The 72,089-nt window shown below is 35.0% G+C and overlaps 2 protein-coding genes across 2 annotated transcripts; one reads left to right on the top strand and one right to left on the bottom strand.

Moving 5' to 3' along the window:
• The first annotated feature begins 28,601 nt into the window (after positions 1 to 28,601).
• LOC131143482 (uncharacterized protein At5g01610-like) lies at positions 28,602 to 43,977 on the top strand. The gene is made up of 4 exons (XM_058091813.1): positions 28,602 to 28,710; positions 28,912 to 29,300; positions 39,244 to 39,298; positions 43,443 to 43,977. Exons 2-4 carry the CDS (start codon positions 29,214 to 29,216, stop codon positions 43,811 to 43,813), a joined length of 513 nt encoding a protein of 170 aa, XP_057947796.1. The 5' UTR covers positions 28,602 to 28,710; positions 28,912 to 29,213; the 3' UTR covers positions 43,814 to 43,977.
• Positions 43,978 to 44,688: 711 nt separating this feature from the next.
• LOC131168536 (uncharacterized) lies at positions 44,689 to 49,510 on the bottom strand. Its single transcript, XM_058128037.1, has 2 exons — positions 48,387 to 49,510; positions 44,689 to 45,192 (listed from the first exon to the last, which is right to left on the bottom strand). Exons 1-2 carry the CDS (start codon positions 49,176 to 49,178, stop codon positions 44,980 to 44,982), a joined length of 1,005 nt encoding a protein of 334 aa, XP_057984020.1. The 5' UTR covers positions 49,179 to 49,510; the 3' UTR covers positions 44,689 to 44,979.
• Positions 49,511 to 72,089: the final 22,579 nt, after the last annotated feature.

Raw genomic sequence — 72,089 nt, 5'->3', positions numbered from 1 at the left:
TTACTCATGCTCTTCTCATTATGTCAATATTTCTCCCCCTTTTGACATCAACAAAAATGGTAACCATAAAAGAATGAACATGCATTGTAATATAGGACCTAAAATTAGAGTTCAATTTACAATCATAGTCCATAATGCTATATATATATATATATATATATATATATATATCAGTCATCATGCAAAAGACATAAAATATAAATCAAATTCAGCATGAAACATATCATATCCAAAATAAGCAACGAGAAGATAAGAAAACAGTGGTAAGAGCTATAAAAATCTCAAATATTACAACTCAAATTTTTTTAAAAGATCAGTAATAAAACAAAGCTAATCTTCATTTTCCACCTTCAGTTTCAGTGCCTTCCCCATTATCATCATCATCATTTCCAAAGCTTGTTTCCATTGGAGCTTTCTCATGTGATGAAGATGATCCTGGGATATAGTTCTTAATGCATCCAAGTTGCTGGTCAATGGAAGTGTAACTTGACTAAAATGGCTAAAACCAGTACGCACTTCACCAAGGAAATCATTTAGCTACTGCTGATAAGATACAGACTAGGATGGAGCATCATCGGCAGGTTGTTGGGGTTCTTTGTGTATGTCCCCTTTTGCCCTTTGGTAACCAACCATGTCCTTCATATTTAATGTAACCCATTTGCTTAACCGTAGTAGATAAGAAAACATCATAGTGGGTTCGTTTGATGAAGAGGGAAGATGGTGTGGTCATGCCAAGATGGTCAAAGATTTGGTTTATAATTCCTCCATATGGCAGAATAACTCGTCTAGCCTCTTCTCTAGTAAACATACATTTTAATATTAGACTAGATAAATCAAGCTTCTTCCCCTTTAACAGGCACCACATCACAAAATAGTCAAGGTAGGAGATATGGTCATATGACCCTAGCCTAGGCAAAATATTATATATGATAAGTTCCTGTAAAATCTGAGCTTCGAGATTAAGCTAACGATACAGTGGAGGATTACCAAAATATATGAGAGCTTCTGTCATAATTAATGGTAAAAACTCCTCAGGGGTAAAGCCTTCAACCATTATCCAAGATGACCTTATCTATGGACATTCAAACTCCCTGTGTTGGATTCTAAGTCTTATGACTAAAGTTTGAGGGGTTACTACAAAATATTTTTCCATAACTTGGGTGGAAGACACAGTTTCGCCCTTCACCATATTCACATAAAAAAAATACAATCATAACATTTAAGCACATGCCACATTTAATTTAAAACATAGACCTAAGCCAGAGATGTTGGAGAGCCTGACAAGTTGAAAATCTAATTTCAATGACTCCCCCTACAAATTTGAGTATGAGCTTAGATGTTAGGGATTTAAGATTCACAGTGGGTAAAAAAAGATTCATTTATATTAATCATGCATGCCACAGTAAGGTATGAATCTAAGCTGAAGGTAGGGTGAGCATAAGGAATGAAAATTTAATTTTGGATGCTCCCCCTTACAATTTGAATCCAGGCTTCGATGAACTAAGCTGCTTATATTAGTTAAAAATTAATTTCAATATGCGTAGTAGTATAAGTCATCATTTTAAATCTCTTAAAATAAATATACAAGTAAAGATTAATATACTCTTTTATGCAACCAGTATAGTATGGATTACACATGCATCAGAAAAGATATATTAAGGCATGATTTTTTGTTCACAACCAAGAACAATCAATATCTAATTATATAGCTTTAAGAGCTGAATATGATGTTCGGGTTTTCTGAAGAACCTCAATATTCGAAAAGCGAATTGATGCATATGAGTTCTTTAAGCATTTTCTATAGGGATGGAGTTGAGCTCCTCTAACTAGTTTGATGATTATGTGAGGATGAAATTTAATTATTCAGTTGATTTTCACTCATCCTTTCAAAAATATTTTAACTTTCATTTTATCATAATCATCTTTGTACATAGTTTTACTTGGAGAAATTTTAATAAAATTTTGGCAGCATGCCGTCTATAAATCGAACATTTTCCCATAAAACTTGTACCTGATAAGTGGTTGTTTTCAACAAAATATACATATGAATCATGCAACAACCTGAAATCAACTACCAACATGCAATTCACATTCACTACATCCGCCATGCAGAAGGCATTTAATTACAAGCATGCAAACCTGTAGTAATCAATAATTTTAAAAAAATAATAATAAGCTATCCATCAAATATATTTAACTAATCGGTATATTATGGATAGTAATTTTCAATGCATTTATCATAAGGGCATATGGATATAAATATCATGAGAGCATTCAAAGAATATAGCCATGAAATGGAAATGGTCCCCCTGAGTTCTGCACTTATTGATTTTATGCCTTATTTTTCAAGTTCTTTAGTCAAGCCTTCTAAGATTTTCAATGGTTTAGACTTGACTTTTAATGCATAGGATTTTTAGACCAAAAAGTCACGATGAAGATTCTTTTAAGTGTAATAAGTCTACTTCAGCCTCTTTTCTTATAAGTCTCAATTCGTAAGAGACTCAAGTTCGAATGGCTTTCAATTGGTTGTGCATAGATTTCTTTTGAAATTTGAACCTTTAAATGAATTGAAACCTACAGTAATCTACTTAGCCATTCAAAAAGCTCTAACTAATTCGAAGTTTATTTGAGAGCTTGTGAAGGAGCATGCATAAATACTCTTGAAAAAATGATTCAGAAAAGCATTTTGGATTAATTTCGAGAGGATAGCAAAAATTTGCATGCTAGCGAAAATGTCCAAACCTTTAAGACAAAGATCATAGAGGAGTATATGAATTTTGATTGTAACTCTTTGGTGATTGGAAAGTATCCTTAAAGTATGATCACTATTTTGAGAAAGGACACAGACCAAGGGAAAAATGGATCTTTACCTGATATGATCATGGTTTGGTAAAGATTTCTTGTGGATGGGATAAATTAAAACTAAAGGATTTATGATTTAAACTCAAACGGAACAATTCCCTAGTGGATTCCTCTAATTTTGATTACAAGAAGGATGACCTTTTTTCAGCACTAGATAGATATGGAATTTATTATCATTAGTGTTTATACCTAGAGTGATGACCAGATTTTGATTAATAAGTTTAGGGGGAAAAAAGTGTATGAATGGATTCCCTAAAGCTCAAGCTTGTTCAAAGGACAAAAAAATATGCTTAACTTTAGATTTTCATTTTTAAGCATTGATTAAGCATCAAGAATAATACTAGGTAAAATTATCTTTGTCCGTTTGGAAGTGGATTTTATTCAACTTAAGCAAGCAACATCCAATATTTTCATATTATGATCAATTTAAATTTTCAAATTGGCTTGATTCTTTAAGTATCATAGTATAAAATTTAACATTTTAAGCACACACCACTTCCCGAGCCTTTAGTCATCACAACCCTTAAATCTAGGAACTAAAGAATGATTATGTGACAACTTGATTAATTACCACATTTTTCTTTTCTTCTTTTTTTTATATTAGTAAAAATTGATATATTAAACCCGAAGGATTATAATTAACCTGAACCCGTGGGTACCAGGGATACATCATAATACAATACGGAAACCTAAGCAACAGGAAACATAAATCATAAACACCCTATAATACCATATACACAACACCATACATCACAATACCAGAGTTACTACATCCATTGTAATTATATTTACAATCCAAAAGGAGTCCTAGGGTCATTTCCCACAAAATACATCCGACCCTACCATAACACTTACCCTTCAAAAAGGGCAGACCAACTGTAACTACCTCAGCGGAGCTTTATCCGCTCTCCTATCAAGGGCTCCTGAAAAGTTCATGTAATTCGGGGTGAGACACCTCTCAGTAAAAGAAATAAACTAATACTAGTGTGTGGCAACATGCGTATTTCCATGTTATACGTAAGACCATACATAAACATATTAGTGTAACTGTTTGTACCATATATGTGAAAACATATGTACTCATAACATGGCAGAACATACTAGATTTTCATAAGCATAATTCATCTCATATTATAAAAATAATAAAAACAACCCTGGTAGATTAGCTGGTTGTTGTCATGTATTACCCCCACATGATTGGGTTGTATGGCCTGAAGGCGGGACCTGACAATGGTTGGCCGACCATTGCCAAGTCAAAAATATAGTCTGTAAGTACAATGGGTCTGCCAGACCTGGTCCATACACCAGGGGTGCTCATACTTCTTAAAATCACATCGACTATCCGTCCTCACGCCGCTCCGTACAAAAGCATTAACATAATATCATGATGATCATGAACATATAGCAGCAGTACTGTGCAAGTGCTAGCCTAAACCAAGCCAACCAAGTTCTGATAATATATAGCATATAATGAAATTGTGATACATGGATATTTCATACTATTAATTGCCAAATCAAAAACATCACATCATTTTGCATATATATATATATATATATATATATATATATATATATACATCATGAAAATCATCGGCCCGTACGCCGGCATTTCATATTTTATCAATCACAGTCTGTGCGCCGTATCACATATCAATAGCTAGGCTCATACGCCAACATGACATATCCATAGCTCGGCTCATACGCCAGCATGACATATCCATAGCTTGGCTCGTACGCCAGCAAATCATATCCATAGCTCGGCCCATACACCAGCATAATATATATACAAAAACATCCACAGCCCATATGCCGATTTTTCCATAGTAAAATTCTATATCATTTAACATTTCCCAGAAAACAGTATTTCATCATAAACTCTACTCATGCCACATATAATGGGTTTCACGTATATTCAGAACGTATAGTCATTTACAGCAGTATTTTCCAACATAGTGTATATATATATATATATATATATATATATATATATATATATATTTATTTATTTATTTTCTGAAATCAAATGCTATAATATTATACATATATTTTCATAAAATAACTAGCTTAGTTTATTCTCTTACCTGACTCTTGGAAAAATCCCCTAAAACAGTCAACCCAACACCTGCTGGGCTCCCCATTCAACACCCTGGAAACAACATTTCCCAAAACAAAATTTTGGTATTTCTACTCGTACTACGTTTTCTACAACTGTAGGGAAGGCCAAATACTGAATAAGAGTCTTACCTTGAATTTGGGATGAATTTCAAGCTCGTCCCACCAACAATCCACTCTAGCATATATGTAGAGAACTTTCCTAGGAGTGTCGTGGAGGCTTCGTATCATCGATCTAGCGGCAAACGGACCCAAAAATTAAGAGAGAAGGGTGGAGGGATGAAGAGAAGTGAGAGAGAGGGTTTGGGCATCGGGTTTCAACCTTAAAAATGAAGTTTGGCCTATTTATACTCTGGCCTTCGTCGATGAGCCATGTCACCTCGTCAACAAGGTCATGAAGATAATTCATCGACAAACTCTCCCCTCATTGATGAAATTCAGAATTTGCCAAAACATCCTCTCAGTACTTTCTCGTCGATGAAACGCTCCCTCGTCGATGAGACCCTCTTGTTCTCTCATCGATGAATTCCCTGTGCTGATCAACGAGGACCTGGTTAATTATTTTTTTTAATTCCCTTTTTCCCTCCTTCTTCCATTATTTAATTATTTAAATATTTGGGTCACTATAGATTAATCATTTTATTTGATTCCAATTGGAATTAGTTCTTCCTTAGGTCCTACAGGGTTTGCTTTCTTGACAACCCATACCATTTTAATTCTTGATGGGTTAGGAACAGGTGGTACTTTGACTCTCCATACCCATTTGGGTTTCACACCTTTCCTTTTAAATGGGCAATCAACTTTTGTGTTCCCATTCTTTTTACAAAGACACGAGTGGTGTGAGTATATGGACTAGAGGAGGTACTAGCATAATGTTTAGATTCTCTTACAAAGTACCCCATGTATAGGTTCTTCCTTTTCCTATTTTCAATCCCATTAAAACCTATACCTTCTTTTTCTAAGGTCATCTTTTGTGAGCCTGGAAGCTTGTCTAAGTTTTCTTTGCCCCTGGTAAATGTATGAATGATTTTGGCTGGTCCTCAATTAGGCATTGAGTTTTTGAATCTTTTAAGCCTTTGCAAGTAACTTGTTTTTTTTATGAATTCATTGGTCATTGTGTTTGCTTTACACTTAAGTTTTGAAATGAGAAGATACTTTTTATTATCACTTGAAATTTGAGATTTTAAGACATTCAGCTCTTTTTCCAATTTTTCATTCTTGTTTACTAAATTTTTTATTTTGAAATTAGTTTCCCTTTCAACAAGAATTTTTTATTCAAGTTCTTTCAACGATGCCTCATTCTTGTTTTTCAAAACAATATAGCGTTTAGGTGGTTTAACAAGAGACTTATAAGTTCTAACATATTCAAGTTGCAATTCCTCATAAGTAGGCATGCTTTCACTATCAAAACTATCACATGATTTAGTATCAGATGCATCGCAAGAATTATTGAGTAAATCATTGCATGAATTATTCAATGAAGTAGAAGGAGACGAATTTACATCTTCGTCAGTTAAAGCTATAAAGCATAGATTTTCTTCTTCATGATCTTTTGAGCTTGAGTCACACGAAGTGATAGTCTTTTCTTGCTCAGTTACTCCATATCTCTTTAACACTATGACATGCCATAACTTGATGAAGAATGTTAGAATCTAAAGCATGTAGTAAAGTGTTCATGGCATCAAAATTTATTTGCATTAAATACATGTCACTATCATTCAACTCATTTTCTAATTTGGGAACTTCAACAGAATCAATGTTTTTCATTGGCACAACATTTCCCTAGGCAACAAAACCTTCGATTTAAAGCTTTAACAAATATAGTCATTCTAAATTTCCATTCATCAAAATTTTCACCTTAAAAAACTGGAGGGTTCGTAGATAACCTTCCCTCACAAGATGGGGATGCACCAACATGAGCCATCATGATCTTTTACAAAATAACATTTAAGTCTAAGTGATGAGACTCTGATACCAATTGTTGAGACTCTAATACCAATTGTTGACTTTGGTGCAATCCCAAGAGGGGGGTGAATTGGAGATTTAAAAATTCTTCCTAGGTTCAACTAATCCAGCAACAGTATTACACAACCTAAGGGCAATCTAGATACGTATAAAGTTGCAGAGATGATATATTAATCATTTTTCAGTACATGCAACACACTTCTAGTATCTCTTAACCAAATACAATAACGTGTCAACCATATATGTAGTATATTCAGTAAGGAAATTAAATCAAGCACAAAGCATAATATAATGCAGGAAAAGTAAAAGTGACACTGAATATGTTATCGGGGTTTAGCAAACGTGCCTATGTCCCCACCTTGGCTCACAAGCCCAAGGATTCCACTACGACTCACTTAACGGGTGGAGCAGCACCGTTTATAACCAGGTCAAATTCACTGGGCTAACCTCAACCTTTACAAATTCTCCTTACAGAGCAAAGAAGACCCTAACAACCAATCCTTACGGGCTAGATCAGCACCCCTTCAGGCCATGCCTAGAATATAGCAAGTAATCAATACAAATTTTGTGCACAAAAATATGTGCTTCTCCAATAAGCATATTTGTACCAGTATAATCAATACACTACAAGATGATAAGATATGATAAGCTCAATGTAGATTAAATAACTACCCTCAACGAAATGCAAGTATAGCGATTAATGTGAGAGTGTATGTGTTAGGATCTTTGAATCAAGATAACAATATCAATCACAAGGTGCAGTATCAAAGATCTTAAGCACACAAGCAAATATCTTAAAAATGTTTTTCTCAAAAATCAAGCACAAGAGATATTTGAAATTAGTTTGTAAAAATATTTCACAAACAAACACAATATGAGCTCTTGAGTTTTGCAATAATAATGCAAGACTCGCAAGCTTTAAAGAGTTTTCCCAAAGATGACTTATGAACAAAATCACAAGGAAAAACTCAAAGCTTATTCTCAATAAAATCAATCTCAATCAAATACAACCAATGAGAGTGTAAGCTTATAGTATGATCTCTAAAACACTCTTACAAAATGATTTCAACAAGAAGGATGAGGAAGAATGGAAGTAGTGAGCTTGTATGTGAAAAATGGGTATTTGAAAATTCAAAGAATATATTGCTAATGATGTTTGCTAATGAATGCTAATTAAACCAAATGAGGAAGTATATATACACACTCCAAAAAATATAACCGTTCAAGACTCATTCGGTATTTTTGAAAAATTTTAAGTAAGGTTAATAAAAAATAACCCCTGTTTAATCTCAGTAAAAATGGAGCAACCCAAGAGTTTTGGTCGATCGTACTAAGGGTTCGGTTGACCACTTTAGGAGCTTCAGTCAACCGTGGAGTTTTTCAACAGAGAATATGGTCGACTGTATTCAGGAAATTTTGAATCATTCGAGGTTCGATCGACCAAGGCAAGTTCGGTTTACCATTTTCTAAGGTTCGATTGACCAAGTCAGTTTTGAACTAAGAGTTCAATCGACCAAGTTGTTGGGAGTCAGCCACGTGTCAGTTTGGTCGACCGTGTGAAGGCATGCTCATTTAAGAACGGTTGATGAGTAGTCAACATGTTAACTCTGGTAAGTTCAGTTGAACAAAGCTTCTATATAGCTTCAGGTTCGATCGACCAAAACCACTTACAATGTGCATTTAAGTCATGATTTTCATTTGAAGTCACCCCTGTTCACATAAGTATAACTTTTGAGTTATAATGGACTTTTCATGTGATGTTTAGGGACCTAAAATCAATCTATGGTCATTGATCTTATCTGTCCTATCATGCGTGCAATGCATTAATTATTACAGATCCTGATTAATATTATAGACCCAAGAATAATAAATGCATTCACAACTAAAGATGAACACGTCTTCTTCTTTGCTCTTCATATTTTCATGGAATATGTCAAGAGTATGTGCTCGTTTAAGGTCTTTCTGGCTTCCACTTTACTTTCATGTATGTGTTCTGAATGATTAACCTGTTCATGTACTTAAGCACACACATTAATAACTTGCAGTTTGTCATTATCAAAACTAGGGATCAGACTCAAAAAGTAAACATTCATGTACTGGAAAAGGCTACCTACTATCTAGGTCTTAACTAAACAAGAAAGTGGGTGCCTTTTAAAGAATAATAGTGTGAAAGCCGCCACTACAATGGTTTTGAGTTCGAGTAAGACCGTGTGGTTGTCTCAGATTAACTGTCGTAAATAAAACTGTTATTGTCTATTGGTAGTCAATCTTGGAATTCTAGCCTTATTTCCATTCATGCGAGCTTTGTTACATTTCATTACCTTAGTTGATTTACTAAATGGTGCATAAATATTTCAGTTGATACTTAACTTGAAGTAATCTGTTTCTTGTATTCCTAAATTCATTAAGCATATTTCATGGCATGTGATTTTCAAAAGTATTGAAATTATGATTGTTACTCCCCTAGTATGAATGCATTCACATTATTCGCTAGAAACTAGTAAAACGTTACTTGAGGGGTGTGATTACGCATCAAAGTTGCGTAATTAGGTGTTTAAAAGCATTAATTAAGGATTAAAATTTTACTTTAATGTCTAACTACATCCAATATTTCAATATTGAACTCAATTTATAATATTTGAATTCTTATTATATTTTTATTCATAAATTTACAAGTAACTGTGTTTAATTTTTACAAGGTATTTTTGAGAATTAAAGAATAAATAAAGATGCACATGCAAAAAGTGGAGTGGGCCATGCAAAATGATGCAAATGGAGGTGTTAAGTGCAAAACGAAGCTAATTGGGCAATTGTGCATAATTTCAACATCACTTCGTAATTTGGACATAACTCTCTTATCTGAGCTCCAATTGAGATGATGTAAGATGTTATGGAATGCCAAGAAAAAACTCTACAACTTTCATGTTTTGAATTATGAGAGATACTAGCTGCATTAAGGTCAAAATCGGATTTGAAATTGTTGTACCTACTACATCAATCGTGCATATGGAAAAGCATTTGCATGGGCCATGCATATGTGGGCCATGCACACAAAAGGGTTTTGGAATTGGAGGCTAGGGTAGCACGTGAAGCACATGCATTTGCATGGGCCAGGCAAGCGCAGTCAAGTGTTGAGCTGGTAGTTCTTAAGAAAGAAAAAAAGAGTAAAGTGCTTTAATATATTAAAGAAGTCCATGCACTGAATTTAAGAGAGAGGCCCATGTAAATGCATGGACCATGCATTTTGTGGAAAGTCATGTGTCGAAGGGTCTATGGAGAGAAGGGTCACAGGGTTTTATAGGGGGATGAGGCAGCAACTTTAGAGAGAGGAGGGAGTAGCCATAGCAAAAGTGGAGCTGGATAGCAAGAAGAAAGAAGGGTTTTCTTTTGGGGAACCGTGCGGCTGGAAAAGGAAAAGAGTGTTGTGTGTGCTGTGTGAGTAGGCCTCCTCACATTTGGCCATCTCCATCTCTCTCTCTCTCTCTCTCTCTCTCCCTTTTCCTTTGTTTATTTATTTTTTGTTCTTTACTTTATTGTTACTTTAATATTTTGTTTGAATTTATTTTTATTTAAGCTTTTGTTTGAGTTTAGTTTATTTTTTTTAAGCTATTATTGGATTTTTTTTTTATTTAAGTTAACGGTTGGATTGGAAATTCCATGGTTGAATGTTTATTAAATGAATGTTTCTTTTATGATTTACTTTATTGTTATTTGAATATCTTGTTAGATTAATGAAATTGGATTAAGTTATTTTTTTATTTAAGATATTGTTAGACTTATTTTTGTGTTTAAGTTATTTTTATTGTCATGGCTTCATTTTAGTATTGAATGGTTTTTGTTAGATTAACGAAATTCTTATCGTTGGTTCATTGTTTGAATATTTAATGCTTTGGTTATTTTTATTGTTTACTTGCCCTCGTTTATTTACCGTTTTCCCTTTCTTATCATTTACTTTATGCGTGTTATGTTTGTAGTTTATATTTTGCATTGTTTTTATTTAATTACATACTCTCAAAAATCTAAGAATATGAATTTGAACTATGTAGTGAATGTTTTTCTTTTTTGTTTTCTCCTTGTTGTTTTAACGCGAGTTTGAAATTAATCTACATTCCTTGAGGAGACGATCTAACCTTTTGGGGCTAATTATTACGTGACAGAACTCCTATACTTAGGATAGTGAGTCACTCCCTCACTGACCTCCATCTCTGTTGCATTGGCCTAGGTTGCTTGGTTGGCCTTCATTGGATTTAGTCTCGTGGTGCAATAAGTTCCTTTGGGTCTCCAAAGCTTTATCTTTTTGTTGAGTTGGTGACTGTAAGTTTTGTGGGCTTCTTCTCCCTTGGTTTGAGGGGTTGCGCTCCAATGCCTTAGCATTTTTTGCTAATACCTTCATATACTCTTACATGTCTTGGAATGTTTGTGAAAAGCGATTGTGTCCTATGGGGTTCAATTTCCTTTGCTAGGAAGGCTACTAACGTGGTAAAACATGGAGATGTGTTCTCAACCATCCTCTAGGTTGATTTTCCCCATCTTACCCTTGAGGATCGCAATTAAGCGATGCCTTTATTGTTTCAGTCACACATAAAATGGCACCAAATTTCTAAAGCAAAAATTGGCCTAAGGAAGATTAGCAATTCTTGCACTAGCAATCTAATATTAGGGCTCTAACCTCTTAAGTATGGATGCTCTTTGTTATGAATGTTCCTACAACAAAAAATACATGGGGTGGCTAAAGTAGATATGTGCTCCAAAAATCCCTCTCATGCTTAAGTCAATAATGTGAGGTGGAGGTTGGAGATTCTAGTATTAGATTATAATTGCCTTCTATATTTTCTCCTCTTCCTCTTTGTACATTGTGTTCATGGACTTTCGTGGCAGTTTTTCCAAGATTCACTCCCGATCACAATAAATGAACTATTATGAAGGGTTATGGGCATATCTCTGGTCAATCCTTAGAGGGAATTTGTTTTGCAACATCTTTCAAGATTTTTGGGAATGTGATGCCCATAACAACTCATTCTTGCATTTATTTGAGCATGAAAATTTGACATGAGAGACATTCATATTCTTAGGAATGAAAGGATTCCTATGAAACATGGACATCCTATTCCCACCTCCCCTATAGGTAAGTTTTACGTGAATCTTACTTTTTGGACCAAATTGCCCTCACTATTTTGGCATTTGGACAATAATGTCATTATAATATAATATAATATAATATAATCACTCTATTATCATACTCAAAATAATAAATTCTTAATAAAATAAGATTAAAAAATTTAAATTAGGATAATTTATATTAATTATTTTAATTAAAAAATATATAATGTTAATTAAATATATCAATTATAAAGTTTTAAATAAATTTTAATTATTTTTAATTAGTAAATAGTTGAAATTTTAATTAGAAAGTATTCAAATGGAAATTAAAAATATTAATTAATTTATTAAATTAGAAATATTAAAAATGTTAAATACAACTATTAATCAATAATTGTTAATTAATTTTTTAATTAAAAAATTTTAAAAGGTCCAATAAAAGTGTTAATATTTAAGTTAATTAACATTTTAATTGAAATTTTTATTTTGTTAAATAGAAGTAATATTACCATTGTTTTATAAAAAAATTAATATAATAATTAATATTTAGGCACTATATTGCCCTCAGTTATTTTAGTTAATTGAATATTAAGGGTTAAATGTTTTGAATTTATAATTGTTGAAAATTTTAGGCTATAAATTTAATTAAGTGCATATTCTTAGTAGGTGTTTGTGTTGAAGAATAAAATTATTCTCTTAATATTTATTACAAACATGTCAAGGCTATAATGATCATCTTCATAAAATACTTGGATTTTATGTTGAACCAACCAAGTATTGAAATAAAAATCTTGTGAATATTCCTAAGAATCATATAAAGCGAATATAATTAAAAATATTCTCATGAGATAGACATCCTATTCCCATGAATTATATTCACAAGAATATTATCCTATGAGAGTTTTTTTTTTTTAATACCATGAATGAATCCCCCTTAGTTTTAGCTATTGGGGCACAGTTACTTGCATTATATCATAACATGGACCTTCATGGGATACACATGTACTCATTTGTGCCCTTTATATTTTGCCCTTGTCATTTTCTTTCTTATGGTTATTATCAAATATTACTAATTATTATTAAATTTATTAATAACTTTATATTTGAGAGTTTGGATTTTAGGTCTTATATTTGAATTTATTGTGAATTTGAACAAAATGTAATATAAAATTGTATTAAAAATTTTCAAATCCACAAAACTCCCAATTAAAAGTTTAAAATCTATACTCGCAAAGACATTCTTCTATGGAAATGTTGCGGTATATATACCATTGTGATTTTATATTTTAAGAATAGTAAAAGATAATGACATCTTTTGAGGTTGTTGAAAAGACACGAACTTTTTATGAGGTTTTAAATGTTTCATAGATCTCCTTGAGATTTCAAATTTTCCACAAACTTCCTCTGACATTTGTTTTTTGGGACATTTGAATCCCTCCAAAACTTTGTCTTTTTCCGAATAAGAAAAGTTTTATGTCTTTTTGATAAACTTGAATGGAAGTTTGTGAAAATTTTAATTTCAATGAAATTTTTGAAAATTTTGAAACTTTAAGTAAGATTATCTTTTTACCAAATTTTAGTATTTTTAACTTTTCCAAGAATTTTGAATTGTTAGTCAAATAAATATATTTCAAGTAGTAATTTGATTCCTGAAAAATTGGTTTGTGTTATAAATGAAAGGTTGTTTTCATGTGGCTGTCCCTCTCCCATCCATCATGTCTCCCTCATCTTTTCATCTTCTCATTTATCTCTCTCACTCACTCCCATAAACAATAATTATCCCACATGCTTATATAACGAGGGGTAGATTGTGAGAAAAGGAGTACACGTTGAAAAAAAGAAGAAAGTGCAGAGAAATAGTAGTTGTGCACAGAGAAGATGAGGAATAGTGGAATACACGCACAAAGAGATTGTGCATAGAAGAATAGAAGAGAAGAAGGTAAGTAGAAGGTGGGTGAGAAATATATTTTTATACAAACTAAAATCTATATTGTAATTTCTCCTAAATAGTGAAGTTCTAATCTCATCCGCCCATGTAGTAGGTATATCCAAACCACATAAAAATTCAGTCTCGTCTTCATTTATTTTTCAGCTCGTTTCTATTTATTTTATTATTAATTTTTATATTATTTTATAACACGTTATCAGCACGAGAGTCTAACCATCTGATATATATTTTTTTAATTCTTATTTAATTTACCAGACTTTAAGCGATAGACATATTTTTATATATTTATACCGCCTTAATAACCAATTTGATTTCTGTACCGCCTATATATATATATATATATATATATAAAGTACCAATCTGCAGAAGAGATGATAAAATAGTCCTCCTGAAGAGGCTATAAATATATATATATATATATATATATATATATATATATATATAATGTTTCCGCATATATATTTAATATTTCGGAGAGATAGTCCTCTTGAAGAGGATATATATCTAATCTCTAGGAGAGATGTTAAATATTTAAATTTCTCGTCTATATATTTAATCTCTAGAAGAAATATTTATATTAAATATTTACCTTCTAAAGAGAGTATATTTTTAACCTTCCGAAAAGATGTTAAATTCAACCTCCCGAAGAAGTGAAATAATTTATCCTCCAAATGAGTATATTTGACATCTAGAAGAGATGGTAAATTATTATCCAATTTAATATTATAAATTGAGATCATACTCCTGAAGAGTATATTTAAGTAACCCCAGAAGGGTGAAAATAATATTATATTATTGTCGCAGTTTTATTTTCAGCTTTTACATTATGTTTTACAAATTGTCTTATTATTATTATTGTTAATTTATTTACATGTCAAACATAAGTAAAATTAAATTTGTTCTATTTAACATCAAAGGCAATAATTATATATCATATATTTTTTATGTCAAAATCCATCTAAATACAATGAAATTGAGAAATATTATTTTAGATAGAAATATCGCATCCTTGTAAGATCACATAAAAGCTATGATATTCCTTATGCATGTATATATGATGATGTGTGGAAGGTGCATGGAGTGGGTGGCTTATTAAGAAAATATTATATAATTATATATATAATGAAGCATGGGCTCAAACGTATTTACCTCTTTTATTTTACATTCAGCTCCCCAACTAATTAATAATTCTTCTCTCTCATAATTGTTATCTCTCTCTAATTGATTTATCTCTCATATATTTTCATTATCATTGTATTTATATAGGAAGAATTAAAGACTGAATACTTTACTGTCAAAGACCCACTTATCCTACGAAAAAATTTAAAGGATATAATTGGCCATCAGATATTACTAAAAGCTCGATTTGAATGGTTGCACCTGAAGTTGTAAGATTTTAAAACAATCAGTAATTATAATTCAATTCTACATAAAATTAGCTTGAAATTAATACTATGTGCTGAAAATATTACTGACGAAAACATGCTTGAAAAGACTTTTACTATTTTCCATCCCACTAATATGCTCCTGTAGCAGCAATATAGGGATAAGAAATTTAGTAAATTTTCTAGATTCATATCATGTCTTGTTGTTGAGCAAAATAATGAGGTTTTGATAAAATATTACCAAACTCGTCCAACTAGTTCGGCCCTATTCCCTAAAGTGAATATGAACATATTTCATGTTCAAGGACGAGGACAAAGGTATGGTTGTGGCTGTGATTAAAATAATCACTAACATCGAGACATGAGGTTACGATCCCCAAGAAAAAGGATAACCCTCAGAAGAGGGATGGCCCCCAAAAGTGGAATAATGATCAAAATCAATGACATAAGTATCATGAAAATGAATACTATAGATGCGGAGAAAAAGATCATTGGTTGCATACCTGTCGTATACCCAGCCACTTGGTAGATCTATACCAAGCCTCTATAAAGGATAATAGTAAAGAGGTATAAATTTTGCTAATTTTATTACAAATCAAAATAATGATGCAATATTTTAAGATATAAAATAAGTAATATTATATTTAGATTTATTATCATATTCATTATTGCTATGCTAAATTATAATAATAAGTTTTTAAAATATATATTGCACCGTGGATTGTCCTAAAGCTTTGATTGATTTTAAGATATTTTTGGAAAAAAAAAATTTATTTAGCTGATAGTGCTACAACACACACAATTCTTCGAGATAGAAAATATTTCCATTACTTGAATATATCTTGTAATAACCCAGAAGATTTACACAGGGCCTCGTCAACGAACACAGGGAGTTCGTCAACGAGCGCATAAGGAGGCCTCGTCGACGAAGCCACGCCTCATCAACGAGAAGATATCGAGAGGGGTTTGGGTAGTCTAAAATTTGTCGACGAGGAAGTAAGGTTCGTCGACGAAATCACATAAGAACTCGTCAACGAGATGACGTGTCTCATCGACAAATATAGGGCTATAAATAATGAAAACTTGGGTTAATTAGCAGAATTTTGGCATAAAACATCCTCTCTCTCCCTCTCTCTCTCTCTCTCTCTAAACGCCTCTCTCTCCTTTTCTCTTCGATTTCAGGCTCGTTTCTCACCGAATAAAAAATGTGAGGCCACCACAACACTCCCGGTGAAGTTCTTTGCAAGATTGCTAGAGCTGATCGTTAGTGGAAGTGGTTTGAAATTCATCCCAAATTTAGGGTAAGGTGTTTTATTCAGAATATGTTTTCCCTGCAGTTATAGGAAATGTTGTATGCAGGAAAATACTGATATTTTGTTCTAGGAGATGTCGTTTTCAGGATGTTGAGTGGAGAACCCTGCGGGTGTAGGGCTAGAGTATTGTAGGGGCTTTTCTAGGTAAGGGAAATAAGTTATGCTAGGAGATTTAACTATGTTAATAGAAATTTTATAATTGCATGTATACCAATTATTATGTTGTTTTACAAAATATGAGATTATAAAGTATGTGTGGCCTGAGTAGATATTATTTGCTGTAGAATTTTATGTAGTTTTCCCAGTATATGATGTTATACAGAACATATAGTTATAGCCAGATATTCATAGACATTATACAGACAGATGCATGAACATATACAGTTTTATTCAGATAGTTTCACAGATGGATATATATATATATATATATATATATATATATATAAATACAGATGTTTATTCAGATTAGTATATATAGTAATTACAAAGTATTATGTTTTCCTAAATGCCATAACATTCAGAGTATACAAACAGATTACACAGATAGAAAGTACAGACAGATTATACAGTAATAACATCAAGATGCTACAGATATTACAGTATTTATAGTATAGATTAATTATGTTATGGTTATTTTTGAAACATAATGAAAACAATAAAAAGAGTGTAGTATATATGTATATAGTATCAGATTCATGTGGAAAGATTACAGACATATACAGTTTACAGAGCATGGTACCGTTGCTATATACAGAATAGAGTGCAACCACATATCTCAGATAGTGTGTGGGTACCATCAAACTATGCTCAAAGAGGATGCAGCTCCCCAATTCACTGGGTTGAATGGGGCTAGTTTGACGAGGTAGTAGCTAGTCCCGAGCTTAAGAATAGATGCAGTTTGGCCGGGCTGAGATAGCGTAGAGTATGATGACTTACCTGGAGGGCCGACCAGAGTTAAATCCTGCCTACGGGCCGCATAACCCTATCATGAGGGGTCAAATCATGACATACAGAGTCCCAGGGAAAGATCACAGTTATGTATATGTATATGTATATAGTTTACAGCATTTATTAAATATAGTATGGTATTAGCAGTATGAATGATAGAAAGTTTAGATGATACCAATATTTTAAGCTACTATACATGTGGTATACGTGTTTTACAGATTTTCCAGATCATGCAATTTTAAATATTATTATTATTATAGTTATACGTGTGATACCCCATCGATGAAAGGCTTAAAAGACTAGATGTTACTACCCATATCAACAAGGTGCACCTTTCTTTTTGGGAGCCTTTCCATAAGAACTTCATAGTTAAGCGTGCTTGGCTTGGAGCAATATTGGGATGGGTGACCTCTTGGGAAGTTTTCTTAGGAAGTGTGTGAGTAAGGACAAAACACACTGAAAAAGACACGTGTTGGTTTGTGGGGCCAGTCATTAGTCCGATAAGGCCCGCCCCCCTATTGTCTGTTCCAGGTGGAGGAGGAGAAACGCAGTGCTCCTCGGCAGACCCAGGTTGGGGCGTTACAATACGAATCGGTCGTCACACACTAGTAATAGCATATTTCCACTTACTAAGCATCGTCTCACCCCCATTACTTTACCATTTTTCAAGTGAGCCAGCTAGGCGAGCAGATCAGGCTCGTAGATAGAGAGTTGACTTGCTTACCCTAGTTGTAGGGTAAGTTTGTGACAGAGTTTTGTATTTTTAGGGTAGGTGATATTGGAGGGAGTTGTTTTATATGGCTATGGTCTGAATGTACTAAATTCTGGTATTGTATAGTATATATGGTTGCATGACTTATGTATCTGCTGCGTAGGTATGGTTATGTATATATATTCTTTAAATATATATATGGTGTAAATTTTTAGGACATTACATTTTGGTATCAGAGCCTAGGTTGTTAGGTTCTGTAGACTCTAGAGTGCAATGGGAAACAATACTAGAATATAGGAAAAGAATTTGAGGTTTTGTTCTATGATCTGGATACAAGATTTTGTGGTGGTTTCTGTGTTTTTCCTAGGGTGACATTTCAAGAAAGTCATAGTAAACTATCAACGAGTTGTGTGTTTGGGTTGCATGATTGGATTTTGGGATTAAGATCAGGAAGGATGGTTAATAGAGGATTTGAAGTTTTAGTTGAATAAGTTGGGTCTATATGGGGAATAGAATTCTAAAATGGTGTTCTACATATTTTTATGATGGATGTAGGAGGTAGTAGCGCTCACGCCAGTGGTGATGACAGAGCGGGTCCTTTTAGCGCAGGAGGTGGAGATTCAGATGCTGTGCTTCGTAGTGTGGCTCAGCAAGTTATGACTGAAATAGCGCGGAGCTTTAGAAAGTAGGGAAGTCCATCTTCAGTTCAGGGATGTACCATAGAGAAATTTATGAAAATGAATCCGCCAGCTTTTTCTGGAGCGGCTGACCCTGCAGTTGCTAAGAATTGGGTGCAATAGGTGGAGAAGATTCTGACAATACTTCACTGCACCAATGAGTAGAGGGTCTTATATGCTACATATAGACTGGCGGGGGAGGCCGAGAGATGATGGACAGCTACTAGGCTATTGGAGGAGTAGAGGGTTATACCAGTGTTGATAACCTAGGCTCGATTCAGGGAGGTGTTCTTCGATAGGTACTATCCTGCCTCAATCAGACAGGCTTGAGTATAAGAGTTTTTGAGTCTGTCCCAGGGGTTGATGACAGTCCAGCAGTACGCGGAAAGATTTATCGAGCTCTCACGTTTTTGCCCATATATTGTCCCCGATGAAGTGAAGAAGGCCAGAATGTTCAAGAGAAACTTGAGGTAAGATATCTATAGGCAGGTGGCAATACTGAGGATCCAGGATTTTGTAGAGTTGGTTGACAGGGCTATTATAGTAGAGGAGAGTCTACACAGGGAGACTGAGACACAGAGTCAGAAGAAGAGGACTGCGCCCTCGAGTTTTCAGGCGGGTCCTAGTCGAGGCCTTGGAAAGGAGGTAGATTTGGTGGAGGCCAGAGACAGATGGTAGAGCATGGTGGATTTCAGGGTGGACAACTTCCTGCCATTTGTCCTAGATGCAAACGGAGACATTCTGGTGAGTGCCAATTGGGGGAAAATGCTTGTTATCATTGTGGGAGGCCCGGTCATATGACTCGATCCTGTCAGATGCCACCAGGTTATGTGCCAGCTCCTAGGCCATTTCGAGGAGGATAACAGGCGCCCCATGGAGGTCAACAAAGAAATATAGCACTGACGAGGGTTTATGCATTGACGCCGGGGGACGCCGAGACGGCTGGAGACATGGACACAGGTACCCTTATTGCTTTACCATATAAAATTGTTGCTTTTTTTGATATAGGTGTCATCCACTCTTTTATATCGGTGGGGTATGTTAGAATAACTGGTGTAGAGACACAGCTATTAGATGTAGAATCATCTATGGGTATGCTGATGGGATTTGTGGTAAAATGCAAGAAAGTGCTTCAGAATTTTCCAGTAAGTATTTAGGAGAGAGTGCTATTAGTCGATCTTGTAGTCCTTGATATTCAGGGGTTTGATGTGATACTGGGCATGGATTGGCTAGTAACTCATTACGCTAGTATATATTGCCACTAGAAAAAAGTGATTTTCAGACCCCCCAGATGAACAAGAGTACAGATTTGTGGGTTCACACATACGTGCCACGCCACAACTCGTGTTGGCTATTCAGGTGAGAAGATTGCTACAGGATGGTTTCCAGGGGTATGTTGCATACATAAAAGAATTGCCAAAAGAAGAATTGATACAAGCTGACATAGTAGTAGTGAGGGAATTCCTAGATGTCTTTCCAGAAGAATTGTCTGGTTTGCCGCCTAACCGTGAGATTGAGTTTACTATAGATGTGTTTCCGGGATCTGCACCAGTATCTAAAGCACCATACTGTATGGCTCCAGTCGAGTTGAAAGAATTGAAAGATCAGCTACAGGAATTGCTGGACAAAGGGTTTATCAGGCTCAGTGTGTCGCCCTGGGGAGCGCCAGTTTTGTTCGTAAAAAAGAAAGATAGAACCATGAGATTGTGCATCGACTATATGGAGATAAATAAACTAACAGTTAAGAATAAATATCCTCTCCCTAGGATTAAAGATTTATTTGATCAACTCCAGGGGACTCAGGTTTACTCTAAAATTAACTTGCGGTAGAGTTACCATCAGGTGAAAGTTAGAACAGAGGATATTTCGAAGATCACATTTTGAACCAGATATGGGCATTACGAGTTCCTGGTGATGCCATTTGGGTTGACTAATGCACCAGCAGTATTCATGGATTTGATGAATCGAGTGTTCCATCAATATTTGGACCAGTTTGTGGTTGTCTTCATTGATGATATACTGGTATACTCGAGGAGTTTTGAGGAACATAAACATCATTTGAGTCTAGTGTTGCAGATATTGAGAGAGAGAAAATTATATGCAAAATTAAAGAAATGTGAGTTTTGGTTGAGGCAGGTTCCTTTCTCAGTCATGTGATCTCTGAGACGGGTACATCAGTTGATCCAATTAAAATAGAAGCAGTACTGAATTGGGAAAGGCCGGGAAATGTTCAGGAAGTCAGGAGTTTTCTGGTATTGGTAGGCTATTACCAGCACTTTGTAGATGGCTTCTCGAGGCTATCAGGTCCATTAACACGGCTTACAAGGAAAAATGTAAAATTTGATTGGATCGATGATTGCGAACAGAGTTTTAAGGAGTTAAAGCGATGGTTAGTTTCAGCTCCGATATTATCTATTCTATCAGGGGAGGACGAATTTATAATATATAGTGATGCATCATTGAAAGGTCTTGGGTGTGTATTGATGCAGCACGGTAGGGTGATTGCGTATGCTTCTAGACAACTTAAAGAATATGAGAAGAATTATCATGTCCATGATTTGGAGTTAGCTGCAATGGTGTACGCTCTCAAGATCTTGAGGCATTACCTATATGGTGGAAAGTGCGAGATTTTCATGGATCACAAGAGCCTGAAATATTTCTTCACCCAGAAAGAGCTGAATATGAGGCAAAGAAGATGGCTAGAGCTTATTAAAGACTATGATTGCACGATTAGTTACCATCCAGGAAAGGCAATTATAGTGGCAGATGCTCTGAATAGAAAGTCAATGGGATCCGTACTGGCAGCTAAGGAGATTCAGCACTCAATTTTGATGGATTTGGAGAGGCTTAGCATAGAGTTGATAAAGGAGAGTCCTCAGGCAGTCATTTCTAGTCTAGTGGTTTAGCCTACACTATACGAGAGGATTAAAGCAGCTCAGGGTAATGATGCAGAGTTGGCAAAGGTAATGGCTAGGGTGCGAGATGGTTAGGGTGAGGAATTCAGCATATCAAATGACGGAGCCCTATGGTTACGTACTAGGCTCTGCATTCCTACAGATACCGAAATCAGAAGAACTATATTGGTGGAGGCTCACAGATCCCTATATGTTGTACATCCAGGTAACACTAAAATGTATCGGGATCTGCGGGAGTACTTCTAGTGGAGTGGAATGAAAAGAGAGATAGCTGAATTTCTACAACAGTGCTTGATGTACCAGCAAGTTATAGCTGAGCACCAGAAACCAGTAGGGAAGTTGCATCCATTGTTTATTCCAAAGTGGAAATGGGATCATGTTTCAATGGATTTCGTTACGGGATTACCACCAGCACGACAAGGGTTGAATGTGATTTGGGTGGTTGTTGATCGTTTGACAAAGACTGCTCATTTCATTCTGACTAAATTTGGTTATTCCATGGACAGATTGGTAGAAATATATATTCAGGAGATAGTTCGCATCCATGGTGTGCCGGTATCCATAGTCTTCGACCGAGATCCTCAGTTTACTTCACGATTTTGGAAGAGTTTTTAGGAGACTATGGGTACATAGTTAGCATTCAGCACTGCTTTCCATCCCCAAATAAATGGACAGACCGAAAGGACAATTTAGACTCTAGAGGATATGCTCCGTGCTTATGTGTTTGATTTTGGAGGTAGTTGGATTCAATTTATGTCGTTAATCGAATTTGCTTATAATAATGGCTATCAGGCTAGTATCGGCATGGCACCTTATGAAGTACTGTATGGTAGGAGGTGACGATCTCCTCTTTTCTAGGATAAAGTTGGGCAGGCGTCCGACAAATTAAAGAAAGAATCGGTACAACACAGAGTTGGTAGAAAAGTTACGCAGATACTCGCCGCCGGAAACTAGAATTTGATGTGGTGGATCAGGTATTCTTGAAGATAGCTCCCCTGAAAGGAATTATGAGATTTGGAAAGAATGGCAAGTTGAGCCCTAGGTATATTGGTCCTTTCGAGATACTAGAGAAAGTAGGGCTAGTTGCCTATAGGCTAGCTCTGCCACCAGTTTTGTCTAAAATACACAACGTATTCCATGTTACCATGTTGAAGAAATACATCCCAGACCCGTCCCACATCATCAATTATGCAGAGATAAAACTAAAGGATTTGTTGGCTTATGAAGAAGTACCAGTACAGATTTTAAACAGAAAGACACATAAATTGCGCACGAAAAAAATTTAGCTAATGAAAGTTTTGTGGAGGAACCATGCTATGGAAGAAGCTTCATGGGAACTCAAGGATGAAATCAAACAGAAATACCCGTAGTTTTTTCAGGAGGTTTAGTGGTAAACAGGTAAAGTATAAGTAGATAGGTTATATTTTCTTTTGCAAGTTCATGTATTGAATTAGTTAGTAGGTGGTCTTTTAGTTTTATATGTATAATCTCCTAGAACTTAGATTGTAACCACAGTATTCCTCCGCCATAAGTGAGGGTGAGTAATAAAATAAGTAGAACCTTTACCTTTACGGGATGATAGAGTGTTGGTGTTCAACCCAGATAGTAAATTTCGAGGACGAAATTTTATAAGAAGGGGAGAATGTAATAACTCAGAAGATTTATGCAAGGCCTCATCGACAAACACAGGGAGTTCATCAATGAGAGCATAAGGAGGCCTCGTCGACGAAACCACGCCTCGTCGACGAGAAGATACTGAGAAGGGTTTGGGAAGTCTAAAATTCGTTGATGAGGAAGTAAGGTTCGTCGATGAAATCACTTAAGAACTTGTCGACAAGATGACGTGTCTCGTCGACGAATTAGGGGCTATAAATAGTGAAAACCTAGGTTAATTAGAAGAATTTTGGCGTAAAACATCCTCTCTCTCTCTCTCTCCTTCTCTCTTCAATTTCGGCCGCATTTCTAACCGGATCGAAAATTCGAAGCCACCACGACGCTCCTGGTGAAGTTCTCTGAAAGACTTCTGGAGCTGATCATTGTTGAAAGTGGTTTGAAATTCATCCCAAATTCAGGGTAAGGTGTTTCATTCAGAATATGCTTTCCCTGCAGTTATAGGAAATGTTGTATGTAGGAAAATACTGATGTTTTGTTCTGGGGGATGTTGCTTTTAGGATGCTGAGTGGAGAACCCTGCAGGTGTAGGGCTAGAGTATTGTATGGGCTTTTCAGAAACTAGGTAAAGGAAATATGCTATGCTAGGAGATTTGATTATGTTAACAGAAATTTTACAGTTGCATGTATACCAATTATTATGTAGTTTTACAGAATATGAGATTATAAAGTATGTGTGGCCTGAGTAGATATTATTTGATGTAGAATTTTATACAGTTTTCCCAGTATATGATGTTATACAGAACATATAGTTATAGCCAAATATTCACAGATATTATACAGACAGATGCATGAACATATATAGTTTTATTCAGATAGTATCACAGATGGATATATATATATATATATATAAATACATATGTTTATTCATATCAGTATATATAGTAATTATAGAATATTATGTTTTCCTAAATGCTATAACATTCAGAGTATATAGACAGAATACACAGATAGAAAGTACAGACATATTATACAGTTATAGCATCAAGATGCTACAAATATTATAGTATTTATAGTACAAATTAATTGTGTTATGGTTATTTTGGAAACATAATGAAAATAGTAAAAAGAGTGTAGTATATATGTATATAGTATCAGATTCCTGTGGAAAGATTACAGACATATACAGTTTACAGAGCACGGTACCATTTCTATATACAGAATAGAGTGCAACCACATATCTCAAATAGTGTGTGGGTACCGTCAAACTGTGCTCGAAGAGGATGAAGCTCCTTAGTTCACTAGGTTGAGGGGGCCAGTTTGACGAGATAGTAGCTAATCCTGAGCTTAGGAGTGGATGCAATTTGGTCGGGCTGAGGTAGTGTAGAGTATGATGACATACATGTAGGGCCGACCAGAGTTAAGTCCTGCCTACGGGCCGCACAACCCTGTCATGAGGGGTCAAATCATGACATACAGAATTCAAGGGAAAGAGCACAGTTATGTATATGTATATGTATACAGTTTAAGGCATTTATTAAATATAGTATGGTATTAGCAGTATGAATGATAGAAAGTTCAGATGATACCAATATTTTAAGCTACTATACATGTGATATACGTGTTTTACAAATTTTCCAGATCATGCAGTTTTAAATATTATTATTATAGTTATACGACTCGGTCGCCACACACTAGTAGTAGCATATTTCCACTTACTGAGCATTGTCTCACCCCATTACTTTACCATTTTTCAAGTGAGCCAGTTAGGCGAGCAGATCAGGCTCGCGGATAGAGAGTTGACTTACTTACCTTGGTTGTAGGGTAAGTTTGTGATAGAGTTTTGTATTTTTGGGGTAGGTGATACTGGAGGGAGTTGTTTTATATGGCTATGGTATGAATGTACTGAATTCTAGTATTATATAGTATATATGGTTGTATGACTTATGTATCCACTGTGTAGGTATGGTTATGTATATATTCTTTAAAAATATATATATATATTGCTTTAAATTTTGAGGACGTTACATATCTCAATAAATGTTAATAGAATATCTGGTTCTACAAATTTGATTGAAGGTTCTAGAAAAGTTAATATAAAGTTACCTAATGGTACTTTATTACAAATTGATTAAGCTTTATATTCGAGCAGATCCAAAAGAAATTTGTTTAGTTTTAAAGATTTAAGACTCAATAAATATTATATTAAAACTACAAATGAAGGTAGTAAAGAATTTCTTTATATTACTTCTATTGTTTCTGGGAAGAAACAAATTTTAGAAAAACTGTCAACTTTATCTTTTGGATTGTATTATACAAAGATTAAAACAGTTGAATCATATAATGTCTTGCATCAGAAGTGCAACGACCCAAAGTTATTTACACTTTGGCATGATCGTTTTGGACAACTTGGAGATGTAATGATGCATAGAATCATTGAGAATTCACATGGTCATCCACTAAAGAACTAGAAAATTCTTTTATCAACTGATTTCTTGTGTATTTCTTAGAAATTATTTGTCATTTTAATGAAATAATATTCCCTACATTATGGGGAGAAAAATTAGTTCTGAAGTACAACATGAAATCATGTGGAATGACATGAATTTATCTTATTTAGATTCTCGCACAGATCATAAAGTGAACTTAAAGTGCAAAAGATTGTGCATTTGCAAGGGATTGCAAATTAGTTACCAGATTCTTTTGCAAATACCAAGGCTATATTAAAATCTCATATATATACTGCAAATATTCCAACACCCATTAATCTCTCTGAAGAACAACAGCCAGATAATGAACATAAACCACAAGTTAAGCATGTAAGGCCTGTTGGTGCAAAAAGATAAAACTCCCAAAAGGAGAAGATTGAAGTCTATAAACACTCCAGAAGAGGATACAAAGGTGGATAATCCATTTGACATTCACAAACCCATTTGTCCTGAAAATGAAATCCCTATTATAAAACCTCCTAAAGAGGAATCTCTTGAAGAGACATCCTTTAAAAAGAGGACAGGTGTCTGGAAATAATAATGAAATCTCAATTCATTACACAAGAGAAATATGAGATAGAAATAAAGTTATTGTCAACAACAAATTTGCATATGCTACTAACTACTGACATTACCAGAAGTAATGATGACATTATTAGAAGTAATGATGACATTACCAGAAGTAATAGCATTACCAAAAGTAATGAGGATCATGAACTTAAATCTGTTAATGAATTTTGATATAGAAGTGATTGGGAAAAATGGAAAGAGACTATCACATTAAAATTAAACTCTCTATTAAAAGAGAAATTTTTGGACCTATAGTCTATTTACTAGAAGATATCCAACTTGTTGGATACAAATGGGTATTTGTGCACAAGAAAAATGAAAATAATAAAACTACTCAATATAAAGCAAGACTTTTGGCATAAGGTTTCTCACAGAAACTCGAAATTGATTATGAGGAGACATATTCTCTCGTAATGGATGGAATCACTTTCAGATTCTTAATTAGGCCAGTAGTCGCTGAATGACTGAGCATGCGTCTTATGGATGTAGTAACAACATACCTATATATAAAGATCATTGGATGGTGAAATTTATATAAAAAATCCCTAAAGGATTTGAATTGCCTAAAGCAAAATTTAGAAATTTATGTTTAGTTAAACTCCAACATTCCTTATATGGATTAAAGCAATTTGGATGCCTGTGGTACAATCAATTAAGTACCTTGTGAAAGAAGGATTCATAAAAGATCCAATTTGTCCATGCGTTTTTATCAGAATCCATATTTGCTATAATTATTGTTTACGTTGGTAATTTGAAATTAGTTGGGACTACTGAAGAGCTCACTTAAATTGCTAATGATGGAATTTGAGATGAAAGATTTAGGAAAGACAAAATATTGTCTTAACATACATATTGAACATATAAATGGTGGAATTCTTGATCTAAATATATCGAAAAAGGTATTAAGGTAATTTTATATGGATAAAATTCATCCTTTGGGATCTCCAATGATGGTGTGTTTATGTTAAGAAAGATCAATTTCGATCTCATGATGAGGGGGAGGAATTGCTTGGTCTTGAAACACCATATTTAAGCCTCATAATGATGGGGAGGAATTACAAGGTCCTGAAGTACCATATTTAACTGTTAGTGGCTCTTTGATTTATCTAACAAATTGTACAAGATCTGAGATTGAATTTGCTGTAAGTCTACTAGCAAGATATAGCTCTGCTCATACTCGACAGCACTAGAATAAAGTTAAGCACATTTTGCGCTATTTGAGAGGTACATCTGATTTGAGTCTATTATACTCATTTGATTCCAAATCTCAATTAGTAGGATATGTAGATACTGGATATTTATATGATCTTCACAATACTAAATCTCAAACTTGATATGTATTTCTTTACGAAAAAACTGTTATATCTTGAAAATCAGTAAAGCAGACGATTACAGCAATATCCTCCAATCATTGTAAAATACTAGCTATCCATGGAATTAGTAGAGAATGCTTATAACTTCGATAAATGATTTCTCATATCCAAGAAAATTATGATCTTCAATCAATTAAGGATATCCCAACAATTTTGTATGAAAACAACACAGCATGCATGTATAATTCAACTGAAAGAAGGATACATTAAATGTGACAGAACGAAGCATATCTCTTATAAATTCTTTTATACACATAAATGGTGATATAGTTGTTTAGTAAATCCAATCAAGTGGTAATCTAGCAGATTTGTTCAAGAAAACTTTGCCTATTACAATATTCAAGAAATTTGTTCATCTAATCGGAACGAAACATCTTAAAGATATTAGCAGCAGGAGTTAATATATATATATATATATATATATATGAGTGACAGCTAAGGGGGCGTGTTATAAATGGATGGTTGTCTTCATGCGGCTGTCCCTCTCCCATTCATCATGTCTCCCTCATCTTTTCATCTTCTCTTTTATCTCTCCCACTCACTCCCATAAACAATAATTAAATGAAACCTCATCTGCTCCTCCCACATGCCTATATAAGGAGGGGTAGATTGTGAGAAAAAAGGAGTACACGTAGAAAAAAGAAGAAAATAGTAGCTGTGCGTAGAAAAGATGAGGAATAGTGGAATACATGCACAAAGAAATTGTGCATAGAAGAACAGAAGAGGAGAAGGTAAGTAGGAGGTGGATGAGAAATATATTTTTATACAAAGTAAGATATATATTGTAATACGTTCAAAATAGTGAAATTTTGATCTTATCTGTCCGTGTAGTAGGTATATTCATACCACGTAAAAATTCAGTCTCGTCTTAATTTATTTTTTTATTCGTTTCTATATATTTTATTATTAATTTTTATATTATTTTATAACAGTTTGGCTTGTCGCCAAAGTAAATTACTCGAAGCTCGGGGGGTCAAAGGTAAAATTCCGGCGGAAGTTCCACCACATAATACTCGCACCGGTGCGAGTATTATACTCGGGATTTTCCGCAGAAACAAACAAATTTACGGGGTGAACTTGAATTGCCGAAAAGTCGCACGCAGAACGAACGAGTCCCTCCTCTCCCCTTCCGTATCTCTTTGTGGAAATACCAGAGGGAAGAGGAGTCCTTTGGATCTCTTAGAGGGAGAAAGAGAATACCTTAATCATCTGACTGAGTGAAAGGGTTTGTCGAATGGATCAGATCTTGAACAAGGTGGGATCATACTGGTTCAGCCAGAAGGCCAACAAGGAAATCAACTCCGTCGGCGATGACATCAACGTATGCTTTATTCTGCCCAATTTCATTGAGATAGCTTTTAATCTTGTATGGATTTCAATTCCTTAATTTCACATGATTTTATTAATCTCGTCAGAAGGTTCTCTTTTTTAGTGCGTATTCTGCGGCCAAATCAGGGTTTTGTTGATTTAATTGGCTTGATTGTATGTAGCTCAAACCTCGATGGGTTATTTGAGGTAGTCTAATAAATGGTATATTGTAAATTTAAGGGATCAATAAAATTATAGAAGGTAAAAATGTGTAATTACGCTTCGTTATCCTGTGTTTTCGATGGAGTCGAGCTCAAATGGGTTAAGCGAAACTTTGGAACTGCTGGTGAGCAAAGTGAAATTGGGCCAAATCTGAGGTGGGTAAGGTGTGCTTATTCCATTATATAGTTATCATATTAAATTCTGGCGGTATTGTAAGGCAATTTTAGTGTAAAGTTATTCTCCAAACTAGATATATGAAATGAATTTCCTTTCATATCAGTATTCTATCCTTTCAAATTTCAATTTGCAGCTGGGTTCATGATTCTTTGGTGGCATTTGGATGTATGATTAAGAAATAAGTTTTTTGGCAAAATTGAGCCTTTGTACGATGATTGCTGGTATATTGGAATCATTCAAGAACGTTTTGGAAAAATTTTTTAGTCATTGAAACTGGCTCTGTATTTAACTGAAATGTATAGAAGCAATATTGAGGTGGTTGACCGCAGATACATCTAAACCATCAATCTAAATTAGTAACTTCTTTTTCTAGTTGTTCCTTTCTTTATAGAATTTCTGTGTATGAAAAATAAATTACCTAAAACAGTACACAGACGGCTTCTTAATTGCTGGATAGTGGACTAGAGTAAGGGGCTGAAGAGAGCATATAAGAATCATGTTATTGTGTACTATGAAATGTACATGAATGTAAACCAACTGCTTACAAGTTCGCTTTGAACCTCTATAAAGAAGATTAAGTATCTATAAAGATGGTTAAGTTGACTACTTGGCATTCACTAAATTTTAGAAACAATATTTGCACTTTGACAGGAGAAGCAGTTGATACAAGTGAATGCAGGTGCTGTTATCAATTGTATGACAGGATGATTCTGGGTTTCAAATGATAATATCAACTGTTATCGAGAATTTACTTCATCTGTTTGTCTAGCTGTTGATAACTTTTTTGGTTGATTGACTTGTCTAGATTTCAGAATTGGAAGTTGAACTCAGTTGTGGGATATATGCATTAGGTGACTTTCCATCTATAGAACTGTGATTTTGTGGGCTTGCTTGGAAGCTTTTTACATTTATTTCTTGTGATCAAGTAGTGATTCCATTGTGATATAATCATGGACTAATTTGTTGCTCTAGAAGATATATTATTTCATCTTCTTGGTAGTTTACTAGTTGGTAGTTGACATTCACAAAATTAGAATAATATTCGTACTTTGTAGGGGAAGAATTGATGCATCTGAAAGGAGCATCATTGTTAATTGTTTGATGGGGTAATTCTGGGTATCAAATGAGAGTATCTGAACAATAATTTCTATGGAGAATTTGTTTCAGCTGCTTCTCTGGCTTTGAAGTGTTCCTTGGCTGGTTGATATAAGTCTAGATTTCAGAATAGGAAATTGAACTGAGTTCCCGTATCTTTGTTCATCGGGTGATTATCAATTTTTATAACTGTGATTTTGTGGGACTTGGTTAGAAGATTTTAAGATGTGGTTCTTCTCTTCAAATATCGGTTTCATTTCCCCCACTTGGAATTTAGATGAAAAGAAGTTGTGATGCAGTGGCAGTATGAAGGAGTTACAGCCAAGAGAGAATTTGGAGGGGTAGACGAGACAAGAGGGGAAGAAGACGATACAGGTGGGAAAAAAACTCACACATGTTCATTTCAATTCAGATCCACAAAACCTAGCTTCCACATAGCTTTCATACCCTATTATAAAAAAGCCTAAATTACAAGAAATTACACATACCCCCTCAAGATACATGAAATTAAAAAAGAATCCCTAAAACAGACATATATTACGAAGCCCTCATAAACATAACCCCAGTTAATTATTCCTAAACCTATTGGGCTAAAATTCAATGATTCCTTAATCCATTTCTTTTTAATCAGCCTCCAAAGAGGGTCAATTAATTGCCCGTCCTCTTTTTCTATGTCAAATCTTTCCTATTTGCAAAAAATTGTGCCTCGAATTTTGAAATGTTTGACGATCAAACTAAGAAGCAATGAACCTGGACTCTCCAAGAGCCGGTGCTCAAGTGATGCAAGGAAACCTCATCCTTTTGGCAGTGTTAATGAAAGAAAAGACTTGAATTGAGAATTGTCATCCAAGAAAGCATAAAAAATGGCAAACTCAACAATAGGAATTTTTAGACGACTTTGGATGATTTCAAACACATGCATTTCCCTGTTTGTGGTGTCTTGAAGTTTAGTACCTTTGACGTGATCAATATTTGCATTTTCTTTTTCTTGGTTGGTAGGTAGAGGCATACAGCAAGCTTCAAAATAATTTTCCTACTGTTATAGTGAAAGATATGTGTTCTTATGTCCTTGAGTCACACTCAAATCATCTAATTAAGGAGAACCAAGGATCAAATGGCATCTTTGACGTGATCAATATTGGCATTTTCTTTTTCTTGGTTGGTAGGTAAAGGCATACAGCAAGCTTCAAAATAATTTTCCTACTGTTATAGTGAAAGATGTGTTCTTATGTCCTTGAGTCACACTCAAATCATCTAATCAAGGAGAACCAAGGATCAAATGGCTAATATTCATGGGTATGATGTCAATGCCAAACATTATCAAAGTGGTCACCCATTTGGATAGGAACCAAGCCTTCACTAATGTGTAAAGTAGTGTTATCAACCCATATGTCGTAAGGCTGTGGGTGGGGTTCAGGTTGAAGATGCATGAGTGACAACATTTATGAAATCACATTCATAGGGTATCTTCCGTCAATATGAATGATCTGCAAACATTTTCTCCTCACTTGAGAAACAATTTAATATTATGCTCAAAATTATGCTCAAAGTATGACAAAAGCTATTCCTTTTTCTCGTAATTTGTCACCTTGTTCTTTTTTCTTTTTTCCCTAAATAAGACCCTACAAAGAAGGGAATTTGGTTAAAATCAGCACGCAATTGAGTGCAGTTTAATGATTGGGCAGGATGATGATGTGGCAGGTCCTAATGTGGCAAATCTGCTGGTGTGTTTGATGATGTGGGTGAAGGTGGTGCTTGTGTGGTAGTTTAGGTAAAATTGTAGTCTGGATACGGGTAAGAAAAGAAAAGAGGCTGGGTTGTTTGATATTGAAGTAAATGGGGATGGTTTTTATTTATTTATTTATTTTTAAAGAAAGAGGCTTGAGGTTTTTAAGAGAGCAAAATGAGCCTATCTGAATAAAATGTTAAGGAGATGGGTACTGAGCTTTTCCCCCTAATTTTTTAAAATAAAGTTGGGCCTTGCTTTTGTAATGGATCGGGCCTTGTACAAGAGAGAGCCATGTCGGTTTTGGAGGAATATAGAAGGCAGAAAACAAGTGGGTGGGAAATTGTACTCGGTTCACAAGATTACACGTGGCAGCCAGTGCCTGAGATGTGTGGGGATTTGTCTAGCAGATTCTGGCAATGACCTGTGATGAGACAGCAGATCAAAGGATGGTGAGCTCAACTGTGCTGGTGATTTGCCATGAAAGTACTGGCAGAATGAGCAAGCAAGAACAGTAGTGGCTGGTGACGGAGGAATTGATGAGGAATCACTCAATAGGGAAAGAAATAGAATGAGAAGAGGGAATGAGGAAGAGGAGAAAACTGAAAAGGGAGAAGGGAGAAGGGAGAAGGGAGAAGAGAGAAGAATGTTGTTTCAAGGAAATTTGATTTTTTGCAGATGAAAAAGTGGCTGGAATTTAACAGAAAGGAGAGGAAGAAGAAGAATGATTGAGAGGAAAAAGGGGAATTGAAAATGGAAGAATATATATCTAGTTGGGTTCAAATACCAAATGATACTGTAGCATCATCAAGGAATCACAATCTAGAGGGAATTTGGGAGAGATTGAAGAGGGGAGAGGGGAAAAACTGACACATATTCACAAAAGCTAACTTCCATATGGCTTTCTTTCCCTATTTATAAGAAAGCCTAAATTACAAGAAATTACACATAAACCCCTAAAGAAACATGAAATTATAAAAGAATCCTTAAGACTTGCATATATTAAAAACAACCCCCCTCATAAACTTAACTCTAATCCTACATATATTTGGCTGAAATCCACTAATTCCTCAATCCAATTCTCTTTAATCAGCCTCCAACAGGGGTGTCCGTCCATTTACCTGCTTCTTGTTCTCCTTCAAGTTGTTAATTGAAGTAATCTTTGAACAATAACGAGCTCTTATTTTTATTGATTATTTTGGATGTTAGATATGTTCTTGCTGAAATTTTGTAACGTGGCATTTGGGAATATTAATATGGTATTGTGAATTTACAATTTCGTGAATTTGGACAAGTATAACATAAAAATGTATTGAGTTTTATTCAGATTCACATTCCCAATTTATGTTCTCGTTTTATATATTTGTACCATATTTAGATTATTTTGCCAGAGAAATTATTTGACATTCTTGATGAATAGAACTTTGTCTTAGTTTGAGATTCTGTCATCGATAAACTTGAGGTCCCTTCTGAGAGGATTGCTGGACGTGCAAGGATTGGCCTTAAGAAGCAATCACCAAGCAGTCATTCTTTTGCAGCATCAGCTAATATAGAAACTTATGGAAACTAAGCCTTCGACTCACTCTATCCCTTTGAAATTTTTTAGGCAACTGCTTTCCAGTTATCTCATATTTGTACTTAAAATGCTTCTATGGCTTTTGAAAGAAGGATAGGATTGTGGCAGCAAAAATGTTGGACTTAAATACATTATATTAATTGATTGTATAAATGCTGATAGACGAAGAAGGTTGATGCTGTTAACTGTTAACTTTTTATCGGTTTTTCATTGTTTGAAGTAGACCAAAGTCTTTCTAGTGTTCTGTAGTCTTAAATTTGTGTTTTTATAGGTTACTCATATTTTGTTAACAGATAAAAAGATTTGTCAATTGCGGTGTGTATGAATTTGGCGACAGTTTGGTTCTTCTGCACCTTATGCACTAGCATCTGCAGCATTCTTTTCAATGTACTGGATCTACATTGTCTGTTCACAAATTTTCACATGCCCCTGGGCTCGGGGTTAGGTGCATAATGTTGATCTGTGTTGGATTCATGGAACTTAGAGTTTGGCCCCCTTTTTTGGGTGAACTTCTTCTATTTTCAAGAAGTGAAAGTTTGGTACAGCACAATGTTAAACTTTTTTTTTAGCTTTTAAACACCTAGCTTTTAGTTAGTCTTTTATTTTTATTTTTTATTTTTATTTCATTTTATTTTGTTTTTGGAGAGCCTTCGAAAGTTATAGATTTAAAGCTTTTAAAGCGATTGCCTCCCAATGTAGAGTGAGTTTGTCCCCTCTTGTTTCGACGAACTTCTCCTTTCAATAAGTAAATGACATTTGTTAAACTGCCTTTTCATCTTTTATAAAGCAAGCTTTTGCTTTTTCTGGGAACTTCTAAAATTGACTAAATTTTCCACGCAATATTTATACCTCCTAAAATGACATACCTATTTTTGTTGTTTTAGACATTTTAGTCAGCTTACAGCATTTTTCCCAAACACACAGGATCAGCTTTTCCCCCCCTTTCTACTGGCTCTTTGGGGGAGGGCAGACCATGCCTTATTGAGACACATGATTTATGTGCAGACGTAGGAAGCTAGGAATCATGGGTTAAAGGCTAAACATTGTTTAGTGTTTATGTATTGAGGGTTTAATGTGTAATGGTGCCTTTTTAGTTAATTGTAGGGTGTATAAATATTGAGCAATTGTGTTTTGCAACAATCAATTGACAATTTGAAATCAATCCAAATTTCCCTTGTGTCTTTCCTCCCTTTTAATGTACGACACTCTTCTTTCTCCTTCATTCTTCTTTCTTCTTCTCCCCCTCTTCTTTGTTCTCTTCTTCCTTTTTCTTCCTTCTTTCTCTCTGTTCTCTCCCATCTCCCTGCTGCCTTTGCTTTTAGAGCCTGAATTCAAATCACACCCTTATAAATTCTTGAAAATTAGAGCCATCAAATCCACAACCTTCTGATTCTCTTCTATTAACCCATCCATGCCAACATGAAGCTCTCCAAAATCACTGACTGACCAGATGCTGTACTATTCACAGCCATAAAATAGTTGGAAAGTTACTAGCGTTTCATATTTTCAAACGCCACTTTGCTGGAAAGATTTTGCAACCCCTCTGCCACTGTAAGAGATAGAACCCTCCTAAAGCCCAATGCCAGGCCTTTGCCACCATTCAGCGGACAGAGTATCATCACATGCCAACTAAAGTATTTCCTGCTTTTGGCCCTTTGATTTGTTAGCCTTGCCAGAGTTGTCTTGTTACCCCACCACAATCACTAACATGATCCTCACCCTACAATCTGCCATCGGAAAGTCAGCACTGGCAGCTCATGTGCTTCATCCATCGGCAACATACGCTTGACTCATTTCAGACCTCTCCAGCTATTTGTGGAACATGATAAATTGTTCTGAATCATGAGAACTTGACCTAGCCATGATATTTTTATTTTTTCACAATATTTGACTTTGATCATTTTGGACTGTTTGTGTGCAGTGCTTGAGGATAATGTTATGAAATTCTGAAAGGTTTTAACCTCAGTATTTTTGAGAAAATTTCGGGATTAAAGATTAACATTTCTAAAAGTGGGGTTGTGGGTTTGAACATAGGAAGGGGTGACCTTGAGGTTTTCGCTAATTTTTATAATTCTACTACTCTAGAATGGCCTCTTATTTGGGTCTTCCTTTGGGTGGTAGTCCCAACTCAAATATTTTGAGATCTGATGGTGAAGAGAGTGGGGAGCAAACTTGGAAAGTTGGAAGAGACCATTTTTATCTTTAGGTGGTCGCTAGGGGTGTAATCGGTTTATTATGGTTTGGTTATGGGCCAAACCGAAAATCGAACCGAATCTTACAGTTTTTAGTATTTCCAAATTGAAACCAAAACCGAAACCAAACCAAACTTATTATCCCCTAGAGAATCGAACGTTCAGTGGTTCGGTTACGGTTTTTTAGGTTTTTAACCAATTTTTTAAATATTCAACAATTTTTTTTTTCACAAGGCTTGTTGAGAATCTATTGGGCATTCTGTTGAGCCTTCGCGCCTTCAACAGAGAAGAGGTTGGGAGGAGGTGGTCGCTGGCTTGGCCAAGTAGGGGACTGCGGGACTGGGGAGGGACAGACTTGTCACTTGAGCAAAGAAGAGCCTTCGAGCCTTTGTCAAAAAGCCAGGATCGAGGCTTTTGCTTGTGGTTTGCTAGGTTGGAGACTTGGAGGCTTTTGCTTCGATTTGTAGACTGCACTCTGCAGAGATGGCCGTCGCTGGCCTGGCCGAGTGGTGACTGGGGGGGAGGCAAAGGCAGGGTGGCAACGGCGCATTGCAGCACAGAGGTAGAGGGGAATGGGGATCAGCCGATTGAGTGAGAGCTTGGCTGCTTGAGAAATAAGAGTGAAAGAAACCCTAGTCAGGGAGGGAGGCAGAGGTAGGGCGGCAGCGGCACAGCATAGAGGCAGAGGGGAATAGGGATCGGCCGATTGGGTGAGAGCTTGGCTGCTTGAGAAATGAGAGTGGAAGAAACCCTAGTCCCTATATTCATTTATATTAAGGGACCGGATCCTGTGTGGCACAACCATGGATTCACTTATATTAATGGACCAATCATATATTTATACATACTAATTATATTAATTTATATATATAATTTAAATTTAAATCGGTTTTTTGGTTTTCCGGTTCGATTATATTTTGGAAACTGAAACTGAATACCGAAAAACCAAACAGCTTGTGATTTCAGTCTAGTTTTTTAATTTTCAGTAATTTTTGTACACCCCTAGTGGTCACATTACTCTCATTAGTGCTGTCCTTTCTAATATCCCACTTGATTTCCATTTCACATTAGTTTTTAGTATTCCGGTGGGGGTGGCTGCTGCCTTGGAGAGGATATTGAGAGATTTATTCTTGTTGGGTATAGGGGAAGAGAGGAGAGATCGTCTTAATAGTTGGGAGAAGGTTAGATGACATCAGTTTGAAGGCAGGTTGGCCTAGGGAATTTGGTATCTAAAAACATCTTCCTAGTTGGAAAGTGGTTGTTGAGGTTCTCCTTGGAGGTTGGTTCTGTTTGGCACATGGTTATTAAGCACGAGCATGGATTGCATCGGAATGTTTGGGATAATAAAGGGAGTGGCAATGTGTCTTATGCAAGCCCTTGGAAGTTCCACTTTTTTTACCCGGTTACCTGTTTTTGTGTTGGGAATCAGAATTTTACTCGGTTTTGGAGGATGTTTGGGTTGGTGAGGTTCCGTTGGAGTCTTTGGTCCCTCACCTTTTTAGACTTTCCACCATGTATAATGCATTGATTAGTGGTTTCTTTTCTTTTGAGGGGTTTCTCTCTCTTGGGGTTTTCATTTGTTAGGAATCTCAATTAGAAAGAGATTGATGATTTAATTGTTTTGATGAAAGTGTTGGAATTCTTTGTACCCCAATCGGGAATGCTCGAGGTTTTTATTTGGGAGTCCTTCTAGCTCTTTCTCCACGAAATCCTTTCTTTCCCAATTGTTGAAAATTCCAAACCCTTCTTATTTCCCCTGAACCATTTATTTGGAAGGCTAAGATTCCTCTGAAAATCAGGCATTTATGTGGATTGTGGCTCTCAACACTCTTAATACTGATAGAAAAAATAAAAAATAAAGAAAATCCACATGACTTTATTTATTGGAAATAGAAAATTTAAGAATGGTGAGTCTAGATTAAAAAAGAAATGAAAATCATCACAATTACATAGCAAATTCTATGTATTTCATACTGGCATGATGTCAAAATCATCAACCTTGATCTCCTTGTATAGTCAAAACAGTTTCTTCAAGCAATTGGCTTGCCCTAGGCTGGGATTCTTAGCATGCGGCATTTTTAGATATTTAGACTTAGTAATATATCTCAAGATTTTCTCAATCATGAAATTTATAAGCCTAGTTAATATCAAGTAAAAGGATAACAAAGATGGCGGTAATAAATTCCAAAAGTCAAAACCACCCCAGTAACACAACTGAAATTAAAAATATAAACAAGGACCAAAAGGATAAAATATGCGATTTTTCTGGTTCACACCCTAATTACAATAAAAGAGAATTCACCTTTTGGAGTTGTAGAATTGATGTACTGGAGCTGTACATTGGGTCTTGAACTTGGTGGGGTTTGCCTCCCTTGCCCTCCTTTTCTCGTCCAAATTCCAAAGAAATCTGTCTCTCTATCGTTCAGTGGCCAAATCATCCTCCTTTCTTTTCAAAATGGATGGTATTGATGAAAAAAGTAATTTGCGATCCACGTTATCTATTTCTTCTGCAATGGACAAGATTGATATGGATGCTATGTAGTCTGCAATAAATGACAAAGCCATGCAGTCATGTTTGGGCAGTTGAAATGGAATCTTTCTGTTTTATTATTTTTTATTTTTTCCTTTTCAATTTGCATTTGATAGCATAAAAATTATGTAAATCATCTGTTGTGACTCATGATGGAAATTAAATTCATTGGCACAAATGATGCTTAATCCCAAAATTAGTCCAATACATGCAACAATTTATGAAATAGAATCATTTGGAATTTTCTAAAAAATTGAAGGACTTGTTTCAAGTTCTATTTTAAAGATCATGAAATCTTTCCATTTCTTTCATGGACAACTAAATTCATTTTTTGTGACTACCTTTTCGTCTCCTTGCAGCAAGGTTTGCATGTGGTATTCTAGAAGCTTACCTTTTTTATGCTAACATTTTTTTTTTTTTGGTTATTTCTATGATTAGTCATTGTCAAACAGCATCGAAGGAGGGACCAAGTGGTTGGTTAACAAACTCAAAGGTGTGTTCTGCACATGCTTTGTTTATTTTGTTTTAGTATTTTAATTTCATGTCTTTGCATGTGAAAACAGAAAAGAAACCTAAGAAAAATGAAGATGGTCAGTTTTCAGTATCTTTCTATATTTTCATTGTTGGAGAATTTTATTTATTTTAAATTGTCAGATGGCAAGGCTTATATCACTAGGTAGAAAAAATTAGACATTTAGAGTCAAACTATGTAAAAGGTTTACAGATTCTACCACTAGGATCAATGGCGATGATAAGATGTTTCTTGTGGCTCGAGTCTGAAAAATGTTGCTTCACCTCCAATCTTTATTTCCTTCAACCTTGTGGGAAGAGCAGTGATGTCAAAGTATTAAACAAACTCTCACATTGCCATCTTTATCTATAAATCTATAAGTCACTGAGGGGTTCATTTTTTTGTGTTTTTTCTTTTTGGCAATGCCATTAACTAATTAGGACCCTGTGCAAGTTGGTGCCCGAAAACTTGGCATTTGAAACATTTAATTGCTAGTTGCACCTTAAAAGCTGGCCCAGAGTGCTCTCATGTCTTCCATGGGCAGTAGTGTGAACACCTTCACCAATTGCTCAATTCTTGTTTTGCATAATTCCTCTAGGAATTTTCTTGAACCATATGATTGACATAGCTGTAGGAGGATTATGCTGTATATCCTGCTTGATCTGAGTAGCAACCTCAAATGCATCACAACTGTAAAAAGATAACATGCAGCAAGTTTGGTTGCAGTAGCTGGCTTCAATCCTTCCTGTATAGCAATTAACTTCTCTTCTTTCCACCCCATGTGCACAAGCAGCCAAATGATGGATTCTATGACTGTAATTGCTACTATTGTATCTTTTCCTTCAAATCAAGGAGTTCTTGACATGCTGTTTAATCCTATGTTCTGATGTCACCACATCTTATCTTTGTATCTGATCTTCTGGCATTTAGGAGGTACAAACTGCACCTTCTTTGCTTACTTCATCTCATCCCATGTTCTGGTGTCACTGTATCTTCTCATTCTATAGATCTGCTGTTTAATCTTCCAAATTTGATCAGTTCCCTTCAATTTGGATTCAATCAAATGCAATTTTCGAGCTTCATTCATGTCATACAACCAAAAATAACTCTCTAAATAATACACCTAGTCATCAAATTCATTAGGACCACTATCACCATCACCATTGAAATTAGAAACTTCCAATTTAAATTTCCTATTCAAGTGGGCTTCCCTTTTTCTTTTTTTTTAAAGTGATCATTACAGTCTTCATGCTGCTTTAAGATGTGGGAAATGACAGTTGTTGTACTTTTCTGTAGGAGAGTCAATTTGGCGGGAAAAAAGAAAAAGAAAAAGAAGTGTTAAAAGGAAATGATCTAGGTTAATTTGGGCTTAGGTGGGAAGGGATTGAATTTATTTTTTTGGGATGATGTTGGGCTGGACCCAAGAATAAAAAGGAAAGATGGATTGGGCTGTCTTTGTTGAAAAGAATTATGGATGAAAAGCTTTTTTTTTTTAAATAATTAATTTGTAGCCAGAAGTATGCAAACATAGTTCCTGGATGAATAAAAATGAAGGGACAGGAATGAAAGAGAGAAGGAACATGGGAAATCTGCTGCCGCAACAGCCACACACAGATCGCTGTTGAATGACGTGTGTGCAGTGTTTTCGGATGACTTCTGGCAACCACCAGCTTCTGGTGGCACGTGACAGCACTTGTGGTGTTTTCTAGTGATGAAATTTCAGTAAGGAGCCAATCTGTGGTTCTACTCTCGATGGCGCCGGTACTGTATGCAATTGAGGATTTAAGTGCTGAAATGAAATTAGGCAGTGATGGGTAAGAATTACTGATGATTTGTTTTGTTTACTAACTTTTAATGTAAGGATGTTTTGACAGTAGAGAGGGGAAGCTACTGATAAGCAAAGGACCTAAGATGAAGATTTTGTTTTGTTTCACTACAACACTTGTGGAGGGAAGAAATTATTACTGTTGAAGGAAGATTGGAAATTAAAACAAGAGTGAGGAAAATGAAGATTGGGGGAATAGAAGATGAATAGTTCAGGATTGGTAGAGATATCGAATTTGGGCTCCGATACCAAATGATGCAAAAACAAGAAGAGAGAAAGGAGAGTGAAGGAAGAAGAACATTTGATGGGGAAACTTTTTTCTAAATTCAAATTCGCAAAAAATTCATAAAACCCATTAATATAAAGTCAATGAAAATTAAGAAAGTTACAAACCAACTCTTAAATGCGCATATTTACAAACCAACCCCCTACATAAATGTAAGATAGCCGGCTTCCGGCCCTACATCATAGAGAAGCTCCACAATCATGTACCCATGAAGTCCCCATTGAACACATAAAATGTTACTTAACCAAAGAAAAATGTTCTTTAGCCAAAGAATTCCTTGCTTTGATGGTTTGTTTGTAGAAATATTTATACATAAATTGCAGATTATAATTGCATAGTTTTTCCAAAGCAACATTTGGATTTGCAAATAACCCGACGGATGTTCTTTTCATGCCCAAACCAAGGTACCCTGACAAAGTGCATACACTCGGCAGCCACTGTGTTGTGCGATGTGAACAGTGAGCTTCTGTAGGAGCATCACTGGTGATCCTTGCACCACAAGGGTGTGTGCCCATCTGTGCTGTTGGTACCGTTGAGTGATGACAGAGGGTAAATATTGCTTGCTTACCTTCAAGATTTGTTTGATTATAGAGAGAGTGCAGTGTGACTGACTTCTTCTCACGATTTGTTACATTCATAAGTCCATAACCTACGCCTTCTACTAGCATACTACTATTAATGGTTTTTGGGTAGGAGGTTTGATCATGATGCATATCCTTTACTATTTCATCAAGAAGGAGCAAGTTATCATCTAAAGATCTTCCACTAAGCTAGCAGAAATGTACTGCTGGAACATTTATTATTAGGCAGGATGATTCCTTTGATGGACTTAGATCATCCTTTGATGGTGGACTTGGTGCCTTCTGCTACTGGATTGATCTATTTGACCTTACTTGGAGGCCACTTCCAAAGAAGAGGGTTTGGGGTATGTTGGGGCTTAAACTGAAAGTTCATGATCATGGGTGTATTTTATTAGCAAGGCTTATGTTTTTTTGTATGGAAGTGACTTTGGTATTTTCTTAATTTTTATTGCCTATGTATATATTAATAGGTGGTTGTGAGCACCTCTTTTTTTCATTTTCCTTTTTTGCGAATTTGATCTTGTAAAATGTTTTTTCACCATCAATCATCTTCTTTCTTCTTATATCCCCCTCTTGATTTTGCATCTCTATGTTGAGGGGGTGGCATTTTTTGAGACTGTGATTGTTAGTTCTGCTATAGGACTAGCAGATGGGGGCTGGTTCACAGATGGGGCAAGAACTAAAAGCCCCTCTCAGGGTGGGGCTCTGGAAGGCCATTATGCCTGATGGGCCTCCCCATGAAACAAAACAGAAAATGACCCATTGAAATAAGTTAGTGCACTTGCATGAACTTTTACAGAAGTTAGGGGTGTCGTAAAACAGTTTTCTTTTTCCATTTTCAAAATTATCCAAATAATTACAAAACTGGCACCTTATTTTCCTGATTTTCAAGGTTCACCTAAGAAATACTGAAAAAAAAAAAAAAAAATTGTTTTCCAACTTTCCTTCACAAAATTGGAAAACTGGAAAACAAGCTGGCATTTTTGTAATTATTTAGAAAACTAGAAATGGAAAATAGAACTGTTTTCCTGAAGTAAACAGGGCCTAGGTTTTCTATCAATTTTTATTGCTTGTAAACTGTGTGCCTGTTAATGTGATCACAACTTGATTAAAATCATTTCTTGTGTTTTAGATTCATATTATCCATGATATAGTTTTTTAGATTGTTTTTAAATTTTTGCTGGTGAATGCTTTGATGCAAATGTATATGAATTAGTGAATTCCCTCCTAAACATATCTATTGAGGCAACTGTTACGTCATGTGGTTTGGACTGGCTATTTTTGGTCCTTCATTCAATGCTCCAGGTGTATTATTCATCTGATTTGGCAAACTAAATGATGTTTATACAAGCATTAATTCGGTACGTAAAGAAAAGTTTTTAAATTTTTTGAGCTCCGTTTGTACTGAATTAGATTAAAATTCGTTCTTTATAGGAAAAATGCAAAAGCCATTGCAAGAGCTGCTAAAGGAGTATGACATGGCTGTTGGTATCTTCCCTCGTGATGCCACCAACTATGAGTTCAATGAAGAGACGGGAAAGCTTACGGTCTACATACCATCTATTTGTGAAGTGGGCTACAGGGACTCGTCTGTATTGCGTTTTTCCACCATTGTAACTGGATATCTTGAGAAAGGTAAGCTGGCTGACATAGAGGGAATGAAAACGAAGGTGATGATTTGGGTAAAAGTAACATCCATCTCATCCGATGGTTCGAAGCTCCATTTCTCAGCTGGGATGAAGAAAAGCAGGAGCAGAGAGGTTTACGAGGTTCTTAGAGATGGAATAAGTGTAGATAAGTTTTAAGATGGTGAGAAACGAGAATGTTTGTGTGAATTAAAAATGAGTAAACTTGTCATCTCTGTGAAGTAGAGCTCTGTACCCTATTGCTTGTACCCTTATGCCATTGGTTATGTACTTATCTAAGTACAAGCGCTGTTTCAATTGAAAAATGCATGTTGGTTTTGACAGCGTTGGATATGCTCCTTGATTTTTCAAATTTTGGTTTGGGTTGAGGATTGCACTTAAACATAAAATTTTAAACATCACATTTTTCTATCCTTGTATGTTTTGTTGAGAATTAAAAAAATAATTATAATTGCACCAACCCAAAATCGAACCTGGGTCTGCACTTGGCAGAGTACCATGTTAGCTCTTTCAATTCATATGATTAATTAACATGGATATTGTGTTTTAAAATACATAGTTTGAGATTTGGAGATTGAAATTGTGTTTCTGGCTTGTTATTTCATAGAAAAACTCAACATAAATAAAAACAAATTATTCTTAATACTCTTGATTTGTTTTGTACGCAAAAATGGAATAGAATAGAATGGAACTAGTCTTTATAATTTCACATTTTTGTCATATGATTTTTTTTATTATATTCCATTCTCATTTTATTCTATTTTTTCCCTACATATCAAACATCAAGTCTCCACTTATTTTTGTTATTATTTTCAATTATATATGTTTTAAATTGTGTTTGGAGATAGATTTCAGATATTGAATTTGAATTTTTACAAGTTTTAATAAAATGAAGTGATGAGGCCGGTTCATATTGACTAATATTTATTACAAAAGATGAACAGAGATGTCACTAGATTGGTTGTTCATTACATACAGTTGATCTTCAAGAACAGTTTTAAGAGTTCCCATCCTCAAGGAGTACCACTTGCAGCTTGCTGGTTAAACAGGCTAATCATCTTCATTGATTTATAATGTTAATGGGTGAAACAGATCAACCATACTGATTGATTTCTCATTGACATCATTATTTGATCTGAGCACAAGGAGTTGACCAATACACATAAATTCCATTCCTACATGTGATTTAAGCAGCCTCGTTTACATAAACAAACGAGACACCTGAGAGGATGTGGTAACATGTAATTATGGTGAAGCAACTTCTTTGAACCTGGCCAACTGACAAAAAAAGATCTGCAGATGCAACAAAAAGACATTGAATTTTTCTAGTCGCCCGGGCTGCCGCTGCTGTTGTTGAATTCTTCAAAGAAGGTTTTTGATGCTTCATAGGTAGACCAGCAGATCGCAGCAGCAGGTGCATGGAAGAGCATCCTCGGGACCGATCCCCTCATAAGCCCCCTATATCCATCATTCTTCACGATGGTTTGAATAACATCCCCAATCGAACTACTTGAAAATCGGTGACATCCACAGACACCCTGCGATGACCCAAAATCGAATTTTAAAAAATAAACAATAGCATGATTTATAAACAAAAGAAATACCCTGACTAGCATACAACTTAAAAAGCCACAAGCTGCGGCAGGACAATGTACAGGGCAGGATTGAATCATAAGTTGGTGACGAAGACTGTATACCGTCCAAGTGTCCCTTTTCACCCAGAGCCCATCTATGATATAACATAGATAGGTTTGAGCTGATCAATGCCCAGGAGAAAAGCATCATGAAAGCAGCCAGTCCAATAGGGCTGCCCCTGTTTCAGTTTTACAAGACCGTATTGTACTGAAAAAATCTACACTAGGCAAGCGCATTGCAACCAAAAGAAAAGGAAATTTGGGAGCTATCCAACATCTACTAACACTACCAAAAAAATTTATAACCATAGAATCAGCACTAAAATTAAGCCTAATACGAGTACACAGGATGGTTCTTTTCAGTCATTAATCATTTCCAAATGTTCTCCCTCCCAGGAAAAATGCTAAAATGAAGCCAAAGAACAAAGACAAGAAATAAATTTCTAGGAGACACCCCCTATTTTTGTAAGCCAAAGAACAGCGCTAGAGTTCAACATCATAGGTGGAGCAATTTGGATAAATTTTGTAAACCACCCCCTATGACATGGCATTAAAAAAGTAACAAAAAGGAATCTTGCTTCTCAGTTCTGACATTTCTTGGTGGATTCGATTGGTTCAAATATTAAGACACAGTGTGCTGTCCTCTCAAAGACAGCAATAATACATGCAAAAGGATACAATCAACTTCACAAAAGCCTTATCCTTGCAACTTGAAATGGACTACATAGACAGGGATACCTTACATTCGACATATGGAATGTCAAGGATTGATAATTTATTGGTTTTGGCCCAAAGTTTCCACTACTATCAGCCCAATACGGCAGTGTTAAAAATATCAGATGTGAAGTTACCAGACCAATTTTGGAGGTTCTTGTAATTTCTATAATCTTTATCATAATTTATTTCAATGTTCACAGAGGAAAAAAAATTTGAACATTTGAATCTGACTGAAGAACCCAAGCAGCATTCCCTTGGCAAGAAAGTCAATATATTTAATAAATGCATATTCAAATCAATGATTATATAGGCACTCAATGCCTCTATCCATGTTTCTTTTTGGGCATCTTTCCCTTGATCCACTCTTGCTTCATCCTCAACTGGTCCCACCTCTAATTTCCCAATTTCAATAAATTCATGCAGAGTCCTTTCTTGTCCTGCTAGGCACCTTTGTCAGTCCCTTCTGTTGATCCCATGACTCCTAGGTGACTTCTTACCTCATCCTCAACTGGTCCTATCTCTAATTTCCTAATTTCAATGTTCATTCCAATTTGTCCTGATAGCACTGTTTATGCTTGATTTTAAATGTTGGGCCAGACAAGCTCAACATTGTTAAAAACTCAAAGCATCCTTAAGGTTCCAAGACCTCCTACTGTGCGAGGTATTATTAAACAAAGACTGTCACTAAAATATTAGTCCCAAGCCATTAAAACAAAACATACCATTTTCAAAATATAAGCCCCATATGATCAAGTAAAGACTCACCAGGAAAACCAAGAAAAAGAAAAGGAAAATGTTTCAAAGATAGTTATTTATATTATCATCAATAAATCCTAAAGATGCTCAAAGTTCAATAGCCATCACTGCAAAAACAAACAAAAAAGACAAAAAAAAAAAAAAAGGCAAAACAAAAAGAAAAAAGGCAACAAAAAAACCACAAAGAAAAAAAAAAACTTCAAAAAAAAAAAGGAAAAAAATTCCTAGGCAATGGGCAAAAAATACTTACACCCACTGGCTTTCTTACTACTTCATGCTTCATCTCCACTTTTGATATCGACTATTTACCCAAGAAAATTCAGTTCTTGTACTTCATCTTCTCCATCCACATCATCATTAGAGCCTAAAAGTTTAGAATGGAGAATAGCAAAATGCAGTCTAGCCTTTTCTGAAAAAGGACTAAAAGAAAATACATTAGGATTTTTTCCCTGAAAAAAAATAGAGGCTAGAACAAAATCTTTTCTAAACTCATGCCAGTGCCAAGTCTCTGAGCACCTTTGCACCTAGACTGAAGCAAGTGTCTAGCCAGTACTTGAACAACACTACGTACAATCGAGTCAATCTTTGAGTGCCTCACCTTGCCTGGGTATAAACCATCCACATGAATGCTTTTGAACACTGCTTTCTAGTTTGTCACAACATCCTCATATTGAACAAGGATACATTGGTGCAAATTGAATTGAGCTGACAATAGTGAGCTTGCATGATGCATCATTTTTGAGAAACTGTTTCTTTTCCTTGTGTGGGAGGGGAGCGGGGTCTAGGGGTTTCTAGGTAACTTCAAAGCTAGACCAGCAGCTCCTAACCTGCCCAATCACAAAAAAAAAAAGGCATAGAAGGACCCAAGTAGGAAACTTGGCAGAGAAAGCACTGATACAACCACCACTTTCACATGATTAAGTGCTAAAAACTGCTTAGTAATACTACTGCAATTTAATAGCTTTCCAAATTTATTGAATGATGCCACCAGTTTGTATTGAACTGTCTTCATAAAATTGGCAAATTTCTCTAATACATTCAGAAGGGAAATGGGAATTGTTTTTAAGGTAGAAGAATCAGAGAAATTAAAATTATTTAGTATTTGTATTTTGAAGGGAAAAAAATAATAATAATAACAATAACAAAGAAGTTGCCACCCAATTTTGGTGTTCAAGCCCGCCACTTCAAATGGCAACGCTCTTTTCCAGATTTCCTTTCCTGTGTTTCACTCGACTATTCCTTTTTTTTTTTCCTGCTATTTTTTTGTTTTTTTTTCAGTAAGTCTTAAACACTGAAATAATCCACCAATATAAAGGGCCCACTCCTCTTCCCTCTCTTTTTAAGAAATATTTAATCTCAATTAGAAAGTTACAACTCTAAAAACTTAAACCTGAATTCTATTCAAGAAATCCTCGAGTTTAAAGCAACCATGGTAGCATCAAACTCTACTATCTAACAGCATGCATAGTTGTGTTCTTTCCTGTTACCTTAAAAACACACACAAAAACAAGTAACGAACAAAAAAGTAGCATGGTCAACAATAGCACAAAGAAATTAACAACAGAATACCAATCAAAACTGTAAGGTCTTGACTCTTGAATCTTCACAGCTATATTCTTTTTTACCTGGCACTGCAATTGAGTCTTCACAACATCAAGTGGGGTTGTCACCACAGAGGCCAAAGCCCCGGCCGCCGCACCAGCTGTGGCATGAACAACTAGCGTCTCATCGTTTGCACTCTCTGGCGAAACCTCCATTAAACCCCTCTTTGCAGCCTCATAGGTCGCAAAATGAACTGCGGTGAAGGGGGCATTCATAATAACTGTAGTACGATAAGATGCGTAGAAAGCTTGGAAGCCCTCTTCCATCAACACTCTCTTCACACAGTCCATCACACCTCTATAAGGACTGCTCCTCAACTGCAGCCTCTGCTTTACCATATCCATCGGAGTGAACACGGCATCGCTCGCAACGGTGGCAAACACTCCCGAAGCAGCGTGAGCTGCCGAATTGCTTGAATTTCCCGCAGACAATGCGCTCTTACAAAACTCGTAAACTGAGAAGTAGACAGCGTGGGCAGGGCCGGCGCCGAGAGCCATGGCGGCGATGCCGCGATAGAGACCGGCGGGACCCTCGAGCTTCAAAATTGAGGAGACGGCTTGCCGGAGGCCGGCGGGCTGAGGAGGGCAGGAGGCGCCGAGAGCCTGCATACGAGTCTTGAGGGTATCGACAGGGAACATGGCCATGTGCTCGACGCAGCCGGCGATGGAGCCGGCGATCATGAATTGCCAGAACAGAAGGCCGTTGTGGGTGGACTGTGATTGCTTGGGACGGAGTTCGGGGGACTGGGAGAGGTGCCGGAAATCAGGGTTTTGGAATTTAGGGGAATCGGTGGCGGCAGTGGTGGTGGTGTTCATAGTGATGGAAGGGTTGGGGATGGCGAGGCGCTAAATCAGGGCTGGGGTTTAAATGGGGGTGCGAATAATTGGGGTTTGCAGATCGCTTTCGGGAGGAATGGAAATGGGTTGTCGCCATTCACAATTATTCTTGCAGAATTTTGAGACGGAGGGAGAGAGTTGCAGATACCAGAGAGAAATCCGATTGCAAAAAGAAGGGAGCTTTCATCGATCTTTTTTAGCAGCTCGTTTGATGGTCTCCCTTAAAAAAAAAGAAAAAAAAATTAAATAAATAAATAAAGGCGGTCCCTACGGACTTAGGATGAGGCTGTGATTTGAGTAGAGAATAATTTTTTTGATTAGACTCTGATGTATGATTTATAAAGGGAATTTCTTCTTTTGGCTTTATTCATTTTTATGCTTTTAATTTCTGTACGCAGGTTGAGAACAATAATACTAATAAAAAAGGTCAAAATAATAATAATAATTATTATTTTAAGGATAATAATTGCTATAAAAATATTTAAAATAATAATAACAAAAATAAAAAATAATAATTACGCTAATAATAATAATCAGATAATGAATTATTATTATTATTATTATTACAAACAATAATAATCAATAATATACAATAATGCTAATATTTATTATTAAAAATAATAATTAAATCAATAACTAAAATAATAAAAAGGCAATTATTACTATAATAATAACAACAAGAAGAATAAGAATAATAAAAAGAAAAAGCAATAATTATTATTTTATGGATAACAGTCAATATAAAAATTAAAAAAGATAATAGTAGCAAGAATAAACAATAATAATAACACTAAAAAAATCACTAATATGAAATAAAAATACTAGTATAAAATTACATAATTGAGAACTAGGGTTTCTTTAATAAAAAAAAATAACTTATTTTTTATTCCATTATAAAAATCATTAAAGAAAACCAAATATTGGAAAGAAATCAAAATTAGATTCCTACAATCCATACTATTTAGCAAATGTTATTTCAAAAGCAATTTCATTCCTGTTTTAATTTTATTCTTTGAAATTAGGATGTATTTCCAAGAGAGGGGTAACTTGGGTTATTTAAAATTTATTCGCGGAATTCCTATTTACTTTAACCCTTCATTATTTTAAACTTCAACAATTTACATATACAATATATCTATGCAGCGACCGTACTATACCAATCGAAAGTCCTTGAAATGACTATGAATGTGTATATGAAATCCAAACTTAAAATATAAAGTCAAACTTCAAAAGATTCAGTTAATCAATTTGGTAGAGATTGATTTTCAATAATTTTTAATGATGTATTCAAGAAAAACAAATTTAGTGATTCAACTAATGCTTCAATAGTATAATCAAGATCAGATTTTCAGCAATGGATAATATTTTTCTTCAAAAACAATTTCTATAAAACCACTTGTTTTATTTCAACACTTAAACTTTAATCTGAAAATCAATTTACAACTAGTTAACCTTAGATTATTTACTCACGAATTCAGAGTTGTAAGCTTGTCTAAATTTTCAAGTTAACAAATTAATCATGCAACTGATATATATTTGATCACAACAAAAAAACTATGTCCAACAAGTTCACAATATTTAGCAAGATTCTTCTTTTCAGCAAGTACTCAATTATTCAACACGTCAGTAATTATTCAATAAGTACTCAATAAAATTAAAACATACACGCAGGTTATATTTGTTAGAGATTTATACTGAAAGACATGTTTATGTAATCAGTTTTATTATTTACTAATAACTTCAGTTATTTCATTTTAATGAGAATCTATGTGAGCAATGTTTGCATGACATTATCTATTTAATGATTATGCATGTGTGTCTTTTTTTCTATATAGTAGATGATCTAGTGTGTAGAGTACAACTTACACACAGAAGATTAGATCATCAATTCTTATAGAATATAAGTTTATTGTTCATAGTCTTAAATGGAATTGGATACACCATTAGTAGGACTGTAACATAAGGTTTTAATAGGTCTGTCTTGACTATGAGGAATGGTATAATTCCAACTCCTTGTACTTGTACACTTTGTGTGTATTGTACAAGACCATCTTGTGGTAATTGTTTTTAAGATGACTTTATAAAATAATTAATACCTCATGATTATTATGAGTGCTTTTGCTCTTAATCATGATATGATTATTGGACACGTGTATGTAGTGTTTATTACTTTGATTCATAAAAAAGTGAGATTCTTTATGGGTCAATAAACTCAATGAGTTGGGTAATGACATTAAGTGTATGGTGAACATTAATTATTGATGGAATCCACGTCCCGGTATCGGGATTGATGATACCCTCTTGAGGAAGCTTATAAGTTTTGATTATGTCAAACCCTCCAGGTGGATTTTAAATCTGATACATCAAATAAGTTAAATGAAAGGTTTCAAGGAATTAATATGTCTATTAATTAAATTGTCAATAATTTAATTTAATTGATGGGTATCTGTAATCTTTACGTAGGGAGATAAATAAGTATTTAATAATAGGAGCTCAAAATTTAATTTCGAATATGACAGGGAGTGCAATTATAATTCTTTAGTGGTATGAATTGTAATTAACGTAATTAATGATTAATCCGGTTATGATTAGAAATTATAAATTACGTTGGAAGCCCTAATCATACTTGCCTAGAGGTCCCTGTTGTAGCCTATATACACGCGCTCCATTCAACGGTGAGGGTTAGATGAAAACATACACAGAGGCAGACGTCTTTGTGAGAAGCAAACCCTAACCACCGCTAACAAACCCATTCTCTAAGGAGCAAGGCGGGTTCAAGGAATACAGTTGAAGATCTATGGTCATGATCAAAAGTTCTTCTTCGATCTTGCAGATCTGGGAGTTCCTCTTCGTGCTTGCACATTCAGGAGTTATTCTTTGTGCTTGTAGATTCGAGACCAAACCAGAGAGATCTCGTAGGTATGATCCTAATCACGTAATTAGGATTTGCAAGATCGAATTTTTATTATGATCCGGGTTTGAAAGATCGAATTTTTGTTTAACTTGGGTATGCAAGATTGTTTTTTTTTTTTTTTAGTTATCCGTATACACTATAGCCAAATCTTAGGGTTATTCTACAGCAGGTCCCTTCTTGAAAGTCAAGGTGTAATCTTAAGAAGAGAGGTGAATTGAGTTATTAAATTTTTTTTTTTAATTCTTTTGAAGAATTCTCAAGCTCTTGTTAATTTAGCAATTACACAACAAAAGCTTAGTTGTTTAATCAATCCACAAACCAACATTTAATCTCTACACAAGTAAACAATACACAAACAATCCACTAAAACATAATATACTCAATCAAGATTGAAATGTAGCACTTTTTAGGTTCAACAAGAACTCAAAGGAGAATTTGTAGCCCTATGTATATGAAGTTTATTTAAGCCTTGTTATGAATGAAATTTGCTTGCTCTCTCTCAACTAAGATTTCTGTAAACGATTAAATAGTGTACTCCCTTTTGGGTTTTCGCAAAAGTTTAATCAAATGTACTTTCTTAAGTTAAGAGTCTTTTTAATCTCGATTTTTAATTTCAGCAACGTGCACTTTGCATACACACCACACAATATATATAAATGTTGAAAGTAAAGAGAAGTGTTGGCCTTACAAGGCTTAAAATATTGTTATCTTGTTTTGATACTAACAAAAAAGTGGAATTTAACATATTTGTGTGAATAATGTTATTTCAGGGCTCACATATGAGAAAGTAAGGTCAAAGTGCTCACAAGGATCAAATGAAGCTTAAATAAGTCAAAGCATGGATTTAAAGATGATATATTAAACCTTGAAGAATATGAGGTCATGCATGATTTGTTGAAAACCAAGGAATGTTTAAAGTCAAAAGAGCCAAAGAAAAGCAAAGTGAGAGAGTTAAAAGAATATTAAAGCTTGAAGACCAAGAAAGAGCCAAAGCGAGCATGAAGACTTGAGCGTTTAGAATGTTAATGTCCTACAAGTCTCATGTAAGTGCTTTAATGTTTAAAATATCGTTTGAAATATGTTTTGAAGCTTTTCCAAGAGATTATGAGGACCTAAAGACCTATTTAGGATTATTGAAACAAGTTTTGTAAAAATCAGAATAAGAGAGCAAATCATTTTTAATGGAAAATATTTTTTAAAACAACTTTTTGTCTGTTCAAATGACTGAACTCACTGTTCAGATGTCTGAAGAATTACTTCAGACATTTAAAGAATAAGCTCAGACGTCTGAAGATTTTCTGGGACAAAACTAAAATAGGCAGTAGCTGTTCAGACGTCTGAACTCGACACTTCAGACATCTGAACTCAACATTTCAAACATCTGAACCCACTCTTCAGTCATCTGACCCTGTGTCCAGTTCATTTTTTAAAGGGTTTCAGGAACTTCAGATGATTGAACTCGACTCTTTAGTCATCTGAACACTGTTCAATGGGCAAATTTTTTAAAATCTAATATTTTAAATTATAGCTGTTTGAGCTCCAAATTTTCTAACAACTTGGGAAATTCTCTAAGGAAACTTTAGTAACAAGGAAACTTGTTTGAAAGCCTATAAATACATGGTTTTGCAAATAAAAACACACCAAGAATTGAAAATCCTGTTTGTGAAGCTGAAAGCACTCTTGTTCTTTCAAGTTCTCTTGCTCACTCATTGCAAAACTCTTTTGCTGAGATATTCTGAAGTTTTAATCCTTCCTTCTCTGAATTCCTACTGCTAATCCTCATCTAAGACGGATATTGGTGAATTCTACACTTGAGCTTCATTCTATTTCATATTGATATTTTACATTGAAGTATATAGTGCTGAAATTGTACTAACTTGCTCTTTGAGAGAGTATACTTGTATGCAGATCTTATCTTGTGTTTCTTGTAGTTCTTTGAAATTCCAAGGATTGTTTGAATCATTGGCTAAGTAAGGGGATATTGCTTCGAGAGGCGGGCTCTAGCCTAGAGAAGTGACCGAATGAGGGGACATTGTTTGGAAAGGCGAGCTCTAGCCTAAGTGAAGGAATGTTTGAGCGTGGGGTATCGCTTATAATCAGGTTTTGTTCCACCCGTCAATGGAACAGGTTTAGTGAATCCTTTGGTAGTTTGCTAAAGGCGAAGACGTAGGCTGGATATAAGCCGAACCTTGTAAAAATCTCCGTCTCACTCTCTCTTTCCCTATTCTTTATTTTCAGTACATATTTAAATTGCGCGGATGGTTTAAATTTGAAAATCATATAAACTACATATATTTGGAAATCAAGTAAACCTTAAATTTTGATTTTGATTTGAGTTGCAGAAACCGAAAGGGAGTACGTTGGTTGAACCATTCTTTGCAGAAACCTTACAGGAGTACGTTACTTGGCTAAACATCCCAAAGATAAACTAACTTAAGAGTTTATTTGAATTCTGAAGTTTGGAAAGAGCAATTGGATCTTATATTGAACATCACATTGAAGAAGCATTTTCATATATACAGGGCTTTGTTCAAACTAGCATTTACTATAGGGCTGAACACAATACAAAAGTTGAAAGTTACATATACCATTAATATATTGTGATTGTATGGTATAAAGCTTGAGATTGAGTGAACTATGTTTACATTTCATAAAGTGCTAAATCTTGAATGATTTCATCAATCTAATAGTGCTGAAGTGAATTTATATTTGGCAATCAAATTGGTTGTTGGTTTGAGCATTGTGGTTGATAGGCTTGACTAGTTTAATTATTTGTGTGGTTGAAGATTGAATGTTTTATTAGTTGTCTTGTTTATTGTTTAAGAGAAACCAAGTTATTGTTTGATTGAAAAAATAGATAAACAAGTCAAAGAATTGGTTAAATATTAAAAGAAGTTAGGGTTTTTAAAAAAGAACTAAAAAGAAAGTTTTAAAAGCCAATTCACCCCCCCCCATCTTGGGAAGCTATTCCTAATTTCAAGAAGGGTAAAAGAGACGAAGATTTTTATGAGGTTTGGCTTATCCCCAGCCTATGTCCTCGGCTTAGGCCAATACCACCTAAGGATTCCACTATAGCACTCCTTTCCAAGTGGAGCAAACCTTTACAATCCCCACGCTTGCTCCAACGACCCAAACAATCCTTGAATCTTCAAAGAACTACAAAATAAGCACAAGTATTGGTGTACAAAGACACTTTTATAACAAAACTGATTAGTACAAGTTAGAACACTAATATACATCAAATCAAATATCAAATAGATAATATGAAGCTCAAGAATGAATATCACCATAGGTTCTTTCAAGAATTTGAGAAACTTAATAGAAAATTAAGAACCATAGGCTTTTGATAAGCAGAATATCAGTAGTATTCTTCAGCAAGAGTTTGAGCAAGAGAGAGCTTTAGAAGAGTTTGGAATTTCAATGCTAGAATGCTGATTGTAATGCTTGGTGTGTCAAATTCCTTGGGTTTAGGGAGTATTTATAGAGTTTTAGAAAGTGATTCCTTGTTTCCCACTTTACTTGGAGTGTCCCCCAAGTTTTTACAGCGTTTAGATTTGAAAAACTTATTTTCAGAATTTTCCCGTTGCTGTTTAAAATTTAAATTCTCCACAGGTCAGTCAATTAGGTCACTTGTGAAATTGGAATAGCTTTCCCAAGAGGGGGGGGGGGGTGAATTGGGTTTTTAAAAATTTTATTTTCCTTTTTCTTAATACTTCTGTGTTATAATAACAAGCACACCTCAAACACAATCACAAAATTAATTCAAATCAATCACAACCAAAACAAAATAACCAATCACTTGATTCTTGTAACAATAACCTTATAACAATATGTAATGCTTGCTGAATATGTATAAGCCCTGTGTTACAATCACACTTCTTCCCAATGTTCATCTTTTAAATAAACTTTCAGTTTAATAAGTTAAGGATGATCAACCAACGTAGTCCCTTTCGGTTTCCGCAATCAATGTTGATCAAACAAAAACAAATTATCTTCCAGTCTATTTAACAACTAAACAATTAGAATTCAGAGTTTTATAAAGCACCCACGCAGTTTTAAATTTTGCTAAAAAGTAAAGAGTAGGGAAGAGAGAGAGAAACACAAGGTTTTACGAGGTTCGGTTTCAACACAGCCTACGTCCTCGCCCTTGGCAAACCACCAAAGGTTCCACTATCATAGTTCCTTTACCAGGCGGAACAACACCGATTACAACACTCCTTTGTTAAGGCTAGAGCATGCCTTCTCCAAACAATATTCCTTTGTTTGGTCCAATGATTCAACACTCGAACCGTCAATCAATCTGCTAAAAAGATTTGAAATAAGACGTACAAGAATTGCTCCTCAAAGAGTTGATTACTACAGTTCAAAAACTATATACTTCAATAAAATTCACAATATGAAATTCAAATTGATACTTTAGAAGTTTTTAACCGTATGATTCTTTCAATTGATGAAAGAATTAGTAGTTGTAGCACAATATTAGTGAGAAAATCAGCAAAACTTTAGTGAACTTCGTGCAAGTTGTGAACAAAAGAGAGTTTTGAGAATTTCAGAATACTTGAGAGAGATTTTGAATGCTGTATTGAATTCTTAGTATAGAATCAATTTATCTTGGGTGTATTTATAGATGTAGAAGTGTATCTAACTTGTTCCCCAAGTTTACTTGGAATAGTGTCCAAGATTTAAATAAGTTTGAGCCCCAAGCAAATTAAAATTTCAAAATGTCCATTGTGTTTTTAAATTTTTACCGTGTGATAATTGATTGTGAGAACTCTGGCAGTCCGCCGTCACTGTTTTTCATGTTTAAAAAGAAAAACCAAAAATGTGGCAGTCGCCTATCAATAGGCAGTCAAGCGCCTGTCACTGCACAATTGGGCTTTTTTTTTTTTAAAAAAAAAAAAAAAACAACCAGAAGGGTGACATACGACTAACAAAACACAAGTAATCGTCTCAATTTACACTGGCAGTCACCTGTCAACACTAGATAGTTGACTGTCATGCTTCTATATTCTTACTTTCGGTTCTTTAACATGGAAGTTGACTGTCCATTGTTAGTCAGTTGCCTGCCAAACAATTGTTTCTTATTTTAAAACATTTTTTATCTCTCTCTTTTTTTCTTATTTAATCTTGGAATATAAATTTGTTTTTCTTTGAAAAATAAATTCCAAGACTTAAAACTATGGTCTCTAAGTCTCATTTGCCTAATGAGCTTCAAAATGAAAAGTCATACTTGAATCACTTGAAGTAGTTACAAAGCTTGTTCTAAAAACTGATTTGACTCCTCTTTGCTTTGAGTTCTCTTTGTCGCCGATTTTGATCTTTCAAACTTTTTTGAGCTTTCATTATGGATTATTTATTTGAGATAGGGCCTTCCATTTTCCTTGATCCTTGTGAGCTTTCAAGATATGTTATTTGAAGTCTAAGCTTCATTTGATCTGAATTTTGACATGAGCTTTCGGAATTGTCCCTTTTATCATCTAAAATCCTTTTTGCCTTCATTAATTGAAATAGCACTACTTTGAAGCAGATTAGATAGCCTTACTTTGTTATCATCAAAATCAAGAGTCGTTCCCCCTCTTTGATAATGACAAATAAGGAGCAAAGATAAAATAAAAAAAATACTCTACCTTTCAATAAGCATAAATCTTCAAAGTTAATGTAAAATTAGTATCACATTAAGGCACAATTTCTGCAGGCACAAGTTCAGATACTTCATATTTATGCAATAACATAAAAACATAGAAACATAGTTCAAACATAACATAATACTTTACGTACACACATACTCCCCTTTTGACATCAACAAAAAGGCATAATACAACCATAAGCGAAGCATGTGTAGCATACAAACATAAAAAAGTTAAACATCATAAAAGAAACTCAGTCAAGCATCAGAGGCTGTATCACTATCTGTAGCAACTGCTTCTTCTTCTTCTTCTTCTTCTTTTAGCCTTCATTTGATGAGCTATCATCATTTGCGTCACTCTCGTTATTGGAATCAGTATCATTTGGTGCTGAACTAGTGACACATTGCTCTATTTTGTCAAGAAGTGTATCCAGTGAAGAGTACATAGCATCAATATTCGAGATTTTGTCCTGAAGAGAAGTAAAGCCAACCCTCATGTCAGAACTGAAACTGGAATAATGCTGATAGAATGGAAGGAACCATGTAGGCATATCAGCTTCTTCAGGAGCTAGATTAGGTTCTTCTGACTCTGGTCGTACATGCCTATTTTCTCTATACATCCATCCCTCAGTGTATTTCTTGTAACCCATCCTTTTTAGAGTAGTGGAGGAAAATACATTATAATGGGTTCGTTTCACTATCTTGGAAGATGGAGTGAGAACATGGAAGTGACTAAAGACTAAAGAAAGTATGCCACCATATGGAAGTCCAATTCTAGGAGATTCTAGTTTCATGACCATCCACGTAAGTATGAGGCTTGCTAAATCCAATTTCTTGCCTTTGAGTATACACCACATAACAAAACAATTGAAGAAGGAAATATGATCATAGGGTCCTGCTCTAGGAAGAATGTTATAAGCAACAATTTTGTGAAGGATTTGAGCTTGCAAATTGAGTTGCTTATATTGTGGAGGATTTCCAAAATAAATAGGTGCATCATTCATCACAATAGGCAGAAATTCTTGTGGAGTAAATCCCTGCTCCATTGTCCATTGTTTTTCAATAGGATTTCACTCAAAATCACCATGTTTGATATGAAGGATTTTTCTTTGCAAAGATGGAGTAAGGGTAATCTTTTGGCCTAACACTTTGGTAGAAAAACCAATATCTTTCTTTACCAAGTTGGAGTAAAAGAGTTTGATCAAATTAGGATAGCATCGTTTGACTTGGTGTAGGATAAAATTGTCCCATCCTATGTTTTTAAATAACTCAAGAATCTTAGGAAAATAGATTCAGAGAAAGCAATATCTAGTACCTTTCCAAAAATTGGATTGATAGTGGACATGTGATTTCGGTACAAAGTTTTTGCTTGTGCTAAGACCAACCATTTTTCTATTTTGTCTTTGCTAACTAGTTGTGAAGAAGATGCCTTGTCTTTGTTCCCTGCTGATTTTGTTCTTGGCATGTTGATTGAAGTAGAAATTCGAGGAACCTTAGGTGAGGAGGATTTAGAGTTTGATGGAACGAAGTTGGAAGAGGTTTGGAGAAGTAAAGCTTAGTGGAGAGATGGAGAGAAACTATTTTAGTGAAGGTTAGACAAGTGGGCAGGCGTCTAAGACTTAAAAAAGAATGTTTTTTTGTTAAGTGTGCTTGAACCACTGTGAGACAGTCGTTTGTCTTCAAGATGACAGTCGGCTATCAATTGACTTTCCAAATAGACAGTAGCCTGTCATGCGCCTGCCTGGTATCTTGTCAATTGTCTGCCCTATAGGGAAGTTCTTTTCTCTTTTAGTTGACTTCTCATATATGTAACATTCCCAATTCTCGTCTGATAAATACAAATCGATCTTTTGCGAGTGGTTTTGTAAATATATCAGCTAATTGATCATGTGTGTTAATGAATTCAAGAACTATTTCTTTCTTATCTACATTATCTCTTAAGAAGTGATGTCGTATATCAATATGTTTTGTTCTTGAGTGTGATATTGGATTTTTTGAAATATTTATAGTACTTGTGTTGTCACACTTTATTGGAATTGTTTGATATTGAATTTTGAAATCCCTTAATTGTTGTTTCATATATAATGTTTGAGCACAACAACTCCTAGCTACTATGTTTTTTGCTTCAGCTGTAGATAATGCCACGAAAGTTTGTTTCTTTGAAAACCATGAGACTAGTGAGTGTCCTAGAAAGTGACAAGTCCCACTAGTGCTCTTTCTATTTATTTTACACCCTGTGTAATCCGCATCTGAATAACTTATCATTTCAAAATCAGTTCCGTTTGGATACCATAAGCCTAGATTGAGTGTGCCTACCAAGAATCTAAGTATTCGTTTAACTGCGATTTGATATGATTCCTTTGGAACTGATTGAAACCTAGCACAGATACACACACTAAACATGATATCCGGTTTACTTGCTGTTAGATATAGTAGACTTCCTATCATTCCTCGGTAATGTTTAGTGTCTACTAGTTTTCCTTTTTCATCTTTGTCAAGACTTGTTGAGGTGCTCATAGGAGTTCCTATAGGTTTGCTTTCTTCCATATCAAACTTTTTCAACATATCCTTAATATATTTAGTTTGATTTATAAATGTTCCATTTTTAACTTGTTTAATTTGTAACCCTAGGAAGTAATTCAATTCTCCCATAATACTCATTTCAAATTCTCTTTGCATAGATGTAGCAAATTCATTACATAGATCTTCATGAGTTGCTCCAAACATGATATAATCAACATAAATTTGTACTATTAGCATATCATAATTTTTAGTTTTTATGAATAAAGTGTTATCTATCTTTCCTCTTGAAAAATTATTTTTGAGTAAAAACATGCTTAGTCTTTCATACCAAGTTCTAGGAGCTTGTTTTAATCCATAGAAGGCTTTTGTTAACTTGAATACATGATTTGTATTTTTAGTGTCTTCAAAACTTGGAGGTTGTTTAACATACACTTCTTCATTTGTACAACCATTTAAGAATGCACTCTTTACATCCATTTGGTATAATTTAAAATCCTTATGGGTTGCATAGGCTAGGAGCATTCTAATTGCTTCCATTCTAGCTACGGGAGCAAAGGTTTCATCATAGTCAATGCCTTCTTCTTGATTATAACCTTGTGCTACTAGCCTAACTTTATTTCTAACAACTACCCAATTTTCATCCTTTTTATTTCTAAACACCCATTTGGTTCCTATGATTGATTGTTCTTTAGGTTTAGGAACAAGTTACCATACTTGACTCCTTTCAAACTGATTTAGTTCTTCCTGCATAGCTATAATCCAAGAATCGTCTTTTAAGGCTTCTTCAATATTCTTGGGTTTATCTTGAGATAAAAAGGCATAATGGTTGCATATATTTTTTAATGAAGCTCTAGTGGTTACTCCTTTGATGGTTCTCCAAGAATTTGATCTTTTGGGTGACTTTTAACATGTTTCCACTCTTTAGGAAGTTCTTGATTTTCTATGGAGTCTTCATTTGAGATTTCATCATTGTTTTCTTCTTTTATTTCAAGATTATCTTCTTTTTGTGAGATGTCTTCTTTTTCATCGTTCTTTATTTTGTTCTTTCAAAGTTATGTTTCTTTTGGAGACTTTTATGAATCTTTTATCTAAAGAAAATAACTCAGCTTGTAGTTCTTTATAGGAGGGCAAACTATCACAAGACTCATTGCTAGATTCCGTTGAGTAGTAGTAAGAATTTACCTCTTCTTTGTTTGCCATGAAACACATATTTGCTATCTCTTGTCCACTTGACTTGTTCTCCATTTTGCAAGAGCTTGAATCATCCCAAGTAGCCTTCATGGCTTCCTTTTTCTTCCTTTTTTCCTTCTTGAGTAACGGGCAGTCCGACTTGATGTGCCCTGGTTTCTTGCAATGATAACATATGGTAGGGTCATTTTTACTTTTTTTTTTCTTTTCTACTTGTTTCCCCTTTTTCAGATTTCTTTTTATTAAACTTTCTAGGGAACCTTTTATTTCTCCTATAAAACTTACCTAGTCTTTTAGTGATGAATGCTAATTCATCTTGGTCTAAGTCGTTTGATTCACTTTCATCTTCACTTGTGCTGTTACTAGAAACTTTTAATGCAATGGACTTTTTATGCTTGGGTTCGGGATTTCTTTTCTTTAAAGCCATTTCATAGGTAAGTAGTGAACCTATAAGTTCATCTAGTGAGGTGGTCTTCAGATTTCTACCTTCTGTGATAGTAGTAGCCTTTGGTTCCCATATGGAGGGAAGTCCTCTTAGTATTTTCCTAATCATTTCGTAGGTAGTGTAGGTCTTTCCTGCGGCACTTAAAGAATTGATTATATGGGTAAATATGGTATACATACTAGAGATTGTTTCATCTGAATTCATTTTGAATGCTTCATACTCACTTGTTAACATATCTATCCTATTGTCTCTAACAACTATTGTTCCTTCATACATTACTTCTAATTTGTCCCATATCTCTTTAGCCGTTTTGCAGGTCATGACCCTATTGAATTCATTAGCATCTAAAGCATAATATAAGACATTTATAGCACCTGAATTTATTTGGAGCATCTTATAGTCTATATCGGTCATATCCTTTTTCTCTTTAGGAATTTGTTTTCCATCTACTATCTTAGTAGGAATTAGATCTCCATCCATAACTACTTCCCAAGCTTTCCAATCCATGTATTGGAGATAGATTTGCATTCTCTTTTTCCAAAAGGTATAGTTATGTCCACAAAAGATTGGTGGACGGGTTAAGGATTGGTCCTCATCGAAGGGAGCTACTCCTATATGTGCCATTAGATCTTTTTATAGTTTCTTGTTAAGAATTACTATAGCTAGGCTCTGATACCAATTGAAATTGGAATAGCTTTCCCAAGAGGGGGGTGAATTGCATTTTTAAAAATTTTATTTTCCTTTTTTTAATACTTCTGTGTTATAATAACAAGCACACCTCAAACACAATCACAAAATTAATTCAAATCAACCACAACCAAAACAAAATAACTAATCACTTGATTCTTGTAACAATAGCCCTGTAGCAATATGTAACGCTTGCTGAATATGTATAAGCCCTGTGTTACAATCACACTTCTTCCCAATGTTCAGCTTTTAAATAAACTTTTAGTTTAATAAGTTAAAGATGATCAACCAACGTTGTCTCTTTCGGTTTCCGCGTTCAATGCTGATCAAACTAAAAAAATTATCTTCTAGTCTTTTTAACAACCAAACACTTAGAATTCAAAGTTTTATAAAGCATTCACGCAGTTTCTAAATTTTTTTGAAAAGTAAAGAGAAGGGAAGAGAGAGAGAGAAACACAAGGTTTTATGAGATTCGGCTTCAACACAGCCTACGTCCTCGCCCTTGGCAAACCACCAAAGGGTTCCACTATCGTAGTTCCTTTACCGAGCGGAACAACATTGATTACAACACTCCTTTGTTAAGGCTAGAGCCCGCCTTTTCCAAAAAATATTCCCTTGTTTGGTCAAATGATTCAACACTCGAACCGTCAATCAATCTACTAAAAAGATTTGAAATAAGATGTACAAGAATTGCTCCTCAAAGAGTTGATTAGTACAGATCAAAAACTATATACTTCAATAAAATTCACAATATGAAATTTAGATTGAAGCTCTAGAAGTGTTTCACCATATGATTCTTTCAATTGATGAAAGAATTTGTAGTTGTAGCACAATATCAGTGAGAAAATCAGCAAAACTTCAGTAAACTTCGTGCAAGTTATGAACAAGAGAGAGCTTTGAGAATTTTAGAATACTTGAGAGAGATTTTGAATGCTGTATTGAATTCTTGATATAGAATCAATTTATCTTGGGTATATTTATAGATATAGAAGTGTATCTAACTCGTTCCCCAAGTTTACTTGGAGTAGGGTCCAAGATTTAAATAAGTTTGAGCCCCAAGCAATTTAAATTTTCAAAATATGTCCATTGTGCTTTTAAATTTTTATCGCATGACAATTGACTGTGAGAACTCTGGTAGTCGGCTGTCAGTGTTTTTCACGTATAAAAAGCACAACAAGAAAGGTGGCAATCGCCTGTCAATAGGCAGTCAAGTGCCTGTCACTGAACGAACTGGGTTTTTTTTTTTTTTTTTTTCAAAAAAAACAACCGGAAGGGTGACAGACGACTGACAAAACACAAGCAGTCGTCTCAATTTACACTGTCACGTGTCAACACTAGACAGTTGACTGTCATGCTTCTGTCTTCTTACTTATGACCCTTTAGCATGGTAGTTGACTGTCCATTGTTAGTCAGTCGCCTGCCAAACAATTATTTCTTATTTTAAAACAATTTTTATCTTTCTCTTCTTTGCTTATTTAATCTTGGAATATCAATTTGTTTTTCTTTGAAAAATAAGTTCCAAGACTTAAAACTAAGGTCTCTAAGTCTTGTTTGCCTAATGAGCTTCAAAATGAAAAGTCATACTTGAATCATACTTGAAGTAGTTACAAAGCTTGTTCTAAAAATTGATTTAACTCCTCTTTGCTTTGAGTTCTCTTTGTCGCTTATCTTTGATCTTTCAAACTTTTTTAAGCTTTCATTATGGATCATTTTTTTTTTTGGAGATAGGGCCTTCCATGTTCCTTGATCCTTGTAAGCATTCAAGATATGTCATTTGAAGTCTAAGCTTCATTTGATATGAATTTTGACATGAGCTTTCGGAATTGTCCCTTTTATCATCTAAAATCCTTTTTGCCTTCATTAATTGAAATAACACTACTTTGAAGTAGATTAGATAGTCTTACTTTGTTATCATCAAAATCAAGAGTTGTAAGCCTAGCTAGGTGAACAACTCGACCGGCCTGTTCTGTATGAGGTCAGTCAACTGGATCCATTATATCTATCTAGAAATTAAATGAAATAATTGTCAGTCGACTGGGCTTTCTAGTCAGTTGGCTGGATAGTCAAATTTTCACAACTTTCATATTTTCAATACTTTGAACCCTTGATTTTTGAAAAGCTCAAATGTGACTTTAAAAATCATTTTCTAGGGTTTTCAAAAATGGGTCTGTAAGTCTATATTGTGTCCTAAAAAGCTTCATATATCTATATTAATATTGAATGAAGTACTTGCATATGACTTCTTAAACATAGACACTTTAAGTACTAAGTCTTCATGCTTTTTCCACTTCTTGAAGTCCATCTTGACATCATGTCTTTCTTTGAAACCAATCTTCAATGTCCATTGCTCTCCAATGCTTCAATATCCGAAAAGCTTTCATTTGATTGACTTTAAGTGTAAGCTTTCTCCTTTGATAAGGCTTGTGAGCATTTTGAATATCTAATCCTGAAACATTATCACTTTAACTAATACATGTTAAATTCCCTTGATTTGTTATCATCAAAATTAGATTTGTAAGCCTTGTTAGGCCAACATGGAATTTAACATGTTTTGGTTAAAGTGATGACATTTCAGGAAACATACATTAGAGATCAAGATCAATAGTGCATTGATAGCATACATTCAAAACAAGTGATCAAAAGAAAGCTTTACAGATCAAAGTTTGAGAAATATTATGAAAGCTTAAAGAATATTGAAGCTCAAGGTCAAGATGGACTCAAAGAAGGATATTTATGAAGACTTCACACTTAGAGAGGTTTTAGTCTTAACGAAGTTTTGTGTAAGTACTTCAATTTAAAATCAATACGGATGCTTTGAAGCTTTTTAGGAATGTTTATGGACTTAGAGACCCATTTCTAAAACCTTGGGAAATACATTTTTCAAATTTCAAATCAAAGTTTCCAAGATCAAAAGCCAAAAGTGTTTTCGGAAACAAAACCTTAAAACAGTGAAATTGCACTCTCAAGTGGCTAACAACTTATATGTTTTTAAGAGAGGAAAACAGAACTGTGACAGGCGCCTCACAAATCTTTCTCAGGCGACTGACAGAGCACTGATTTGAAATAAGCTGGTTCTTAACGTGATAGGCGACTGACACTTTTTGTCAGGCAACTAACGTTCGTAATCTTTGAAATAAAGCAGTGTTGAAAAGTCTTCAAAAATGTTTGTTTGGGCTCTAAACTTTGTATAAATTTGGGAAATACTCCAAGTAAACTTGGGCAACAAGGTATTACTTTTAGAACTCTATAAATACATGGAAAACTAAATTATTTTTAAAACAACAATTACTTACAATCAAGCATTAAATGTCTCTAATTCTCAAAGCTCTCTTGTTTACACATTCTTACTGAAGTTATACTGAATTCCTTCTAATACAACCACTCGAGTCTTGTGTTGACTTTTTGTGTCTGATCCCTGTTTTGATATTTACAAAGCACATGTTTCTTATGTGTGTATTTAGTAATTAAATAGGTAATAATTCAACGCACACATAAGGAGACTGGCAAAGGAAGCCTTGAAGGATGTAAATACTATACACTCAGGCGCATTCTAGGATGTTAGAAGAGCGAAAAAGAAGACATATTTGTTTTATTTGTATATGCATTTAGTTTCTCTATTTTGGTCTGTAATAACTACATACATCTTGCATGATATGTCTTAGTGCTCAGACAGAACCATAGATTGACCGTAGGGAAATCAAATGACCATACACAGACTTCGGTCGACCTTCGATCGACTGACGCCTAGTTTTTGGGCTTAATTGAAAAGCCTTGGCCATAGACTGACCATAGGTCCCCATGTATCACACTTACAATTATAGGGACAAATCTTATGAGGCCAATCTGAACTTCACTTGAATTTTGAAAGGGGTTCAGGCAACCGAATTCTTAAGTTCAAAATAGGTTCGGGTGACCGAATGTGTAGAGAGTCAACATGTTGACTTGGTCCAAGCGATCGAACAAAAAATGAACTAATTGTCCACGGTCAACCGAACGCTTAAAGTAACTTTTCCCACTGTCTATGGGCGACCAAACTCTCAGTTCAAAATAGGCTCAAGCACTCGAACCATGAAGTTTGGTAGACCGAACTTTTTATCAGGCGACATAACCTCAATCTTTTGGAAAATCGCCTTAACTTCAGCCAACCGAACGTACCCTCGGGCACCTGAACCCAAAGCTTACCTTTTCTCTTTGTGAGTATTCAAGTGACCGACCCTAAGGTTCGGGCAACCGAACCTCTCGGGTTGCCAATTTTTTACCAGAGTAATTAAGGTTAAAACTCAATTAAAACATTTCCAAAATTTTCAATAGGTCCCCAATGGTCATATTTTTCAGAAAAATTATAAATGCCCTTTCATTTGTTTAATTAGCAACTTTGATTAATTCCCAAATCCTCTCAAATTATTTTGTTAATCAAAGTTCCCCCAAATCATTTTTAATGCAAAATCTTTTTCTTTGGGGCAAAATGTTTTAATCTCTCCTACTCTCTTTCACTCTCTATCTTTGAAAAATAATTTTTGAAAGAGAGCACTTATCTTTTTGGGAAATTGTTTATGATCTCTTTATTGCACAAATCCATGCTTGAGCTAATCTTCAAAATCTCCCATACTCTATTTTGAAATATAATTTTTGGAGATTTCATTTGTGGAACTGAAGATCTTTGAAGTTCATCTCTTCATTTTTTTTTCAAAGGTCATATTTGTGCATAAATATTTTTGAAAATCCAAAACCCTAGGTTCTCCTATATTTCATTGAAAAATATTTTTGGGAGAGTATTTTATTAGGGTTCAAATATTTGATGCATTTTATCATATATATCTTTCATCAAAGATTGGAATATTTTATTTACACCCTACTCTACTGAGCATTAATTTCATATCATATTAGAGAGTGCATGATTTATTGAGCTTAATGTGTACATCTCTACTTATATTTTCAGAAGCATATTTGATGTATAAAAATATTTTTAAATGTATCAGTTGAGTTTAGCCAAAATTGAATTGGGGAGTCTCAGCCCCATAAGTGAGACTGGTTCGGTTTAGCTCAGAAATTGAACTGGAGAGTCTCAGCCCTGTAAGTGAGACTGGTTTGGTTCAACCCAAAAATTGAACTGGAGTTTCCCTCGCCCTGTAAGGAGAAGATGTAAACGGCTTCTGCTCTACCCATTTAAGTGAGTAGGGTTAGTATAATCCTTGGGGTGTATGCTCAAGGCAGGGACGTAGGCTGGTTTGGCCGAACCTCGATAACAAATATCATGTGTCACTCTCTCCTTATCTCATTTAATATATGCACTTTAAATTCAGCATGTGTATACATGTTTATTCATAGGTTTAACTACTTGCATGCACACTTTTATTTAAATGAGATATGCTGCACATGTATGTCAACACTTATTATTTTAGTAACTTACATACACATTTTGTATTTGTTGTTTTTGTCCCACATTGGTAGAATACTTCCACCTTAGTATAAAAGGTTGTTTTGAATTTTTTATATTATTTGTCCCACATTGGAGAGAAGTGTTTTTTAGACTTGAAGTTGAAGGTATATAAAGAGCTCAACTCTTCATTTGTAAAACACACCTCAAAGTTGTACTTTGTCAAGAAGTAGTGGATTGATCATCGGCGCCCGAGGACGTAGGTAATTCTATACCGAATCTCGTAAATTTCTTGTCTTGTTCTTTTTATTACTTTATTATTAGTTTCTGCATTACTTTAATTTCTTATATATTCGATAGCAATGGTTGTAGTATTGGTGTTTGGCACAAGTGGGGTGCCCAACATAACAATTGGTATCAGAGCAAGGTTGAATAGTGTTGATACGGAGGTGTTCCTCTATTAGGATCCTTGATTCCATGTTTGATGCCTAAGAAAGACCTTGTCTAAGTGAGTGCTCGAAGACCATTGCGGCTCAGTCGCTCCCTGGAGGTCGGCCTGGTCAAAGTGGAATTTCATAGGATAAAACAGAGTAGACATAGTTGGTACGTACTATTCATCCTAGGCCTTTTGCTTTGTTGGTTGCTATTGAATATATAGAAGATGACAGAAACTATTGCAGCAGTAGAAGAAACTCTGTCCACACGAACTCCAACCCCTTCTGCTTTGACATCATCATCGAAGACGATAGCTAATGCTCGGTTTTAGGTGGAGAAATTTGATGGTACCAATAATTTTGGTATGTGGCAATGTGAGGTGATGGACATCTTGTATCAACAAGAACTAGATATTTCTTTGGATGATAAACTGGTAGATATGGGTGACGGAGATTGGGAAAAGATCAATCATCAGGCATGTGGTACGATTCGTCTGTGTCTCGCCAAAAATCAGAAATATTATGTTATGAGGGAGACATCTGCAAAGAAATTGTGGAAGACATTGGAAGATACATTTATGACCAAGAGTTTGGAAAATCGGCTCTATTTGAAAAGGAAATTGCTTCGCTTCCAGTATCAACCAGGTATTTCGATTAATGACCACATAAATGCTTTCAATAAAATTTTGGTCGATTTGTTAAATTTGGATGAAAAGGTGAAAGATGTGGATAAAGCCATATTGTTACTGAATTCTCTCCCTGATGAGTATGAACATTTGACCACCACTTTATTGTATGGGAAAAATAAAGTTACTTATGATGCTGTTTGTACTGCATTGATTAGTACTGAATGCAGAAAGAAGGATCAGATGGTCCATAAGGAAACAGCAGAAGCACTAACAATAAGGGGACGTTCTCAGAGTCGTATACCTGGAAGGAAGAGTAAATCTCATGGGAGGAGTAAATCTCATGGGAGACCTACTAAAGATGAATGCACCTTTTGTCGTGAGATAGGGCATTGAAAGAAAGATTGCCCTAAATTACAGCAGAAGAATAAGGGAAAAGCACATTCTAATGCCAATATAGCCAATGATGATGGAAGTGAGTCAGATTTTTCTCTTGTTGGAACATCTTCGTCACATTATTTTGGTGAGTGGATTTTGGATTCTGGTTGTTCCTATCACATGTGTCCCAATAGGGAATGGTTTTCTAATTTTGAAGAATTAGATGGTGGGGTTGTTTTTATAGGAAATGATAATACTTGTAAAACAACTGGAATAGGATCAATATAGTTGAAATGTGAAGATGGAACTATTAAGACCTTGACTGATGTTAGGTATGTTCCAAGCCTAAAGAAGAATCTGATTTCATTGGGTGCCTTAGAATCTAAAGGGTTCACTATCACTTTGAAAGATGGAACCTTAAAGATTAAATCAGGTGCGCTGGTAGTGATGAAAGGAATAAGGAAAAATAACTTGTATTATTTACAAGGTAGTATAGTTATTGGCTCAGCAGCCATTGTTTCTGAGAAAGATGCAGGTTCAGATACAACCAAGTTATGGCATATGCGATTAGCACATGCAAGAGAAAAATCTTTGCAACAATTAGCTAAACAAGGTTTGTTAAAGGGTGCAAAGGTGTGCAAACTTGAATTTTGTGAGCATTGCATTTTGGGAAAACAAACTAGAGTGAAATTTGGCACAACAATCCACCAAACTGAATGTATTTTAGACTACATCCATACAGATGTATGGGGGCCCACAAAAATGGCTTCGTTGGGTGGTATGCATTATTTTGTTACTTTTGTTGATGATATGTTGATAGCTTCAAAGAATAGGGAAGAAATCAACAAGTTGAAAAGTCAGTTAAATCAAGAGTTTGAGATGAAAGATCTTGGTGAAACAAAGAAGATACTTGGCATGGAGATTCGCAGAGACAGAATGAGAGGAAGAGTTAGTTTGTCTCAAAAACAGTATGTGAAGAAGGTAGTACAGAGTTTTGGCATGTTTGAGCAGTCAAAACCAATAAGCACTCCTCTTGCTCCTCATTTCAAACTTAGTGTTGCTTTATCTCCTAAATCAGATGAGGAACGTAAGTATATGTCATAGGTTCCCTATGCAAGTGCTGTTGGTAGTCTAATGTATGCAATGGTTTGTACTAGACCTGATATTTCATAAGCTGTTAGTATGGTGAGTAGGTATATGCATGATCCGGGTAAAGGACATTGGCAAGCTGTGAAATGGATTTTGAGATATATTATGTATATAATTGATGTTGATATAGTATTTGAAAAAAATAATACTATTGATCAACGTGTTGTTGGATATGTGGATTTGGATTTTGCAGGTGATTTGGATAAACGTCGATCAACTATTGGATATATTTTTACATTTTCTAATGGTCTAGTGAGTTGGAGGTCTACCTTACAATCTACCATTGTTTTGTCTACAACAGAAGCAGAGTACATGACAGCTTCAGAGGCTGTTAAGGAAGCTATTTAGTTGCAGGGTTTACTTGAAAATTTGGGAGTTGTTTAGAAGCACATGGTTGTATTCTGTGATAGCTAGAGTGCTATTCACTTGGCAAAGAACCAAGTCTACCATGCACGAACGAAGCACATCGACGTTCGGTTTCATTTTATGTGGGATATTATTGATGGAGGCAAGATACTTCTTCAGAAGATTGCTACAACTGAAAATCCTGCAGATATCTTGACCAAGATTGTGACAACAATCAAGTTCAAATATTGTTTGGACTTGATCAATATCTTGCAAGTCTGAATAATTTTGGAAGGCGCCGATGATGTGGAACTCTAGAAAATGTTGGTGACTGAAAAATTTGTTGAATTTATCGTCAAGGTGGAGATTTGTTGTTTTTATCCCACATTGGTAGAATACTTCCACCTTAGTATAAAAGGTTGTTTTGAATTTTTTATATTATTTGTTCCACATTAGAGAAAAGTGTTTTTTAGACTTGAAGTTGAAGCTATATAAAGAGCTCAACTCTTCATTTGTAAAACACACCTCAAAGTTGTACTTTGTCAAGAAGTAGTGGATTGATCATCGGCACCCAAGGACGTAGGTAATTCTATACCAAATCTCGTAAATTTCTTGTCTTGTTCTTTTTATTGCTTTATTATTAGTTTCTGCATTACTTTAATTTCTTATATATTTAATAGCAATAGTTGTAGTATTGGTGTTTGACACAAGTGGGGTGCCCGACACAACAATATTATGAATGGGATATGAACTATAGTGAATCGAAGAAATGATTTAATTAGTCGAATAGTTTTTAAATCTCCAATTCACCCTCCCCCCTCTTAGGATCACACCATTTCCAACATCATGTGCTCTTACTAAGCTTCTTTCAATCTAAAGAAGAACCCGATGATTAATTTCTTAAGCTTCAAATTCATTCTTTATTGGTATTTAAATTTGAAGTATATTAGTACTCTAACTTGTACTAATCAGCTCTATTGTGAGAGTGTCTTCTTACACAAGAATTTGTTCTTATTTCTTGTTGTTTTTGACTGTTCAGGTTGTTGAATCGTTGTATCGAGTGTGGTGTATCACTTGGAGAAGAAGGCTCTATCCTTTTGGTGGAGTGTTGTAAAGGTTTGCTCCGCTTGTAAAGGAGTGGTATAGTTGAATCCTTAGATGTGTTGCCCAAGGCAAAGACATAGGCAGGTATAGTCGA

Source organism: Malania oleifera, chromosome 11 (genome assembly GCF_029873635.1).
Source record: "Malania oleifera isolate guangnan ecotype guangnan chromosome 11, ASM2987363v1, whole genome shotgun sequence".
In the NCBI taxonomy this organism is placed as follows: domain Eukaryota; kingdom Viridiplantae; phylum Streptophyta; class Magnoliopsida; order Santalales; family Ximeniaceae; genus Malania; species Malania oleifera.
Note: the sequence above shows the minus strand (reverse complement) of the source record. Positions and strands in the feature narration are given on the sequence as shown.

Coding starts and splice junctions, on each gene's coding strand:
- LOC131143482 (XM_058091813.1), top strand. CDS start 29,214: ATGGATCAGATCTTGAACAAGGTGGGATCATACTGGTTCAGCCAGAAG. Junction 29,301..39,243: donor CCGTCGGCGATGACATCAAC/GTATGCTTTATT, acceptor TTCTATGATTAG/TCATTGTCAAACAGCATCGA. Junction 39,299..43,442: donor GTTGGTTAACAAACTCAAAG/GTGTGTTCTGCA, acceptor CGTTCTTTATAG/GAAAAATGCAAAAGCCATTG.
- LOC131168536 (XM_058128037.1), bottom strand. CDS start 49,178: ATGAACACCACCACCACTGCCGCCACCGATTCCCCTAAATTCCAAAAC. Junction 45,193..48,386: donor AGACTCAATTGCAGTGCCAG/GTAAAAAAGAAT, acceptor GGGTCATCGCAG/GGTGTCTGTGGATGTCACCG.